Source organism: Camarhynchus parvulus, chromosome 1A (assembly GCF_901933205.1).
Source record: "Camarhynchus parvulus chromosome 1A, STF_HiC, whole genome shotgun sequence".
In the NCBI taxonomy this organism is placed as follows: Eukaryota; Metazoa; Chordata; class Aves; order Passeriformes; family Thraupidae; genus Camarhynchus; species Camarhynchus parvulus.
The window spans coordinates 46,133,168-46,205,256 of record NC_044586.1 but is presented as its reverse complement, the minus strand read 5'-3'; the positions used below and the strand labels follow the sequence as shown (position 1 = coordinate 46,205,256).

Sequence of the window (72,089 nt, the reverse complement as noted above, 5' to 3'; positions counted from 1 at the left end):
ACGGCACTCACACGTAAGCAGTCCTTGTAGGAGATGTTGAACAAGAATAACATCAAACCCTGCTCTTTCTGATGGGAATTTTGCACTTTGTATTGATGCACCCCTGATGAATTAAATAGCATTTGAAAATATCCATACAAACACACTTAGTGCTGCTCAGGGAGCAGAGGTGGAGGACGCAGAGATGAGTGGGCACTCTGGCTGCATGCAAGGAGGCAATGCAAGTGAACAAAGCCAGTGATCACAGCTGTACCCAAGGATACTTTAAAACAAAGGGAAAGATAATACTTTTAAAAGCAGGGCCATAATTACTATTTATTTCAACAGCAATTTGCCTTATTATGGTGCACAGCATTTGTTACCTAGGCAACAGATTTCTCTAGAGGCCTGGATCAAATGAAAGTAAATCAGGCAAGATCTAACACCAACATCAACAATATATTTAAAAAACAAAAGGCTAGAGAGTTGGCAATTTCACCTAAGAGTTGTATTTTTTATTGTTGTCATCAGCAGATACAAGCAATGGTCTGCATCTAAGTAATACCTTTCTCTGCTGTGACTGACTGATCTTTTTCATATACATTTACAAATAAAGAGAATTTTACAGAGTTGTGCTCCCGTAATTGTAGGCATGAATGAGTGTCATGCAATACATTTCTGCAGCCATGTGTAGAAGAAGCACTTTTGACAAGTCTAACCTGATATTTTTATTTCAAGCCCTTGCTGAAGCCCAGCCTCCAAGCTGTTTATAAGGTGGTATGTGCTTTGCTGTGGGCTCAGACAGGTATTTGGTGTACACCTGGGGAAGGAAAGTCTGGGTCCGGTCACTGTCATGGCACCTGCTCTCTCCTGGATGACTTGAATAGATGAGTGTGAGGGAGGCTGGACTCCAGCTGGAGCTTACTTATGGGTTGCCCTAAGCTCAGGTGCTTTGAGTGAAACTGTTAGGCAGGGACATGTATGGATGGAGAGCAGGACAGGATGCTTAATGTCCTTGTGGTTGTCCGCAAGCCTCACAGCATAAGTAGAGGTCAAATACCATTTTATGAATTCATAAATAGCATGCAGTTTGATGGTTTTCCTATCCATTGGCAAATAACTAAGTTAAAGGACTGAAAATTTACAAAACAGAATTAGGGAACAGTGTGCAGATATACTTTCAAATGTAGCTTTTGGAGATAAATGGTTGTATTTCAGGACTTGCTTTTATCTGAAGAAACATTGGAAATGCAAGTCAGTGAAGATTAAAATTTTCAGGAAAGGAGTCTGACTCCAACAGATATTTTAGAGTCCAAGGCAGGATGAATATAGGAAGACAGGGCTAAGCACTATAAACTATACATTAATCTCTTTCTAAAGTCTGCTTTAAAAATGCTAGTCAGGAAATACTAGACACCTTGTATTGAACCATTGATCATTCTAATGGGTTTTTTTGCACCTATTCTCATTTGATTTTTTCCTTTTTCTTTTTTGTAAGTACAGAATGAAAACCAAAAAACCTGAACAAAAAATGCTGTCTTGAGAGTTAATATGCGCCTAGAAAAAGTAATATGAAATTTGTAGCCAAGAACAATGCTCAGCTATTCCCCTTTTTTAGGCAGCTCTTCCACTACTATCTTAATGTCAGATTTCCCCTGCAGATTTTTGACCTATTATATAGATTTGACTAGCTATTGTAGGCTTTCCTTCTCAGATTGGGCTCTTCTACTCTTGGCAAGCCACTGTCTTTATTGCCTAACCTTTCTCAATCTACCTCCACCAGCCTTACTCCATCCCAGGGCTGCTGAAGCACTAGGACAGCTGTAGCAATTATGGATGAATCCCACAGCTGCTTTGTGGCTGTCTGTCCATCGTGGCTGCCTCTCCTTTGCTCACCCTGCAAAGGCAGCATTGGGGTAGGGTGCCAGCCCGCAGAGCTGGAGCTCACTGCTGGGAGTCACACAGCTTCTGGTGATGCTCCTAACAGCTCTGTCATTGCTTTCTTCCTGCCTCTCACATAGTCTCTGAGAGCACAGAAAAACCACTGAGAGAAAAGAAAGGTCCTGACTGTTAGAGCCGTTGGGCAAGAAGTATTTTGCTGGGAAAACTTCTTAAGTTGTTGCAAGATGACCCTAAGGTAGTGCCTGCTTCTGAGAGCCTTTACAAGTTCATAGCTGCCAATAAATCCCAGAGTGGTAAACAAGACCAGCTGCCTGATATGAGAGAACAAGAGCTGTTTAGTAGTCTGAAATAACCTGGATTGCCATGACACTTGGGTTATCGAAGATGCACTTGGGGGGATTTGCATCAGTTTGTGCTGAAAATGTCGGAGGCTTTTCTAGGTAATATGCATCCTGTCTGTAGATTTGATATTTCTAATAATCCCAACAATCAAATACAGGAAAGACCATTCCATTTTAATACAGATGGAGAAAGAGGTGCACATGTTGAATCATTCACTTGTTGGCAAAAGAAAGGAGTTTTACTCAACTTTGGCAAAAGTAGGCATTTATTAGTTGCTAAGTTTTCCCAAATCCTTCCTGATTACTTCCTTCACAGTCTTAGGGAGGTGCAGGACTTTGGAGGTAACAGGTTTTGGATAATGTGTTTTCACTGGCATCTGTGACTGTTAATAATTTGCAAAGGTCTCCTGGTTCTTTTTTTTCCGAGAATATCCTGGCTGTGCCTCAATTTTATTACATGCAAATTCCCCACTTTGGTTTTAATAAGCCATTGAACTGTGTATGCCACTCGACTGTTGTTTTTGGAGCTGCTCAGAAATTATTTTTCTTAATGAAAATTGTGCTTTATGATGAAAAATGAAGCTCGTGTTTTCAACTGGAAATGGTTTTGTTTTGATACCTCAAGAGTCTCACGGGAGCAGTAGTCTGCATGCTTCATATTCCAAAGCCCTCAGCTGTGGGGGCTTCTTAAACAAACTGCTCCTCCTTTGACCTGCCCTGTGAGTTCCCAGCTGTAGGACTTGTCATGGGATATCTAAACCAGCTATAAAACCTGGGCAACACAGGGGAATGGAAACAGCTACAGCTTTCATGAACTACCACAGGGACAACCCTGAAACATTTTGGGTTTTTAAAGAAAAAAAGCCAACAAAATGACAATTTAAAAAAACCCCAAACAAAAAGTCAGGGAAAAAAAATTAGATTATTTAGATTTCTGGCAGTTTGTTGTAAGGGCTTGGCCTTGGCTGGATGCCAGGTTTTCACTAAAGCTTCTTTATCATTCCCCTCTTCAGCTGGACAGGAGAGAGAAAATACAATGAAAAGCTCATGGGTTGAGGCAAGGACAGGGAGAGATCACTCACCAATTACTGTCACCAGCCAAACAGAGTTGACTTTGGGAAATTAATTGAATTTTTCACAAAGCAAGTCAGAGCAAGGTAATTAGAAATAAATCCAAATCTTATAAAAAGCCTTCCCTCCACCCTTCTCTTCCTGGACTCAAATTCAGCCCTGCCTTTCTCTCCCTCCCCACCCAGTGATGGAGGGGGACAGGGAAAGTGAGTGTGGTCAGTTCATCACACATCTCCTTCCTCCTCAGGAAAAGGTCTCCTCATGCACTCCCCCTGCTCCCATTTGTGTCCCTCCCACGGGAAATAATGCTCCATGAATGTTGCCAATGGGAGCCTTTCCCACAGGCTGTAGTTCTCTATGAACAGCTCCAGTGTGGGTCTCCTCCATGGGGTGCAGTCCTTCAGGAACAGGCTGCTCCAGCGAGGATTCCCCACAGGTTTGTAAGTCCTGCAGGAGCCTGCTCTAGCATGGCCTCCTCTCTGCACATGGCCATAGGTCCTGCCAGGAACCTGCTCCCTCTCAGGCTTCCCACAGGATCACAGCTTCCTACAGGCATCCACCTGCCCTGCTGTGAACTCCTCCATGGGCTGCAGGTGGATCTCTGCCCCAGGGCCCAGAGCACCTCACCCCCTCCTTCTTCACTGACCGGAGTGTCTGCAGAGCTGCTGCTCTCACATATTCTCACTGCTCTCTCTGGCTGCTCAATTTCTTTTTCCCCTTCTTACATACATGATCCTGGAGGTGCTGTCACTGCCACTGATGAACTTGGCCTTGACCAGTGGAGGGTCCATTTTGAGCTGGCTGGTGTTGGCTTCATCAGATGTAGGGGAATCTTCTGGCAGCTTCTCAAAGAAGGCACTCATGTAGCCCCCTTGCTACCAAAACCTGGTCATGCAAACCTAATACATCTGCTTTTTGAAAAAGATGAAATTGTCTGGTAAATGGCTAGTTCTCAACAAGAATTTCATTTAGCTGAAAACTTACCAGAAAAGAGTGTGATAAAAAGAACTTGCAAATAATTATCTGTTTTCCCTTTTTAAAGAATAATGCTGTTTCTGCCAGAGAGCAGATCTGTGCTGCACCAGAGAGAGGTTTATAAGACATATGTCTGATGAAATTGCAAATGGCTGCACTTGAGATATACTATCAGAAAGCACTGAACTCAAAGGAAACTATGAAACATAACTGACCATCTATGCTTGAGGGATTAAACTGTCCTGCTGCATAACAAACCTGTAATATCTAAAAATACTGAGCATTCTAAATTACCTACAACTGCTTTCAAATTCTTGCAGGCTGATTTTCAAGGTATTTGGACCAGAAAGTCTTGCAAGGGAGGTTTTTAAAATTTCTTGGGTACTGGTTTGTTAAGGTTTGGCATTACTGCCTCTTGAATGCCATCTGTTTTCTTGTCTGTGTTCTCATTTTTACTATATGGTCTTAGATCTTCTGGAAAGTAAATATATTGTTTTTTTAAGTCAGAACCTGGCTTTTTGTTTTGGCTGTCCTATGGTGGCAGCAGGTCTTGTCCTTATGTTCTCAGTCACTCTCCTCTCCTGTTTCAGCCATCTCTTCACTTCCCTGGCTGTGCTGTTTGCACAACTGGGCCGTTCTCATGCTTTTGTCCTCTTTGTCATGGGTCTCTGAGTTGCCTGAGTACAAGTCTGAAGGTTTTCTTTCTCTTTTTATTGCAATGGGGCACCTCAGACAGGTTTTGCAGCACTAAATGAAGTTGGGGAGAAGTTTCCTTCTATCCAAACCGTGGATATAAATCCACTAGTTTGTGGTATACTCAATGTCAAGTTTGCTTTCTTTGTGAGAATTGACGATTTTCCACCCACAACAGAATTATTTGCTGGTCCTTATGGCTTTGTCTCAAATGCTTTTGGTGTTTATGATCTGTCATAAACTTGTGTTTTTCATGTCAGTGAACTGCTTGGTGAGATGTTCCCTGTGTTCAATTCTTTCTATGTCCATTCTTCTGACACCTTTTTAACCACATAGCAGCTAAACAATTCTTCTTTGGGTACTGGGAGTCAAGCAAATATGTTCACTCTTTCAGGCCATTTAAAAACTTTTTGTGTTCTTTCAAAAGTAGCAAGCACTGAAGAACAGTGGATTCACAAAAATTGGTGAATTAGTTGGTTACTATCCTGAAAACAAACTATTGTGTCTTCCAAGACACCTTGTGTCTTTTGTCTCCCTCTCTCCTGCTCCTGTGAGACTCATGGAGCAGACATGATTCATTGACTTTGATGTCAATGGGATGAAAGCCACAGCCAAATATGCTTATGAGCTTTCAAGATTACTTGGTGTATTTTATGATTGCTTTAATAAGACTACTGTAGCAAATCTACAGCTACCAAGATAATTTTAACACAACAACAGTCTTTCTCATAATGGTATTCTATAATTATATTGTGCCTAGGAAAAAAAATGTCTTCAGGATATTTCTGGAGGCTGCACTTCTAAAATATTAATTCTGATTGATAATCTGATATGAAAACATGTTTACCTATCGTGCAGTCAGTTTGCTTCCTTTGATAAACATGACTATGTCAAGTAAGATCTACCTTTCATTCAAAGAGCTTGAATTGCCTGAGAGGAAGAAAACAAACTGGCAGTTTTACTCCAAAATGTCAGCACCTGAACTGCAGCATTCGCTCCCCTGTTGGCTAACCCTTTGTGATGTGGCCAAGTCTCAGATTCAGAGATGCTATTTTTTAAGGGCCTAGAAGTGTTTCATCTGCATGGGCAAGTCAAGTTTGCTTCTCCCTGACTCTCATCAGCTGTGTGGATTGTGCCTGTGTCACCTGTCTGACAGCGCTGTGGCTGTTGGGTGTCCCTGTAAGTGCCTATAATGCTTCTGCAGAACCACATGGAGTAAAAAGCAGTAAATGCACACTGTGACTAGAAAATAAGCAGGTATCCATCTACTAAAGGACCACAGCACCTTCTGCATGAAAAGCCTTGGTTGCTGTGCAGTCACAGTTTGGAGAGCAAATGAACCTTTCTGATGGTTTTCATTCATTACCTTGTTTGGTCCCACATAGATATGAATGTTGATTTTTGCTTCCCAGAAAAGAGGACTGCAGTGATTGCAAGTCTGCAGATATTTTACATGTTTATTTCATCTTTTCCAAACAACTACCTAAAGCTTCATGAACATTAAAATTGATCAATTTAGGTTTAATTGAACTGTGTTTCAAAATCACAACTTGTATCTTTACTCCTAAAGTAAATTTAAAAATAACCAGAAAACATAACTGCTGAGACTATAATTGAACAGTATTTATCTCTTTAATCACTTGTTGGTTATGTTCCAGGCTTAGCATCTACAACAGAATATTCAACAAAATATCAGTAAGATTTTATTTCTAGACTACTACTTCAGTCCTCAAGGCATACATTAATTCTTACTTTGAACTGTTAGTAATCTAGCCAATACTCAGTGCTTAGTATGCTGGATCTGTGACAGAAACTTTCCCCCACACAGGCAAGTGTCTTTGACTTCAGTACAGTATTAAATGACTAATGTTGTGACAATCTTTCAGAAATGTCATCACTCCTGCTTGTCAAATGACTCTTCAACACGTTTACAAACCAGCTGATAGCAACATGGCTTGTTAGATCAGCTTAAATAGTGGCTTCAAAGTAGAACTTCATTTACAGATCAGAAGAGATTTTAAATTTCTGTCAGGGTGATTTCACAAACCATTAAACAAAGCACAGGGATGCTCTCAGAAAAACGAGGAGGAGCAGTGGATCCCATGCAATTCCCCCCCTGCAGCCCCTCCACGCCCCTGCCAGGAGTGACAGTACTCTACTGAGCTCCTCCTCAGAGAGGGCTTCTTCCAGTTAGGGAAATACATAGGCATCCACACACTCTGCCTCTTCCTATTTATTGAAAAAATAGTAATCTGAAAAGCCTTTCCTGTCTGTATTGTTGTACAACAGCAAAATGGTACAACTGCCCTGTGGCTCTGATGTATAGCCAGATTCCAGATGCAATAGATTGGGCAGTAGATTTCCACTAACCCACTCCCATTTAAGCTCAGGTGACAGACTATTCTTTTCCATTAATGTGCTGATTTTTTCTAATGCAAACAACAGAAGATGGAACATGAGAAAAAATAAGGAGGTGGACATGGAACTCATTCTTTTTATCACCAGCTAATTCACCTTTTAAAACCTATGTACAATCTACAGAGGCTCTGAATATGGACTTACAGCATTGTGATGCCTGCCTCATATTTTGTCTGTTTGAATGTATTTATATTTAATCAGGGCACTGTGTGTTTTTCCAGATTCTACCTTGCCTGCAGCTATGGCAGCAGCCTTTTAGAAGAGTCTTTTAAATTGTAATTAAATAAAATAAATAGAAACAGAAAAAGCGCAGAAACTGTTAATGGAGGATAAGAGCATTCAGGATGTGAGAGGTGCTATTTTTCTGTGTTGACCTCTAATAATTTGCATAAACCACCTGCCTTAGTTTATCCAACTGTTAAATTGTTATAAGAGCACATTTTCCCCCCCAAGGGTTGTGGACAGAACTCATTAATGTTTCATAAACACTTTCAAATACTTATCTAAGATCATCCTATTCATAGAGGTTCACACTAATGAGATCTAGTAATGAAAGGTGAAAAACAAGTACTATTATAATATTATTTATTCACTTACAAATGCAAATACTTTGACAGAGTATAACCAACATGGCATCTTTACAATAAGACATTTATCATAATATTTAATTTAGGCATTATTTCTAATTAAAACTGCATTAATTCTATAGCAATAACTTTACTTTTTTCCATTGGCAAGCCAATTAAAATTCTGACACTGATAGGGATTCAGTAATTAAATTCTTTATAACACAGCTTTGCCTCTAATTTTTATCCATCTCCATGCACAGGGCTGCCAGCAGCTCCCCACAATGACTTTATGACCACACACAGCACCTGCAGTTTGTCCACTTCAGAATCGTGGAGATTTTATAGATTTGCTACATTACTGAAGTTTTCCAAAGAACTATCTGCATATTCAAAGGTAAAGTCTCTTCCAGACAGATTCAAATATTTTTTGTAGGATACTCTAAACTTTTCTTGAAAATGATCCCTGAAGGTAGTGCTTAGTGCCTTGTGGAGGAATGCTCAGTCTGGGCATCAGGTGCAGGCTGAATATGCTCAGATGAGGTTTAAGGCTGCTCTGGTCAGAGTTGGTGGAATTATGGCAACCAGAACTTCATAAATAAATGAAAAATATTATATACTGTTTTCAGGGTTTTGTTTGTTTGTTTGTTTGCAGTCCTAGGACTGCCTAGTAGATGTTAGTGCTGTTTACACAAGATTCCCCAAAGAAGTGCCTTATGGACACAGGGATCTGTGCAAAGATTTCCTTTCTATTCTATACATTTTTAAAGCCAGCTCTAAATGAGGCTAGCAAAGGGAAGTCCTGCTCTGAAGGAATAAATATATTTTTACTTGACTGCTCCTAATGAAACATTTGAGAATGTGTGTTACATGAGACAGAAAAGCTGAAATGTTAACAGTGAATTTTTTCAACATTGTAGAAGCTAATTTCCAACAAGAGTTTTAATTCACAGTTCCAGTGAAATTAATAAGTTGCTGCTGAATATATTGATTTATCTGAAACTCTCCTTCCAACTGGAAAAATAGAACAGCAATTGAAATATTGAGTCCTGCTGTTGATTTTTGAGGCTATGTGATTTTGAACCACTCTTCTTAAAAATACCTTTTTCAAGGAGGCTTTTTTGGGTGTAGGTGATGCACACAGCAGAGCAGAGGGACAGTTCAGCTTGGGTGCATAGCATTGTCCTCCAGCTGAGCCCTTCTGGCCCTGGCAGGGTGCCTAGGAAAGACAGCCTGTAAATGCAAGCACCCGATTTAGAGGCTGTAAGGCTCCTCTTTACACGTAAATAAAACACATCACCATGGATTTTTCTCAGCTTCACATAATCAGTTTTTGCAATAGGAAGAAGATGATAAGGAAAGTAGCAGAGGATTTCGTGTGGCAGAAAGAATGTTGTGATTACCCAGTAATGTTTCCTTCACTAATTGCTTGGGAAAAAAAAATTCTGTTTACAAAGGTAAAGAGGATTTGCTGGGCTACCATGTAGCCACGGGGTATAAATACTTGAACAAAAGAAGAGAAAAAATAAGTTTTAATTGTAGGTGCTTGATGTGCATTGGAAGCAAGCAAATGAAATCCAGAATGAAAACTTTATTTGCCAGGAATCTCTATGTGAAGCACTGCAGAAAGGCTCTAGCTTATCCAACTTGATTTATAAATGTGTTACCTGTAAAGCTAAAATAGCTTTTGAGGGTTCTGAAGGTAATAAGTAACATGGATTTTGCTGCTTTATGAAAATTATTTGGGTTCTAAAGGTCTACGTGCTTTGCTATTAACCTACCGAATTCTATGAAATTTTAAAATGTGGGCCAGAGCTGGCCCCCCCTTTTTTTTTTCTTTTTTTTGAGTGGTTGAAGGCTGTGAATTTCTACTATGATGACCAGAAGAAAGTAACTGAACATAAGGGACATCTACAGACTTACAGACTGTGGAATATTAAAGACCAAGCAAATATTAAAGACCACCACACTTCTTCCCAGTCAGCTGTGGTGATACAGGTGATAAGTAACTTAGAGTGGGCCCTCCTTTCAAAACTTCTCCTTCTCTTGTCTCTAAAGTACATGTGGCTTTTCCCATCTACATGGATGACTTTCTGAATGCTTATCTTTTAATGAAACACAGAAGCAAAATGTTCTTTTGCAAGTCTCATGGAAAGAAGCATTTCTTGCAAGTTTTCCATTTTGCCCAACATGTTTTGAAGGTCTGCCAGTTGTATCAACAACAAAACAACATTGGATTGTGTTAAACAGGAGTTAAAAATATGATATGCCCGTCCCAGAAACAATGATCACATTGTTGATGTTTCTAACACAGCCATGGCACAATTACAATGAAATGTATTTCCTTTGGCTACAGGAGGTCCACAGCTCCCACTGACACCAGGAAATGGAAGTACCCTTAAGAGTATGCAGACATTGATCCAGATGCAGGAAAATATCCACCAGAGCAATTGAACCCTGCTCTAATGAAGAGATGGGATGAGAGTGAAGGACCCTGACTTTGCCCACGGCACCCACAGAGCCTGAGCTCCCAGTGAGCTGGAAGCTGCTGACTTGACAAAGCACTGTCAACCAAAAGTGACAGCTGCTCCTGTCACATCTCATCTGTGCAGCACAAGGACCAAAAGTAAAAAGCTCACTGGAGAGAAGATCTAGAGAGGATGACTTCTGAGTGTTTGACAGAGCCTGGCCATTTCATTGCTATTCTGCCACAATGCCTTTGTCATTGAAACAAGAATTTGGAACTCAGTTCTTAAAAAAATTGGAGCCATACAGGCAAGATTTTGGTTTTATTTGACACATTATACTCTCATTGTATCAGAATAACACCAATGGATTCAGCTGTGGGGGGGAATATGGGACTGTGCAGTTCCAGCATTGCTCACTGCTATTGTACACTGCTGGCTACACTGGTGAGCAGGCACCTGAACTGCAGGCTCTGAACCAGTAGGTACAGCTGGATGTGCCAGAGGAAGTCTGGCCCAGGTCTGTGCCCACTCCTTCCCTCTTCAACATCCACATCTTGTGTTAAGTTCTTCTGAGATGATTGTATCTTATTACTTGAAGCTCTCATTTTTGCTTAGTTGAAAAGAATCATTACACACCTGATGATTCGGAAGCTTCACTGTAACATTTCCAAATCTCACTCCTAATTAACAAAGGAGGAAACCCAGCACAGAACTACTTACTATGCCACTTTTTGCTGCCAGCAAGTCCAAAATGAGTCTTATCTAAAGCTTACAGACATAGCTTTGGACTTAGGACTGGCTTTAAAATTAATCTGAAAAAAATATATAAGACATTAAAACTGGTACCTTGCCTCATGTGAGAATACTGATGCTACTTCACACACACTTAGAAATGTGTGGGCTGAGTGTACAATGTTTGCACTGAACACATCCCTGGTTGTGAAACTGAATTATATGAATAAAACAGAAAGTATTTTCTCTTGGTGGCACCCAGTTTGCAAATCTTTTTAGAATCACCACTTAAAGCACCTGCAGAGTCTCCAGGGCCCCAGACTGCTGGCGTTTTAAGCAGACCTCTTACAGACAACATCATTAAAAATTCTCTAAGCATGAGCCCATTCTGAAAACTACAATTTGAATTGAACTGTTTCAGTTCTGATATTGCAGAACATCTTATACCTTGGGAAGATGAGGACATTATGAGCAAAAGGGCTGGTCACAAGCTGCATCATGAATCAGTGCTGATGACAACTATTTGTTAAATGTGTTTTACACTTAACAATAAATAACATAACATCCAAAACTGTCTGTTCATAGCTCACTGATCTGAATTTATTTAGCTAAATGTTTCCTATGATTTCTTTCAACACTGGAATCATGGCCTTTAGCACAGTTCTTATCAAAGGAATCAGGCTCTTATTTCTCCCTAGCAGACTGAGTTCTCTGCTGTGTTAACTAGCAGATCCCTCCATTACCTTTTATTAATACCTCCAAAATCCTGTCAATGTGGTTACCTAAATCCAGTTAATGTGTACTAAATAGCAATGCTAACAATTTAACAATCTAGTTACAAGCAGTAAGTTACAAAAGAAGTGATTTCTGCCTTTCATTAATTTTCCCCTTAATGGTCTCATTAGTTTTTGTAGTTGGGCACAGCAGTTAATGGCCTCAACAATAAATCCTGCAAAGTGAGATTTTAAAACTTCAAGGTAGATCAGTGCTACTGGTTTGTCTTGTTATTTTCAATGTTGACCTCTGCTACCTTTATTTAGGTCATTTTCCCTTAACTTTTAACTGTTTCAGAGTCTAACAAGTGATATCTAATCCTGAAATATTAAATCTGGATGACACATATGCCAAATGAGTGCTCCAGGCTCTACAAAATGATGTAGAAAGACCTTCCAGGATTACAGTAGCTTAAAATCAGAAGTATTTGAAAACAGTGACAGTGAAAACATAGTTCCTTTTTATTTGTGTCTTGAACCTCTGGATTTTATTATTCAGGTCCTTCCAGCAGCCCTGTGAGGGCCAGAAAGCCCCTTTTAAAAATAACACAAAGCCAACAGTTTTTATTTAATCATCTGACATGAGCACCTGGGAGCTTAAGGAAGAGCAACAAGGAAAAAAAAGTCACAATCAGAGCTCAAGGCTGGTAGCAATGTGCCTGACACAAAGACCCTCCTCGTGACTTTGGGATCAGTGTTCCACAGTAATAACCAGATTAGTGATAAAGATCACTGCATTCTGTATTTCCTTTCTCTTGACAGCTTTCATATCTGATTCACTAGGGTGCTTACTGAGCCCACGGGTGTTCAGCCAGTGTACAACTGGAGTAAAGCAGCCATGAATCATGCCCTCAAAGTGCTCTTTACCGCAGCCGCTAACACTTTATAATGTTGTCTAGAAATCCAAAAGAATGATTTAGTCAAACCGCGGCTTCTATTTCATTTTTATTAAACCTGGCTCTCTGCCTAAACTCTTGGCATTTTGAACAGTGAATATATTGCTTTATCCATAACATTTGTAACCTTCATTGATCTGTTCAGGTAAAAGCACCAAGTAAAAGTCCTTTATTATTGATGTGTAAAATATTACTTCTCCATTGTTTTTTGTCCACAAACATCTGTCACTTTTCCCTGACAAATCTCCTTAAGCCTTATTTGTTCTGGACCTAGAAATCCCATCCATGGTTATTTTGTGGGATGGAGTTGTTTTTCCATATAAATCATAGCATACTTTGGTTTGAAAGGGACTGTCCAAGGTCATCTGGTCTGACCCTGAGCAGGAACATCTCCAGGTTCAACCTGACCTTGAAAGTTTCCCAGGATGGGAAACCTATCACCTCTCTGGGCAACCTGTGCCAGTGTTAATTGAGCTTCAAATGGTTAATTTAACACTGGTTCACAGCACTTTCCCCACATCTCAGCTTTGAGTGCAATAATTTTGCACAAACACAGCTTACTGTTGTTACTCATCTTATCAGAACAAGTGGTCTTTCCCTACAGCGTTGGGGACCCCTTGCCAAGGTTCCCATTGCATTCACTGCAGCAGCACTTTCCCAGGGTGAGCATCCTTCTTGAGAGCACAGCAGGTCTGCAGCCTGCTCCTCCCAGTGTGTGCATATTTTCCAGAGGAAAGTAAATTGTCAGCATAACTTGTTGAGCAGAGCTTTGTTTTCTGATTTTATCACCCCTGTTTTTATTGCCCCCTGCCCCTCCTCTCCTGGTGCCACAGGAGCTGAGCTCCCCCCAGCAATGGGGAGACAAACACCTGCACCTGCCCCAGAAGCTGTGGGTGTAATATCATGGCTAATGATTTCCTGATTTTTTTCCCTGCATGATGTCTCCAGTCCCTGTATCTGACAGTTTCAGCAGTGTAAGCAATAATTTTCCTACCTGACACAAGTCCCATGACCCAGCTGCAGCCTGGGGAAGGTTGCTCTCTGCCTCTGCCCTGCCAGGGCTGCTATTCCAGCACCATTTTTGCTCTTATGGCTTCTGAGGCAGAAGAGGCCTCCCAAGGTTTTCGGTCAGTGCATGGCTGTCATATTTCATTTTGCCGAATACTCATCAAAGTGATACCTTTGACAAGGGCATTTTCCTATGCCATTTGTTGATTCCTTCTCTATAATTCCACCTGCTGGGACCTAAAGTGTCATCACATCAGTCACAAGGGCACAGAAAATTTCACTGGGTATTTTCTGGGTCTGTGTACAGTTGTTTGTTTTGTTTTTTTTTCTTATTAGCATTTAAAATTGTTATAGCTTATTATTTATATATGTGTCTTTGGTGTGTATAAGAATGCAGTTGCCATTTTTGTTATTTGTTCATTCCCATCTGGGCCATGTGTTATCTTTGTATATATTGGTTTGCATATTGAGGGTGATATCATTCATCCCTGTACAAGCATGGTGTGTGGGTCTGTGTGCATGCAAGCAACTTACTTTATTCATCTCTTCTTCTATGTGCAGCATGTTCCTGTCTGTGTTACACAGAGATGAGCCAATGCTGTGGTTTGTTCTTCTGCACGCAGCACATCTCTGTCTGCATGTTAATATTTCTCTGCACCCTGATGATTTAATCATGTATTAGGGAAGGAAGTCAGCACTGCTCCCCAGGGGAGAATATTTATTTTAGGTTTTCATTTTCAGAAATTATTTCAGGATGATTCTCCACCATTATGAAAGGGGAAGAAAGTAGTCCACTTGACTAAGCTATTTACTCATATGGGAGCAGTATTCTGCTCCCACGGTACTGAAGAACATCTCTGGATCCAGTGGGGATGGATCCACCTCCCCTGTTGATGGCCATTGCAAAGTCAGGCTACTCCAAGCTCATCATCATGGCTCCTTCTGTAGTCAGTGAAAAACAACATACAGATGTATAGACTCCCTCTGTAGACAGCCCATCCTACAATAGATGTCTAAAGCTGTGAGAGGACCCCTGTCTAGAGACAGGTATTTGTATCAGCCCATCAAAACTTGCTGGGGTTTGCATTGCTCATGTAGGAGGAGAGCTTTACTCGCATCTTTGCCTGATGAGGTGAATCCTGGGACTCCAGAAAAGCAACACTACCTGAACTGAATGTGTCAGTTCTTCTCTTTTTATGTTTCACGACTACAGTTGTTCTTGCTAGCAGGTTTTTCAAGTCTACACATGACCCACACTGGATGAAAGGCATTAAAGGGAGTGGACTAGAATATGTAACCTATAAACAGCAAAGGCATTTAAAAGCATAGATCCTAGACTAACCCCAAAGGCAATGAAAACCAAACCCCTTGAATTTATGAGCTGGAGTATCATCCCACAGGTGAATGATGATTATCTTCCAAATGTAGAAATCACCTGAATTTTAGCAAAGGTCAAGACCAACAGCTAATGTTTGTGTTACACTGTAACTGCTGGTCAAACAGGTCATCAGTACTACAGCATTGCTGAGACTGACATGGAATTTATAGTAGCTATCCCCAAAGAAGCTTGAAGATGCTGAGTAAAAACAGTACAATCCAGGAAATGATCAATTAATACCCCATTTTGGATGACTTCTCCAAGAGGACTGGGGAAAGATAAAAATTCAAGGTGAAACCTGCTGCATTTTGTAGCTATTAAAACATAAAACAGACACAGATTTGTACTTAACAAGAGTACAAGATGTCTGTTATGCAGTGGAATTGGAGCATCAAAAGGGTCTCGGAAGTCTAATAACGTTCAAATTTGAACAAAAGGGAAAGATATGAGCTTTCTCTTTTTGGGCTTTGATACTGTTGAGACAATCAGTAATTTGATGGATCTAGGGAAGCACACATTTATAGAACAGAAAGGTTTTTTATGAGTATCAGGTTGCTGATATACATAAAATTTACAGAAGTGGGCTTCTATGTTCCAAACCTCTCCTCTTAAGTGGGTTTTTTAATGAGTGATCAGTTTACAGTTTATCTCTGCAGGGTCCCAGAATGATAGAATTTGAGGAAAAGTAACTGCCAACACCTAATTTAAAGGCCTGAGAATTTATGAATAATTTTTTTTTAGAATGTCACTGGACTTGGGTGGAGCTGAACCCAACTGTTTTAGTAAGACTGTATTGGATTTTACTGGTTTTACTATCAAAAATGTAGAAATGCTTCAGATTATTACTTTTTTTCAGGGCAGTAATGGTTGATTGGTGTTAGGCATGCCTCATAGCTGTAGCTTTTCATTGTGTTCTTTGTTCCTCCCCTCCTCCAACATCCCATGACCCTTGATTCCTCAGTGTCCCTGTCTTCAGAGATCTATAGCACTATATTTCCTTCCTACCAAGCTGCATCTTCTTTTGCTCTTACACTTGGACCTGAGAGTGTAAAATGAAGTAAAGAAACATAACCTAACAATTCTCTCTCTTCTGTTCTTGAGTGTCAGCAGTACCTCTGCTCTCTCTTTTATATCTTATCTTTAATGCTGTCATGCCTCACTAAGAGGGCTTGACTCATGGGTTGGACACTGCTGCCTTTGGTGATGACTTGTTACTCTTTTTTTCCCTTCTGTTTATCACGTCTAAGTGAACTCGACAGCATTCAGTCACTGCCAGATTGTCAACACTGGACCCAGACATTCTCTGTGCTCAGAACAAATGTGGTCATATCTTTCCAAGTACAGCATCTAAAAGCCTACTTCTCTCTGCTTCTTTCCTCTCCACATCAAATATGCCTCAGTTTTTTCCTGGAGAGATGACACTGGCCCTGGGGAGGAGGGATTTGGCTCCTTTGCTCACTTGCTGCTCTGCCTTTCAGTTGAGTTGCCAGCCTGGGAGTTGCAGTGATGCTGGTGTTGGGATGTGGCTTTCAGCAGGACTGGAATGGCTGTTTCCCATCTGGTTCAGAGCAGCTGTCAGAGACAACGAATGCCAGTATCCGACAGCAGGAGCCTGTTTTTGTTGTTTGTGCTTGTTTGTGTTGTGCATGTGTAACTTCTGAACCGCCTCTGTGCTGGGAAGCAGCTCTTCTCCTTGCTAATGGATGCTCATGTAAAGGCACATATAACCCTGTGCTGTGATCTGCAAACCATAGCTTGCATTGCTCTGGCTCACTAGCTAAAAGACCAAGTTAATGTGTAAGACTCAAAGTAATTTAATGAACTATTAACTGGAAATACACGTTATTTATATTTTGCAAAGGGAACTGGGAGAGAAGCCAACTTGACATTTTAACTAAGAATCAAAAAGGACTGTGGTAAGTCCTTGGTTTATCATATAACATGACCCAATGGCTAAAGCATCAGCTATGATGTGTGTTCACATAGGAAGCATGCAAGGGAAGCAGGCTCCCGGCAGGATAGTCCTTCTGCAAGGACACCATGTTTTCAAGCATTATAGAAACATTCTAAAGCCTATAGCAAACCCACAAAATGGAAACAGGTTTAAAACTTTCCCTAACAGAACATTTTCAAATAAAAAAGTGTATGTCTTCTGGACTGCAGGTCAGCTTGAAAACTAAGGAAAAGTGAAGACCATTTCAAAACTGATTATAGGCGAGGAAAGAAACCTAAATAGGTGAGTCAGATTAAAAACCAGTGGTGCTTGGCTAGAATTCTGGACAAGTCTTCTGTGAAGTTTTAGTTACCTCAAGTATTGACTGGGTAACAGACTAGCCTTCCAGCAGCTGCTCTTGCCCATCTGGCTGAGGCACTCTCTGTGCTTGGCCAGAACCTGAACGCTTTCAGGACTGCTGGTGTGTGGCATTTAACCAGGGGGAGCAGCTGTTCCTTGTTGGAGAGCCAAGATCTTGCCCAGTCCCCAGCTGAGAGCTTGTCATATAACATAGCCCCATAATGGAGATAATAATGCCTGCCCTTCCTTAGAAATTATTTTGAGATCTGCCAAAGAAAAGGGCCTATTCAAATGCAAAGCTTGATGCTTTAATTTATTAATAGATATTGTGCCAGAGTCATCAATCTGCTCCTGGTGCCTAGTGTGGCTTCGAAAACAGAGGATCTGCTTGCTTGATTGAACCCAGCTGGTGAGTTGAGGCCTAGGGCTGTTTTGTGATACTGGAAAGGAGAAGGAAACAGCCAGATGTTAACCAGCAACTACTCAAGGTTGGTGTTTTCCTGCCCATTATTCCTCTAAAACTAGAGCAAACATGGGAGTGCCACCAGCAGCACCAGTGTTCCTGATGCAGAGGGCTGGGCTTCTCAGAACATTGTTGTTTCCCTAAAGGGGCTCATATGCTTGCAAAAAATAGCAGTTACAGGTAAAACTATGATCTCCCCTGGGAAATATATTTTATCTACTCCACAGGATCCCATGGGAATTCTGTGCTGTAGCAGACTCTTGGCAGGACCTGTGGCCCTGTGGAGAGAGAAGCCCATGCTGGAGGAGAGGAAGAGTGTGAGGAGTCCTCTCAGCAGAGGAGAAAGGAGTGGCAGGCACAATATGTGATGACCTGACCACAGCTCTCATTCCCCATTTGCCTGTGCTGCTTGGGGATAGGAGTCAGGGAACTCAGGAATCAAGTTGTACCCAAGAATAGGAAGGAGTGGCAGGAATGTGTTTTAAAAATTAGTTTTATTTCTTATATTCCTGCTCTGATTTGACTGGTAAGAAATTCAGTTAATTTCCCCAAGCTGAGTTTGTTTTGCCCATGACAGTAATGGGTGATCTCTCCCTGTCCTTATCCTGACCCATGAGCCTTTCCTTGTATTTTGTCTCTCTAGCAGAGGAGAGGAGTGGTAGAGAGGTTGGGTGGGTACCTGGCATCCAGCCAGGGTTAACCCCCTACGGACTCAGAAGCACAGCACAGCACAGCATTAAAGGGTTCACCTGATGCATTATCTTTACTACAGCACTACCTGGCATCTCTGGAGCCTCTAGCTCAGTTCCATCTCAACAAAGATTTTTCAGGAAAGACAGGCAGGGAAAAAAAAAAGAAAAAAAAAAAAAAGCTTTTTTCAGTCTTGCTCTAGCTTTATCTCTCTGCTATGAATGATTAACAGGTGTGTAAATTTGTGCCTTCCCTATTTTGATTTTGGCTGCTCTTTCCTGATGTGGAAACCCTGCTACTGATTTCAGTCAATCCATGGTTCACACTGATTGATTCATTTTTGCTGTCCTGAAGGGAGTATTTCCACAGAATCATAGAATTACAGAATGTCCTGAGTCAGAAGAGATCTTAAAGATAATATAGTTCCAACTGCCCTGCCATGGGTAGGGACAACTTGCATTAGACTAAGTTGCTCAAAGCCTCACCCAATGAACACTGCCAGGGATGGGACATCCACAACCTCTCAGGGCAACCTGTTCCCATGTCTCACCACCCTCACAGTAAAGAATTCCTTCCTAATATCTAATATAAACCTTCCTCTTTAACTGTAAAGCATTCCCCTTTGTCCAGTCACTACATGATCTTGTCAAAAGTCCCTCTCCAGTTCTCTTGTAGGCCCTCTTCATATGCAGGAAGGCTGCTCTAAAGTCTCCATGGAGCCTTCTCTTCTCAGGGCAGAGCACATGTGAGTCTCTTGGCCTGTCTTCAAAGGAGAGGCGCTCCAGCCCTCTGATTGCCTTCATGACCCTCCTCAGGACTTGCATCACATGTTTCTTATGTTTCTTACGTTTTTTCCAATTACTTTCCCCTCTACACTTGCAGGAGCAGATGACTTTTTGAAACAGTCCTATTAAAATGAAAGCAGAGGGTATGTTTGTGCCCACAAACTGGTTGACAAATTTTATTTTACCAGATGAAATATAAATGGAAGTAACTTTACTAATGTGCTTTTACCAAGCTGTCTCCTTAAGCAGATATGTTATCATCTGTTTCTTTTGATTTCTCATATTTAGAATCGATTTCTCACATTAGGATTTTTCCTGTAGCATTTTAATCCCAGACATATTGTAAAGTGATGGATAATTTTAAATGCTTCCTTACCGCCTCGTAGGTTCAAGAGAGCACAGCAGAGCACTGCAGCTAGATGATAGTAGGAGCATGAAGACATAGGCTTGGATTATCGCTACTACTACCTCTAGGATAGTTAGTAAGAAGAGAACTGGTAGAGTTAGGAGCAAAACTGCTGGTATTGTGGAGAACAGGGGCTGTTGTGGCTGTAGAGATGAGTTGGATGAGAAGGTGGCCTGCTGTGAGGTTGGCTGTTAGGCATACACCCAGTGCTAATGGGCAAATAAATAGGCTTGTTGTTTCGATTAGGATTAGGGCTGGCATTACTGGGGTAGGGGTGCCTTCTGGCAGGAGGCGGTACAGCGGGGTGTTTTGATAAATAGAGGAAGGGCTTCGGCAGGACCAAGAGATTTCCCCTGGGAGCTCCAGAGGCGGCCCCGGCCGGGCTGCGGGCCGGGAGGGAAGGCCGGGAGGGCCGGGAGGCAAGGCCGGGAGGTGGCAGCCTCGGCTCGGCAGAGCCGCCTCGGCTCCGGGCGCTCCCGGGGCGGGGGAAACTCCCCCTCCTTAGACACAAAAATAAAACACCGCGTTGCCATGGATTTAAAGGAGAGCCGAAAGAGTATTGTCAGGGAAAGGCTTTGCCTGGCTGCCCGGGCGGTTCCTGCGGCCGCTCTCAGGGAGAGGAGAGCGGGATGGCAGCGAGGGAGCCGCGGGGGGAACGCGCCGGGCCTGGGGACCTCGGGGTGACCCATGAGGGGCTGGATTTCATCTGGGGCAGGGCAGTGTCGTTCGTAAGTGTAGGAAGAAGAGGGTCACTGGGGCAAATGAGGAGAGAAAAAGAGAAAACACTAAAATCAGTCCTGTTTGCTTTGCTCTCTGATTGCTAACACCTTTTAATGATGTTCTCTCTCACTGTGGGGTGGATTTTCATTGGCTTACTTCACTTTCCATTGAAGTAACTCGGAAAATTCCAACAGCTTTGGTGGAAACAAATTCCCATAATCTGGGATTCTCTGAAGTGTCCTTCCTTTCCAAGAAACATAATCCTTCTGTGGTAGAGAGAGCTCTATCATCTGCAGAACCTTAATGCATCACTTTTAATGCTGAAAATGTACCACACCAGAAATAATGCCCAGTGCAAATGTGATTATACACTGATCTCCCTACTCGTTAAATTGCACATTTTAAATATCTTGCATTATTATTATTTCATCTTTAATTTCATTTATTTGCCTGACATTTGAAATTTATTGAACAGTCCAAGTAACACTCAATTTAATTCACTGTCTTCAGTGAGTTTACTTATATAGTGATTTTGGTTGGCTGTCTTTAAACAGAGATTTCCACTTCTAATTAGCAAATTCCTGGAGCTGTAAGTGCTTTTCTTGATTTTTCTTACCTCCACAGTGCTGCTGTGAATTGATAGAATCACTCAGAAAGCAAAGCTATTTTCGGGTGTCTCCCTGGTCAATAAGGAAAAATGTTCCTCTTGCAAAAGAAAACTGTTTCTCTTCTGCATGAGTCATGACTCTGCTTGTATGCACAGAGGAAAAGATTTCCAGCTTCTCAGGCCTCACTGGCATTTGGGGTAGGATTCAGCCAGCCAAGATTCACATGTGGAAACTAAATATGGTCATAGGGTTACACTCCCATTTTTTGCCCATTACTCAGGCTTCTGCATGGTGTATTTCAGTGCCTACTCCCTTTCTGCTGCTGCATATCTCCCTCTGCAGTGATAGTTTACTCTGTGGATACTGCTAGTAAGATCTTAGACAGCACCAGTTACAAAAAAAGTAGTGTATTTCATCTGCTTGGAGTACTACATAAAGAGAATCTGTAGTAATCCTGGGAGGAAAGCTAAAAGCTCAATACCTTTATAAAACTTCAGGCTAGAGGGTGTAATCTTAAGTCTTACTTGAGCTTTCAGCTGTGATAATCACCACAGTTTTCATGACAGAACCTGCCAAAAATAGACAAACATGAGGGAAAGAACATGTTGTTTTTTTGAAAACAAAACAGCCTATGTATTTTCAGCAACAACAAGTCAGAGAGACATTTTTATAATTATATACAACATCAGAAGGGTTCTGATGTCATGGAAGTCAGAAAAATACATCCTAAATTATACCACATTTCACCATGGAGGTTAATTAGCTTGACATGCCATTTTTAGGTTCCAGTAAGGATGTTCAGCCCCTGCTTGGGACTGGACAAGTGTGGCTGTGGAGGCACAGCGAACACCAGGTACTGAGGTGTCCCAGCTGTGCACTGCTGTGACCCCAGACACAGCCCAGCAGAGCACTGCCCCTTCCCACCAGCTCTCCCAGGGGCCCTCCCAGCCAGCCCCAGGTGCTTTACAGATCCCTGTGGGAGTAGCAAGGGGTTGATCTTAGACTGTGGGCTCAGTTTTGACTTCCTTAAGGGCTCCATGTTCTCCTTTCATCTTCTAAGCTATTCTGTGCTACCTGGAGACACAAACTGCAATGTATCCACAGTGGAGAGCTGATTTCTGTGTAGGTCCCACTTCCCACCTTCAACTTCCATTCAGGATTCAGTACAGAATAATAACAGCACCATGACCAAAGATTTCTATGAATTGGGCCTGTTTTCAGCAAAGCTTTTACATAGTGTCAAATTTATAAATTCTCCCAGGAAATTATATGAGACTAGATTTGGTTAAAACAGGATTATGGTCAAACTGGATTACCATTTGGTCAGGAGATGTTTTGTTACCTGATGAATTACACTTACCCTTTATAACCTCTATGGGACTTTGTGGCTTGCTGCAGTACTTTTACTAGAAACAAAACCCAATGTTTTGCAATAGCTGTGGTGACTACATGGATTAGAATCATTGAATTAGTGGTATGTTATAGAAATTTTTTCAGCCAAACTTTTTAAATTACACTTATTCTTTTCTGCATTTTGTTGTGTTTAACTACAAAATTGTTACTAGTAGAAGAAATAAAAATAAATTACTCTAACTTTAATTAGATAAATACAGCTCATTTCCACAAGAAATACCACACACTAGAGAACCACAGAGTTTAAACTCACATCTGGTTATGCAAAAAAAAATTCCTGCATCTTATTTCTTTACCATGAGAATCAGCCCTTTGAAGAGACCTAGGATAGGCAATGCTGCAGGGCAAAATGAAAGTGTTTCTACTTCTGTCACGTGTACCAATATTTGTTCTGGAAACAGACAGCTCTTTTTGTGAGAACTATTCCATTTCATGCCCCTTTCCAAGATTATTGAACTGGCTTTAGAAATACTCAGACAAGCCTTATGCCAAGTATTTGCACCTGTTACATTCTTTATGCAAAATTAAGTCACTGACTGTAAAGGTCCTAAGGGACTTATGTTCTGCCTCAGAAAATCATTTGGTGTTTATGCATATGAAATTTGATAGTGTGTGCCATGAAAATCAGTCAGCATGACTGCTCATCTGGGCCTCAACTACCCACGTATCCTTGGCTGACAAATAAGCTGGTGTTTCTACATTCATATAAGATAAAAGTGTTATTTTTAACAGATTTTCATAAATAGTAGTGTTTGTTAAACCCAGAAGGCCAACTTAGTTTTGAGAAGCAATTTAAAATTTGCATTGGATGTGACTCTTGGAGCCATGGCAAGTAGCACGATATACTGAATAAACTGGATCTAATACATTGTTATCTGATCACATAGCCATTACCTGATTGGAATTTAGAAAAATAGTCCCAGAACTCAACACAGAGCAATAGAATGGTTATCTGTTACTTTTTTAGTCACATTTTATCTGGTTTCCTTAAAGAAATAAAAGCTTTTTGCTTCTAGTTGGTGTTTGTAAATGGAGACAAAAATGAATGCAAGCTATGAGAAGCTTATGAAGTATTATTGAACAGGGAGAAGAACAGAGTGCTTTTATTACCCCTGTACTTGGCATGGGTGAGGTCACACCTCAAGTATGCCTTCAGCTCTGGGCCCCTCATCACAGGAAGGATTTTGAGGTGCTGGAAAGGAGGGGGAACAGAGCTGGTGAAGGGTCTAGAGAGTGAGTCAAATGAGGAACAGGAATGGCTGAAGGAGCTGGATTTGTTTATCCTGGAGAGGAGAAGACTCAGGGGAGACCTCATTGCTCCCTACAACCACCTGAAAGCAGGCTGTAGCCAGGTGGGATCGGCCTCTTCTCCCAGGGAACCAGACACAGGACAAGAGGAAATGGCCTCAAGCTGCTCTAGGGGAGGTTCAGGTTCGACATCAGGAGGAATTTCTTCCCTAAAAGGGTGGTCAAGTGTTGGAACAGGCTGCCCAGGGAGGTGGAGTCACCATCCCTAGAAGTGTCCAAGAGATGACAGGATGTGGCACTTAGTGCTATGGTTTGTTGATATGGTGATGTGTGATCAAAGGTTGGAGCCAGTGATCCTTAAGGTCATTTCCAGCCTGACTGATTCAATGATTCTATTTGCATGAGCTTTCTATCCAGAATCACCTACATGACTGCTGGAAGCTCCTGCTGAAATGGAGGCAGACTAGAACAGAGATTGGAACAGGAACAGAGAAAGGACTTTTTTAAGACTCCTGCAAATTGTAGACCTCCTTCAAGATTTGATGAGCAAATATGGAGGTGACTTTGGAGGGAAATAAATACCTTGAGCTGAAGCTGCTGAACAGAGAAGCATGGCTCTGTGAATTCTCTGTAAGAGAATTCACACTGTAAGAGAATTCACTTGTCATGAAACAAGTGGGGTAAGGCTGAGCATTCCTATCAGCCAGCGACATGTCTGTGTGAATGAAGGAATTCACAGATGTTGGGGTGGTGTAATACTGATGGTGAAATAGGGAGAAGGGCTAGCTAGAATGACAGTAGTGACCAGAAAATGGCAATAGCTGAAGGCTGTGATGGCTGTGAAACTAAGTAAAATGTTTAGTGCAAAGAAATAAAGATAGAGCCTTTAATTTTTGTTGATACAAATAAATGATTAATTAATTTTTGTTAATTCTTCCCAATTTTGTTTTACTTTTCCTTGTGTCTACAAAGGCTTAGTGTTCTAAAAAAAAAAAATTTTCTTATGAAGAGAGTCAGTGCTCAGCATCCGTACAATTCAAGCTGAGGATTCAGACTGAATCCTTTTTTGCTATTGCTAAGAGGAATCCCTCTACATTTTGCCTAGTTACAGTTACTATCAGCAACACGGTTTCTGTGAGTTTCAGTTCTTAATAATCCATAATGCAACAGGTCCTTGACAATGATGTTTGTTTTACTTTTTAAAATTAATTTTTGATGAGTATCCACCAGCACAGTTTCAACTGTAAATACTTTAGTCTCTCAGCCAGGAAGGAGTAAACTGATACATGGAGAAGTCCAAGTTTTTTGAGAACTCCTCAACAGAAAGGCTTTCCTCAATATACTGAATAGCTGGCTTTAACCTCTCTCTGCTGAATACTGGTATTTGCTAAGACAACTCTGCAACCTAGAGGACTAAATCTGTATTATCAGTGGTCTCCTTCAAGGAGATTTTTTAGGCAAATACAAATGAATTTTTATAACTATAGAGATGATGCTCTAAACACACTCAGGTTCAGACCAAAATCCTGCTAAAATATGACAAAAACTGTCCCAGTTTTTCATCTCTAAGCATCTTTATTTCATGGGTTTCTTTGGACTGTTTCAGCACAAATAGAATGAAACTGGCAGAATTCTAGCTGCTTCCAAATGTAGTTTGAATCATTAATCATTGTCTAGCAGAGAGTAAGAACACTTGCTTTTGTTAAGACAGCTGACTTGACAATTATGTTCCCATTTGAATGGGAGCATAAACATCATGAAATAAAGAGATAAGTTAGAGGTAGGAACTGAAAAAAGGTATGAAAAGTCATCCCGTTCCTTTTTTTCATTTCAGAAATCTCCATCCATCCCTTTCAGATGGAAGTGTGTCTGCTCTGCACAGCTTTGTGTCATTCCTTGAATATAAAAGGCAGACCTGAGATCTCTCATCCACTTGCTCTTTGTATAGGATATATCTGTTCCTTTTGATCAGATTTCTTTCATTGCACCAACTAGTTCATTTCCATGTCAGTTTTTTCACTTGGGATTTTCTGCCAGTAGGGTTTCTGCCAACATGTACATCTGGGCAAGCTGCATCTGGAGCTTTGGTTCCTGGAGATCAGCAGGCTGAATGTTTTGATGACTAATAGTCACAGATGAATGCCTATATTCTGATAGTTGCCAAAAAGTTATACAACTCTAGAGTCCTTCCTCCTTTAAGGCTACTCTTGAGTGAATCCTCTGGTGTAAAACATTTTCTAGCTTGGAATAAATAGCCAGGAAAAGGCTGTCAATGCCCAGATACACTGCAGGTGTACTCCACACCCTAGATAAAGGTTCAGAGATATGATCAACTGAGAAGGTCACAGTTATGGCAGGCTTATATCTAAGTTAGGCCCTGGGCACCAGCAAAACTCTTGAGGACTTCTGGCAGTCTGCAGAACAGCCTTCAGCCTAGACTGCTAGTGTTTCAAGCTGGAAAACTGTTATCTCTAGAAGTGCTGGAACTGGAGACCATAATGCCTTTATTCCCCTCTGATAACCACTTGATAGACAGGAAAATCTGAAGACTTTAGATCAACAATGGTGTCACACAGCTCAGGGAATGCCTTTAAGGTGACCTGGCTCCTGTTGGAAGACATCATGCCACATCAGGTATCTATGGTTAGTTCCTTCAGAGCACACCATTGGTCTTACAAAAAATGGATTCATAGTAGTCAGCAAACTGAGTGGTGAGGAGCTGAAGTTTACACCTGGGAGTGCAGTGAGAGGAGTTTAAATCTCCTATCTTAAGGAGTGAGATGTTAGACTACAAGCCTCAGGAGACATTATTTCCCAGCCCTTGTTAGGGTTCCTGAGAGCATTTATCATCTCCAGCTCCTACAGGAGAGGGTCAGATAGAGAGAGCAGCACCTCCTTAATACCTCCCTGCACTGTGTATGTGTAACCTGAGCACCCTTTCAGTGAGTTTTAATGACAATAATGGGCCAAGGAAAGTCAGGACAAAAGCAAACCACCTACTAGAATTGAGCCTAGGCACTGTGGATTGTGTCTTGAATCAACACTAAAATTTGCTTTGACTATGAGAGAAGGCACAGGCTTGTAATGAATATAACCACTGTCTGTCCACTTGTGCTGTCCTTAGAATCACAGAATAATTAAAACTGGAAAAGAGCTCAAGAATAATGATTCTTGAGTCCAACCATTGACCAAACACCACCACATCAACCAGACCATAGCACTAAGTGCCACATTCAGTCATTTCTTGAACACATCCAAGGATGGTGACTCTACCATCTACTTGGGCAGCCTGTTCCAATGCTTGACCACCCTTTCAGTGGAGAAATTCTTCCTGATGTCCAACCTGAACCTCCCCTAGTGCAGCTTGACACCATTTCCTCTTGTCCTGTCTCTGGTTGCCTGGGAGAAGAGGCTGAACCCACCTGGCTACAGCCTCCTTTCAGGTACTTGCAGACAGAGGTAAGGTCTCCCCTGAGCCTCCTTTTCTCCAGGATAAACAAACCCAGCTCCCTCAGCTGTTCCTCATATGACTCACTCTCTAGGTGTTTCACCAGCTTCACTGCCCTTCTCTGGACTCACTCCAGCCCCTCAATGTCTTTCATGCAATGAGGGACCCAAAACTGGGCACAACACTCGAGGTGTGGCCTCACCAGTGTTGAGTACAGAGGGGCAATCATTTCCCTAGTCCTGCTGGCTATTTTTAATATATAGACTGCTTAGTAGTAGCAGTTACAAATTTGGTGAGAATACTGTGCATTTATATTTTCACAGTTATCAAAGGTACAATTTACCATTGTCCCTTCAGAAGGCCCTAACAGAGCAAAGCATCTTGGAGACAGGATGTGCTAGGTGTACTATACGATTGAAATTTTAATTAAAAGTTCTACAGAAAAGAGCAAGATAGAAATAAAAAACCCGTGTCACACGGTGTCCCAGTGTCAGATAACATAAAATGGAAAAGTCAGGGTTTGTAAGACATAAATGAGGATAACAAAGGTGTTCTATCTTAGCAAAGACTTTTATTCTGTGCTTCTTTCCTCCTCCTTAGGACATGAGGAAACAAAAGGATGCAGCAGACACAAGGCAATGAAAGCAAACAAGTGAACAAAGAACAGCTCCAGTTAGACCTAAGTGAGGGTTAAAAGGTAGCTTGGGTGCTGATATGGAAATTCTCCATCATTATTAAAAGCCTAAGGTTTGTCTTTGTATTTTGTTGCAACTTCATTTCAATAAGTATATTTTAAAGAAATATTCTGTATTTAGTTCTCAGTCAAATTCACACAGATCAACCACACAGCCAGACAGTTCACATGCTCGCAGCACTTGGGTACTCCACCTTGTTTGAAGTGCCCAGCTCTCCCATAAGAAGAAACATAGGAAACACAGTTCAAACAACATGGCAAAATCTAAGAACTGGTGACTCAGAGGATGAGAAGAGTGACCAATGATAGCCACAAAAGTTTTCTGATAAGAGGAAAAACTATATTGAGCCTACCTGAATGCACAGGTCTTGAGGCAGCTTATGACACTGACTTGTATCTAGCAGAGTGAGGCTGGCACATTTACAGCCAAGACAAGAAATTGCCTGCTGGCCCTGTCCAACACCTAATGTCTAATCCTCTACTTGACAAACCTGGATCCTGCTATGGGGTGTATCTTGGCTATGGCCTAACTGTTATGGCAGGAGCATGGATATGAGGTCCAGCCACAGCACAGCCCCATGACCGCGGCTCAGCAAATCGCCGGGGCAGTGCAATAATAGTGTCAATCTGCACATCTCTCCCAGGAAGAGTCCTGGAGTCATGATATCAAAAACAGTTAAGCCTGAATATGTCAGGATCTTTGCAAAAGCAAGATGGTTTTGGATACTGAAGGTGTATTTGCTTTTCTTTCACATTACAACCTCCCTTTTACAATATGTTAAATTTTCTCACATAGTCCAATTCAACATACTATTTGCTACCGCTAGCCTACTGAGTGCTGTTAAATACACCATTCTGCTATTGGAAAAGATATGATGGACTACATTTATTTGGTATCTGCCATTTGAGCATTATAATATGGTTAACAGATTTGCAAACCATTCATAATAGCATGTTTTGTTGGGCTTTTCTGTAACAGTGTGACAGGTATTGTGCAGAACACCCATAGAATTGAATGTCCTGTCACAAGTTACATCCATACATGGCTGAATAAAAGCTGTCATTCCCCTATTTCCATACATTAAATGCTAAGGCTAATGAGCTTTTATTAGGAAAAATCCTGTTTCTACTGGACTGACAAAGAAAGCTTTAAACAATTTTTGTCCACATGACTTTCAAGGAAAAAGAAGTCAGACAGGATCTACCATTAAGCATCTTTTTATTGTAGTCTTTAATGTACATGCAGAATTTTTAAAAAAGGTGTCAGTTATATCTGTAAGCTCATAACAATAATGTAAATGTTTGGATCAGCAATGTATTTGGATTAGGGACTAAGAAATCTAAGTGAACAGACATCTTTCAGGATATACAGTTTGTATGGTAAATCAAGAAGGTTTTCTTTGGAGTGATTTTCCTCATAAAAAGATAAAATATTTCTTGTTTACAATCTTGGTTGTTTTTAATACTGAAAAAAATCTATAATAGTACACTCTTCATTATGTACATAGAAAAACATAAAACTATATCCATACCAGTGTCTGTTTTAAATGCAATGAGTAGTTAATAGCTTTGTAAATTTTTGTGCACCCTCTCCCACCCCCATTTTCCCTCCCCTACCCCCACTTAAAAATGCAGCATTTCCTAAAGTTTTCAATGCTTTGGCAGAAAGAGAATGGAAGGCACTTCCATGTTAGGTCAAGCAATATGTGAAATATCAGCACTAAATAAAAAAGCTGTAGGTGTACCAGACAGCTCCATGTTCATCCCAAGGGACGAAGTTTGCACTCCTGCATGTCACGAACTGGTTTGCTAGAGATTCCAGCTGGAGAAGGCTCAGACTCCAGCTAGGTTTACCATAAAGCTGATTAGCCTCACAACTATTTTTACAAATGCTTCACACAAACCAATGAGGATGCAGAGAGCATCTCTAAACACAGTACTGTCATGAGGGCAAAAAGCTCTTGCAGGTCACAGCATCAGAACATGTCGCAAAGGCCCCGCTGCTGAGGCCTTCCACTTTGCAACATGCTAGTTTCACACAACACCCTCTGTTTAAGACTTCCTGATGTGGCAGCTCAGCTAAAAATGAACAAAGCAACACACAAATGTGAAGATTCTAAAGCATCTCTTGTGATGGATAAATTTAGACTCAGCAAAGCATCCTGAAAACAATCTGTGTGCTAGTGGCAGGCTGACCTCTGCTGATAGGGAAGTTTTGAAAGCTGTAGAAAAGTTTCTGGCAGGGGCAGCTCCTCCCTGGCCTCCTGTGGCTTATCTGGCACTCCTTCATTTTCCTTTTATCTCAGGATTATCTCTGGCATACCTGCAGTGTGTATTTATATTAATACTTTGCAAAAATACCCCAGATGCCAATGAGATAAGCACCTAAATGCTTGCTAAGGGATGTGTCATAAGTCACAATCAGGAAAACATTTCTGTAATGACCAGTTTTAGCTCTCAACTGCAGTTTGTTTCTGCAATCCTAGCAAAGGTTGAGAAATGACTGGATGCAAACTTCCAAGACAGAATGAGACAGAAAGGCACCGACCAAAGCTTTTACATGGCAGTGTCTCCAGCCTGACAAAATGTTAAATTTTCAGGACACATGCTAGTTCAGTAATATGTTTACTTAACTAATTTATCATACTGCACAATATCTGACCACGACTGTAAATAGCTGCAGTCAACTGACAATCCAATTGAAAAAGAACATTCTGCTAAAACCTGCCAGCTGGTCACGTTCATTCTGCTGTGATAGCTCTGTGCTCTTTAGCCACAATAAAATGAATGGCTTTATAGTGTTGGAAAGCACTTTTGTCATTCTTCAGTATCACTGTGGATTTATCTCACAAGGAATGAAGGGTAAGATAAAAAGGCATCCAACAACACTTCAATCTCTGAATTGAACAGCCAGTAAAATAATATGCAGCTGGCATGGAAGAATAGCCCTTTAAGGTTAGTTTAAAATGCAGACCAAAGGGGGTAGGGGGGAAAGGCAAAAGAAAGGGAAAAAAAAAAAAGGCAAGTAATCCAGTAAGAATGAACAGTAGAAAAAGAAACTGAGCAAGTGATTCTTTGTTTTGGGCCAGTCCACCACCAGTTGCTGTATGTTGCTTTGGGAAACACAAAACTGGCACCAAAACACTCCAAAAAACACAAAACCTTCACCCCTTCCTAGGCTGATGGCTCTCCTTGAATTGTCCCTCAGATCTCTTTCCGTACTGTGGCTCGGATGCTGCTGAACACTCTGCCTATGGCCTCAAAGAGCGGGTCGCAGAACGTGTGGATGCAGATGGAATAGACACGGCTAATGCACTGGATCTCAATCAGGTAGCTCCTTATGCATGGCACCACCGCCCAGATGTGCAGGAATGACAAAATGGCAAAGTAGATGCCCCAGATGAGAGCCATAGGAATGCCAAAGATTGCTGACAGTAAACGGTAAAACCAGTATTTCGTTACAGTGAAGGTGGTAAAACTGGCCTTCCAAATCCCATCAAAGCTGTGTGTTCCCTCTGGCTCAGCAATCACATCTTCAAAATCGATCTGCAGCAAAGAACACAAAGTCAGGTCAGTCAGACATCCACATCAAGGGTGTATTCCAGAAACACCTTTCCTGGAGAGCTACAGTCCTCTGCAAGAAAACACCAAGCACATACTTCCTACACCCCCACATGATTCAACCTATTATAACCCATGATTTAAGTCATGAATCTTCAGTAACCTTTACCCAGTGGCTACCATGGAGCCTCAATGATTAGCTCAAAATTAGACATCTAACTTCTAGATGGAGTTTTCCACAAAACAGCATACATCTTCCTCACCTCCTATAGCCCTAAGGTATGCAGTGCCCTTCTGGTCTACTTAAGGTACAAAACAGGTGAATAAAATCATATTTCATTGTTTTGACTATTCATAAGTCATTCAGAAAGTCACCTAAGGAAGCAGTGCATTCCAACATGCATATTTTAGCACTCTGTTGAAATACTGAGTTGTTCAGGAAGCTTAATTGTCATAACATTTCTATAAGAAAATTAACAGAATTGCAATGATGGTTCAGCTCCATGTCACACAGATGTGTTTGATATAACCCACAATACAGGATATTTAATTTAGTCAGCAGAACCAATTGTATAGGCACTGCAAACAACAGGAAAGAGAACATCACAACACTATTCCTCTGCAAGGAAATAAATGGCTCTTTAAGTCAGATGAAAGAAAAAAAAATTGCATTCCTGGGACTGGATCCTGAAGTAAGAGTATAATGCTGCCAAAAGTGAAGATTTACAAGAGCAAGGTAAGTGTGACAGGGGCCAGCTGCCTCAGAAACTCAGGCAATTGTACCTTAGCATGCTGGAATAAGGTGAATATACATATACTCTGTGTAAATACTGCTAACACTGTAAGAAAAGGCTCACAATCACTTCTTTTAGTCCAAAATATACATAACAATTGAAAAACACTTGTTCTTCTCTTCTGCTGAAACTTTTATCACCTCCAGACATAAGTTACTAGCAAAGGGACAAATTTTATAATATCACTGGACTTTCCAGCTTCTTAGAGAAAAAAGATAATTACAAGCAAAAGTGTACAGTCTAGCTGCAGTCTATGTGAATGGCTGGTAAGTCCTTGAGAGGAAATTTCTGAATTATCTGTGATATCCAACACCTTGAATGCCTAACATCAGGCTGGCTTAATTGAACATATTCACATTACTCTCTGCCAGTGCTTCTCTCTAGACATCCCGTCATTCAAAATATAAGCATCCTCTTTTTCTGCTACTCTGAACTAGGTTCTAGTGATCTGAAAGTCATTCTTTGGGATGGATATTCGTTATCATCATCACCATCACACCTAAAGGCAGCATTTCAGTTGAAACTTGATCTCCACAGAGACCTATGTTAGACTCTGCATTGGCAGAGTAGGTTATCTTTTTAGCATACATAAGCAAGCAGACATACAATCTCCTCCTGCAGCTATTCAAAAGCAAACTTTTCATTGTAGCCACATCTCACGTTAGCTCACTTTCAAAGTGATGGGTGTTCTTGGCTTTTTATCAAAATTTTCCTTGAAATCAGATAATAAAAATATCCATATGATGGCAAAAACCCAGGATGACAATAGTAAAAAAAAGCTGCTTCTCAAAAAATACTACTACATAACGACTAAAGGTTCAGCATAGCCCTCTTATTCTAAAACTTTAGTCAATTTATTGCATGCTTCCTATCAGCTGTTGCTGTAATCCTTGGTAAAGGTAACACAGCCATCATAGAGGTTCAAAGCATCGAGGGCTAGTCAATGTCATATCTAAAGTCTTTTCATTAATTTCAGTTGTAGTGGAAATACCACTTTGTATTATTTCAACTGGCTGATTAGGGAAATATTAGATCTCATAAGGAAAAAAGTTTGCATTGAGCTCCATCAGCCTTTTCACAGTTACATCTTTATTTTAGCCAAGTGAGACCTATTTTTATCAGAAATGCATTTTTTTGGCAAGCAAAATGAAGCCATAGTTGAATGTGAATTTTCTAGATTTAAAAAAATATATAGTAAAATTAGCCCATAATTTGATTACTTTCAAAGTAATTCCTTGTAATGAAATGGAAAATGGAAGCCAATAAACTCACTGGTTTTCAAATCAAATAGTAAACTTTCTGTAATTGTGATTCTCAGTAACTAATATTTTTAGCCTGTTGTGTTCAACAAAATGTCCGTGGAGAACTGGGGAGCTGACAGAAGAATCATGGCATATAACATTTCCAGATGGACAGCCCTGTACTCCTTCCAGGAGATGAAGCTAATATTAGAACATTTATGATATATCTTTGGTCAGGATTTCCCAGCTCAAGTCATACACTGTTGTCCTAAAACACTCAGGAATTAATCTGTCTGTGAGATAATAGCGATGTATTCACGACACCAGTAATTATCAAGAGGTTAGCTTCTTGGACCAGTTTCAACAGGTCTCAGAATGTTTCTAACAATGCAGAGAAGTAGAAGAGATGGTCCTGTAGGAATGGTAGCTGATGTCGCACTACCGTGTCTGCCCATTTCGTTATTCTTCAAATTCCATTTCGCATTTCTCCAGTTTGAATAAGGGAATTTGTGAGTGAAAAGACAAAAATGGCCTGATAAACTCTTAGCTGAATACAGTGTTAAAATGAAGCTGTTATCTTCCCAAAGCTGTAAGAACATTATGAAACATAAGAACATTATGTACATGCCAAGAAAGTACGCCTGGCACATGAAGCTCTGTGGTGCTGTCCAAAACCAGACTTACCTGCAGCAATGTCTAAATAAAGACAGGCAAGGAGTTGAGGTAATCTGGGCTCTTCTACTTGTGTGCTAACAGAACACTGCCTGGGAAACTATTTATTTCTCTCTTCAAGCAGTACAGATAAGTCCTTAAGCTGCAGGAACTGAGATATCACTCAGCTTCTTCCTGCACTAAACCACTCCCTTGAAGGATCCTGATTTTAACTTGTAGGGATCAGTTCTCCACAGGCTGCAGGAGGAATAGGTGACTGGATGCATTTTGCCTGGCTACAGATTACATTTACATCACTCAGATTACTCAGTCCCTCCTCAGTCCCTCCTACTACTCTCCTCTGGTTTTTAGCTCAGTAGCACTCACTGACAGTGAGTGTCATCAGACTGATAAAGGGTGTCCAACTGAAGTAAGTAAAGTAAAAATAGGACTGACAGGAGAAAGAGAAGTGCCCAGAAATATGATTCTACAGAAGAAAGACACTATAATTTCTGGTAATGAATCTAACTGTCTTGCAAGTATAAGACAACATTTTTAGGGTATTGTTCTCAAGGCCACTTTTGTCAAAGCATCATGTGCATGTACATCTGTGAAATCTCATTTTATCTACATAAAGGTTTTCTTAGGTTGTGCACAGGTCTTTTTTAGTAGATTGCATGTTCCTTGTGTAGTTTGTTCCTCCAGAGCTGTCAGAATGTGCTGTGAAATCACAGAGGCAGTTGCCAAGCTAGTGAAAATACATGCACGTTCACTTGCGACAGGAGAGAAGTACAGGAAATTTGGTTTGACCCTCTAAAGGATGCTAATAACTTGCTCTAGCCTTCTGTTTCAGACCAAACTATTAAACACTATCAACTCCTGCTCCATGCCTACAATGCACTTCCTGACTTCAGCTATTCTTTGTTTCCTACTATTCAGTTTGGTAAAGCCAGTTTTTACATTGCTTGAAGCTTTTGTCTGATTCTGCTATGAGAATTAATGCAGCTTCTTTTGCTCTGCACTTGTTTATTAAACTCCTATCAGGAAACTGAGGAACCTGCTTTGATTCTAAAATAGATTTATTTACAAGAAAGGGAAATTGTATGGGATTTATTTACAAGATTTATTTACAAGAGCAGGAGAATGGCTATTTAAAGATTAGAACTATTAATTAAAAAAGCTTAACAGTGTGGAGTTATCATCTGACTCAATAATATATGCTACATGTATGAAATCAGTTGACCTGCTGACCTTGTTACTTCAAGTCCCTATGTATCAGAAGCTGGCCAGCTGGAATGGTATATTAAATGCCAGGCTCAAATCACCTATTTACCAGCTGTGCTTCTCAAAAGTTTGTTCTTTGAGATTTGTAATATTCAGCATATAGAAAAAATTACTGTGCTTGGTCGGTCAGAAAAAAAAAATTGTTAAGACCACCAGCATTAGGCTTTGACCTACATTTCTGTGACTGTAACTATCATAATTCATACCTTTGTGTGTGGTAGCTGCATGCTGCCACTGTGCTCACAGCACACAGTTCACATAGCCAGGCACCACCCATATTCCACTCCAGAGGAACCCAAACAAGTGCCGAGAACGCCTAAATTTTGGTGTGCTTTCACTATCTCTCAGAGTCATTAAGAGGAGGCTTAGATCCTTACTGTATCTCTATTGATTGATCACTGATATGTCCAGGCAGGCAGAACACTTAAATATGCACACATCATGAAAATGAGAACTGTCCCACTGATGTCAATATGCTTACACACTCTGCCAGACCAGGGCTAAAGTCTAGGCTGAATGTACACAGAAAAGAGTCATAAGCTAGTTTTCTTTACATTTTTATGCCCAGAGTGTGGAAGCTGTCTTTACCACTTACCCTGGGCTGTTTTTAAATAGGTTTTCCCTGATTCCAAGACCCTAAGTATAATATTGTTTCACTGTATTAAAACATGTCTGTCCCTGCAAGGCATGAGGCAGATATGGTATTTTTTTTCTGTTGTAATAAATGCAATTTATAAAATTACCAAATATATTCAATGTTCTTTAAAAAACATTAACATAATAAAATGTATAAAATGTCACAAAATGGCAAGCCTTTCTATGGCATGGGTCATATTTGGGAGGTGATGTTAAGGACAGATGCAACACTGTTCTTATGTTGGAGAAGGCTGTGATGTGTATCATTAAAAATAAGAAAATGTGTGAGCATATGAGATTATTATTCCCTTAGCACTTCCACATGCTATTTGGAACTTTAAATTCTCAGTTACAGTGCCTAGAGAAGAACTTTTTTTTCACAGCAGCTGATAAAAAAGTTAAGCAATAAACTCACAAACTCTGTTAAATCACTGATGCCAGTTAAGCATTTATGTATTTCCTTGATCCTTTGGAATACCACATATGATGCTTGTCCTGACTGCTGCCTCAGTTTAAGAGAAAAGGATGAAGAAGTTTATACTCTTTCTACTGAATCTGCAGGAAAGAGGATAGGGAGTTGTTGGGGCTTACAGGAGAAAGTTGCTCTTCTCCCTTCCCTCCCAGACACCCAAAGACTCATTCACCCTTTTAAGAGCACTGTGTTATCTCCATCTGGCAAACCTGTAGTTATGTAGGAAAGCTGGAACTTTGTTCCTGAACACACAGAGCTTCATGATTCCTAGATGGTCTACTTCCTCACTAATCAGGTCTCAACAGCCAACATTAGGTGATCTCAGGTGTTTACTAAAGCAAAAACTCATTCTGCTCCACACTATTCACACAAACCTCAAGCAAAAGGGCGACTACTAAATGTGCACTGTTCTGTTCCCTCACAAGACAAAAAATCACCTTGAATCTTGGTATTGGTGGCAAGCATCTAACAAGGGAACCCCAAGAGTCCCTCCAGGCTGGGCTGCAGCATGATTAGGCTTTGCCTGTCAACCTCAAACTCTGTCTTCAGAGCACACTGTTCTTCTGGGGACTAGCCAGATCACAAGGCACAACAGTTGCTTCTTTGCAAAGAAAAATAAAAAAAAGATGCCATGACTGCAGATGGCTAGGATCAGAGCTGTTGTGTAAGGCTTGCTGAGTGCAGAAAACTTACAAACAAGTATTTCCAAAGTGAACGAGAGTCTAAACAAGCAAACAGAACTGTTGCACCCCAGTTACTTGCACAAACTGACCAAAGAATTTGCTCTACCTTTCCTGCCTCCCTTGCCTGCTTCCCACAGGGTGGCAAGAAAAGTGTTCTGCTGGCAGATCTCTTAATGGAAACAGTGAATCTTTCCTGAGTGCTACAGAGTATGCCAGAAAAGCAAACAATGCTTTAACAAACAAGGATATTCATGTTGGAAAGTAGAAGTGAAGGACTGCACTCTTCTAGCCCGAGAAGAAAACCAGCCTGGTCGGGAGTGACTCCTACTGCATGCATAACGAATACTCAAATGCATGATGAAAATGTGTAAACGATGCCATGACTTCGAAAAGGGGGTGACTGCAGATCACCATTTCACAAACTGAAAATCATAGAAAAAAGAAAAAAATAATAATTTTGCTTCTATTTACTGAGAGAACAACGTCCTGCTCCCTGCCTGTGCTGATTACACACCAGAAAAGCCCTGCTGATGGTCTTTTTCCATCAGATGGGCAGGCTCACCAAAACCTGCGGAAGTACTCGTGATAAAAATGCAATTTATGCCAATGGGTGAGCACTGCAGCAAACAGCTGTTCCCCAGAGATCTCGTCCTGAACCACTTGCCTGTCCTGTTCCAACACAGGCTGGCAGAAGGAAAGACAAGCAGTTTCAAGGAAAGATCTGCACTCTAACACAGCAAAACTTCCTGCGCAGGTGGGGATACCATGTCAGCTAGTTCCTTGACAAATGTCTTGATGTTGTTGGCGTAAGCAGTCAGAAAATAAAATTACTGTTTTCCTCCCTGGAAACTGGGCTGCTGGGAGGTGATTGCACCTTTCCCAAAGAGAAACCCTTAAGAAGCTTTCTTTGTTTTTATTATTTGGTTCATGTTCCACAGTTCCTTGTTGTATACAGCTGTTTTAGCAAAAAACCCTAATACATTTATGTATATCCACATATGTCTGTCCATCTGTATGTTTAAAGAGGTATATTTATGAACATGAACACCAGTGTGAAGTTTTGACTACACTAAACATAAATTTTTTTCTTTTATTTCACTGGTGCCTGGAGGTAAACTGAATCCAAAAGCCTTAATAAAAGAAATTGTGTAAACTGACTTTATATTTTAAATTATATTTAATAAACATAAATATGACATATTTCTATTTTATTATGCTTACATACTATTAAGGTAATAAACTGCTATTAAGCCTAAGTTTTTAGAACTTGGTCTAACTTTATCATTCCTAAATTTAGGTACTAATGGGAAGTGGAAATGTAGTGACCTCAGACTCCTTAGTAGTGCATGGAGAGACAGTGACCCTTGGAGGTTGTTTTAGACCTGGAAAACACTTTTTGCCCTTTATAGTTTGTAAAGGGAGTCTAAGGAGAGGAGACTCTTGATTACACATACTGTCAATAAACACACTCCTGTTAGCTGCCGCCATTCTTTTTTGCAAATCTGTATAACTTGTTTTCACCTTTCCCCCTCATTTCTACCTGAACCCTGCTTATTGCTGACAGTGGGTGTGCAGTGATGCCCAGCTGCCTCTCTTTTGCTTTAAAAATAAACTTGACCCTGCATTTGTACTGTTAGAAAGTTGTCTTTCTTATGGAAGAGCTTAAGCTACTGATCCTTAAATACAAGGTATTTCTTAAGCATTTCATAAAAATCAAGATATTTTATAGTTCTGCTCCTGTCATAAACTGCATGAGAACAGCAGTGGGACTGAGTACAAGCTGTGCGGTGAGGCTGACACACTGGAGGAAAGGGATGCCTTGACAGGCCTGAGAGCTAGGCAACTCTGAGCCTCATGAAGTTCAACAAGGCCAAGTGAAAGGCCCTACACGCGGATCGGGGCAGTCCCAAGCACAAATACTGGTGGTAACTGCGTGGTAACTAGACTGAGAGCAGCCCTGCAGAGAAGGACCTGGGGATGCTGGCTGATGAGCAGCTCAGTATGATCCGGCTTGCAGCCCAGAAAGCTGACAGCACCCTGGGCTGCACCAAAAGGAACAGGTTGAGGAAGGTGATTCTCCCACTCTGCTCTCATGAGACCCCACCTGGAGTACTGTGTCCAGCTCTGGGGCCCCCAAGATGAGAACATGGGCCTGTTGGAGCAAGTCCAGAGGAGAGCCAAAAAGATGATTAGAGAGCTGGAGCACACCCTCTGTGAAGACAGGCTGAGAGACTTGTGGTTGTTCATCTGGAGAAGAGAAGGCTCTTGGAGTAGTAAATAAAGTGGGCTATAGAGGAACTTTTTACAAGGACAAGGAGGAATGGCTTTAAACTGAAACAGACTAGGTTTTAGATTAGATATTAGGAAGAAATTCCTAGGAGAGGCACTGGAATGGGTTTCCCAGAGAAGCTGTGGATGTCCCATCCCTGGAAGTGTTCAAGGCCAGGATGAGGGGGCTTTGAGCAACCTGACCTAGTGAGTGGCATCCCAGCCCATGGCGGGGGCTGGAGCTGGATCATCTTTAAGTCCCTTCCAACCCAAACCTTTCTATGATACATGAACTTGGACTTCATAAAACAGTTGCTGATTTTATGGCTGAGCTCTATGGGAGATAGACCCCTGATCTTGAGAAAAACTGATTATTTTTTGTAGCATCTATTTGAATTCCAAAAAGGGATTTCAAAGTTGAAACAGGAAACGTTGCAGTCCATCTATGAGACTCCCTTAGGCTTTTCTGGAACTCAGAATATAAATTCAGCACAGCAGGAGTTTGGACAGAGAATGTGATGCTTTCACCTTCAGCTGTGAGAATGTCTTCTCACTTCTTATCTATGAAGTTGAATTTATCAGTTCCTATTTGTTTAACTACAAACAAACTCCACCCTTGTACAGCCCCACTAACATCTAGAGCACAGCTCCTACATCTGGAATAAAATCATATGTTATCAATTCATGAGCTCATTAAAATGGGACAGTAGCACTGAAATGATTTTTCTTTTGATTGCTAATCTGGCAACAATTTCTGACAAGAATGATATTGTATAAAGTTCAAATTTTTTTTGAAACTTTCTCAATTTTTTGAATTTTTAAAATATTTTTTAAATTTTTTTTAATCAAAAGACATTTTCTTAAGAAATCTGTCATGAAAATATAATGAGACTAATGGCGTAAAACCTGACTCCTCAATAAATCAAATTAAATTAAATGGCATAATTTCTCTTTCACATTCAAAATAAGCAAACCTTTTGAAGTCCAAGATGGGTTTTATAACTGTCATTTGTCTAGAAAATAAATATGGTAGTTCTGGATCAAAAACCTCAGAAAATCAGTTACTGATACAGACTTCATCCTGATATCTGTGAGGAGGGTACTTGAGAGCTGTGGGAAATACAAACTTATCTTAGATTAGAACTATATGTCTTCAGTTTTCCAGAGATCACAAGTGTTTCAGAATCACCCAAGTTCATTTGTATTTTCTTCTTTCTGTTGCCTAAAATACAACCAAGATAAAATTTCCTCACTGGGGACCTCATTGGTAAACCATTCTACTGTATACAATTATCCCTTTTTCCCCTGGAGAGTTTTGCATTTCAATATTCTTTGTTTGTTTGTTTGTTTTAGATATCCATGCAAGAAGACAGTGTTTCTACCTACATATTGGGCTAAAAATTCTACAATCCATTCAAATTGTTCTTGATATTTTCTAACATATGATTGTTGAAGTTATCAGAATTGAAAAGTATTTGCCTCTTTTGAATCTGAGATAGAGTCCAATAAATTCTAACAAAAGAAACAGCCATGCTGAATCATTTGCTCTGTCCCCACAGACATCAAATTTTTCTGTGGAGTTATGAGTCATGTTCATCATGCCAAGCAAGAAGGCTGTGCATAAGGCTTTAATAATACCATGAGTTTAAATGTGAGCACAGTTTTTAGAGAAAGAAGCTTTCATTAGAACAGATGCCATTATTAGCTGTACTCTTATGGGCATTCAGAAATTCCATGCCTGAGAACTCCTAATTAATGTGCAAGAAAACTATTTTTCAGAACTCTTAAAACCTTGCTCAGACCTTGTATAAACTGGCATTCATGATGATTCAAGTCTTTAATCTCATACTCCTAGACTAGCCTTGGAAGAAATGCTTGAAACAGAATTGAATCATGTGTTCAGCCAAAGTCAAACATTTGACTTTGCTTGCATTTTAAATCTAAACCCCATAGCTTGTTAATAGGACACAGCATTACAGAACCATTTCATTTAATTAATTGTTTTGCACAAGTAAGGCGCCACGTCTAAACTGCAAGTATCAGCAGTTGAGACGAGCATGCCCTCTGAGAGCACTGCTTCTCCTGTCCTGTGGTTAAACACTGTGAATCTGCCTCCAGAGACATCACACTTTGGTCACTGCCAATAGCAAGAGCCCAGGTGACAAGCTTGGATTGGAACACACACACATATATTTGTGTATCTATGTATTTACATGGATGTTTTTAAATGTAAACATTTATCTATGATCTCATGACTTTTAACAATTTCTAAAAACAAAGAAAAAGGGTCTGCATTAAATTTCACTTAATTACTTATTTCAGAAATAGCACCTGATTGAGCTCTGTTTGTCTCTCATTTTACTATGTTAAAGAGCAGAATTGTGTTTCTCTCAGGTTGACACTTGCTGTCACATCTGAGTGACAGCCCATCTTAGGTCTCCCATTCAAACACAGCATGGGGTGACACCTGCTTTCCTTCCACGAGGTTCTCAGGTGTGGGAATGGGAAGTGCTCTGACCAGTCATCTCTCTCTGCACCTTACACCATGCTCAGTAGCACAGGGAGGGACCTTAATCATGAAAAATTACATAAAATGTAAACTGCTTTTGAAAGCCCTCTCTTTTTATTATGAGACAGAAATTGTAAATAGCTTTAAAAGCATGCCTGAGTAATACTTTCCTCCCTAATGGGTACGTAAGGGTATTACAGTATTTGTCAACATCTGACTAAAAATTCCAGATTTTCCCTTGTAGTAAGCTGAATTGCTCTCAACTGCATTAGTTTTAAGTGGAAGGCAGGAATACGTAACTTTTTGAAACTTGGTACAAAAGCTCTACATCCTCACATCTGTAGCCAAGTACTAGATTTTTTTTTCCAGAGCAAAAAGGAATCCTATACAACCAACAGCAGGTAGACAGCACTTGTTTAAAACAAAATAATTATGTTCTAGATGGTAGACCAGCCACAGGCTTTTCTTCCTGGCACATCACTGTAGGAAAAAATGGTAAGCTGGCTGCAGATGTGACTGCACAGTTGGTCCTCACTAGTAAAAGTGAGGATTAGACTTTGTAGAGTTGGCTGCAAGGTCTGTGCCCATTCTCAGCAAGGAAGTTAGTGAGAAAAGAGTAATCTGTAGATCTGGCTCCCTCCTCTGTGTTTTCCAAATTCAGTAAACTCTGTGCAGACTTGACCACAGATACGTTGAGAAAGTTTGAACTCTAAAACTTGAAGGCTGCAATTTAGCTGTACTCGAAAAATACAAGTACTGTGTTGGGAAACAAGAAGAGCAAAGCCTGAACTTTAGGCGCCTTCATGTGAGTCCTGGGTCATTGAGGAACGAATGAGAGAAAAAAGCAGTAAGCTTTCCCCCGTTTGTTGTGTCTCATCACAAAGAAAACCTGCAGGACACAAGTCCAAGAGCAGAACTGTCTGGTGAAGGACATTTGAAACAGATAAAACTCTGGCAAACCACCTGTATAATCACCAGCATGACTGCTGGAGAGCTCCCACAGGCACAGAGGCTGTTTCTCCCTTACTAGATTCCCTCCTCACCCTCTGCCTGAGTAGCCACCTTCACAAGCCAGTGCCTGGAAGAAGGGAACCACTAGTGCACATTCTCCCTCTGTCTAGGTGATGTATGAGGACAGTTGTGTGAGAAAGAAAATCTTTCCTGAAAAAATTGGGAAAAAACAAAGGAAATTCTGGTGATTTTTACTAATTTGTGCTTCCCCTGTTCAGAGCTGTAACTTCCACTGTCTGCATACCTCAGGTTCCATAAGGCCTTGTTCACATCCCTCTCTGAACAGAAATCCAGTCACTTGCCCCATTCTTCTGGAAACATCCCAGCACTAAGCTCCCACTTGGTAGGTAATTCAAAGACAAACCATAGGCAAAGTCACCAACAGCTTTGATGCAAAGCTGCTCCACGTGTCTAGTTTTCATGAAAGGATTTTGACTGGGTTTCTGCCCCTTGCCTGGATCCCAACCCTAAAGCTGCCTGCACCACACATCTGCTGCAGGGGAAGCTGAGCAGATGCCCTGCTGCAAATCAAGGGATCGTGTCTCCAGCTTCTCACAAGAGAAGGTTATTTTTAAAATGTGCTATGGGAAGTATTTGAATACAGACAACACTGAGGCCTTTTAGAGAGCTGCTTACAGAGCAGATTCCTCATTCTCTGTCTAATCATTTCTATTTCATGGCTGACTGATTTGTCCCCAGTTTCCATGCTGTTGTGCCTCATAGTCAAGGGGCAAGAAATGCATAAAACAGTGGGTAAAAAGCAGAAAGTTTTGAATCTAGAAAAATGCAATTGCTTTAAACAAAACTGAGCTCAGCCTGAGCAGTACTTCTGGCATTACAGGACTCCTACACTTTTTTTTCCTCTGACTTTCAGAACTTAAGACTGGGGCCTCCTTCAGTTAGTTTAACATTCTGCTGGAAGTTTTACAGCCAAAGTAAGAATGGCAGATGCATGTCAGAAGGGGACTACAAGACTGATGGCTAAGGCAGGAACTGAATCTGTGTATTTTCACCCCAGTCCAAGCTTGTCCCCTAGGTACTGGGTGTGAATTTTATTGCTACGTCAGAGAGACTGAATGTGAACCCTGTGGTCCATATAAATGCAAATTGTGGCAAAGATCCTCTCTCTACTCTGCAGGTTGGTTTATCTATGAAATACTTAAAATAAAAGTTATCCTTATTTATCCTTGTAACAAAATAGAAAATGTTAATTTACAATGTCATTTTGTACACATACTGATGTTTTTATGATGTAAAATGGGTCTTGTCTGGTTAACATCAACTTCATTTTGATATATTCCGAAGTCTTCATGTGACTGTCTTCACACCAGGAGCTCACTTGCTGACATAGAGGCAGTACTGATATGCTGGCTGTTTGCAGTTTTTTGGTGAATGTGTGGAACCACGATTACTTCAAAAGGACAAACTGAAAAGCTTGTTTTTTCCATTCCTATACTTATTATTCCCCAAGTTTATTCTCGAAGATGGAATGTAACAAACTTCCTTAATCCTTGTCTCCGTGGGAGGCAGAGAGGGTAAGATAGGCTCTGTAGGTTTCAGCTTCTTTTGAGCCTATTATGGTTTTTTCTGTCAGTGGTCTCTTTTCCCATGAGGGTCTGTCTTTCATTGGGTTAGGTTGTGGACACCAGAATTCTGACTTGCTTGGGAGCAATGACTCATCCTCAGAAGGTCTGGTTGCTTTGGGGACTTCTCCTGTTGACATATGCAATAAACTGTGATGCAGGGCTGTTCATGAGCTCTGGCATTCCCTGTCTACTCAGCTGCTCCTCCATGGGTAGAAGAAAAAAGAATTGCTGTCTCCTCTTTAAAATCATCCTTTTTAAAGGCAGTTTTGTACCATTAGGTACACAGATGATTTTTTCTAAACAAATAATAATTTTATGCCTTTTCATTTTTATATGCTCCTTAAAAATACAGGCTGCTGTGATAATTTTTAGCACGGATCCAGCAATATGACCATTGCTTGTCATATTCAGCACCTTCAAATTGTGTTGAAGTCTGGAATTTGAATTTACTTATGACCTTGTTAAATTGTCTGCACATAGTATGAATCATTTTACAGATACACATTTAGGATCCAGAGTTCACCTCTTGATTCTCTGGAAACAGTACAGTATTTTTCTTTTTCAAGAACAGTCTTCATTACAACAAACATGGTGAATGGCACACACTCTGACACTGCTGGCCACTAAGCAAGCCAGTTAGTGGCTTAGTCACCCACTAGGACTGGGCAGCTCCCATTTTCCCTAGGGTCCAACAAACCCAGATGACAGCACCCTCAATTTTCACATTGCAGTGGTGTATTCCCTTCTCCATCTTTCCAGGCTGCAGAGTGATCTGAGAAATGCTTGTTAGGCCTTGGGTTTGGAAACACCACCTAGGCTCAGCTCTTTTCAAGCTTACCAAAAACACTGTCTGCTCCCAGGAATTGCTAAAAATCTGCTGTTTTCCTTATGACCACCCTTGGAAAGTATTCCTCCTGCCTGAATGGCACAACATTCCTGTTCTCACACCTTCAGAGAAAGTGCCGACCCAAACTGCGGCCAGGATGAAATATTGTTATGACTAAAGCCCAGTCTCTTGCAAGCTTACAAAGAGCGGCCCAAAATGGGTCCTTTGAGCTCTCCTGGACTGCAGCAAGCTACCAGCAGCAACCTCCCTCTGAGGGAGATGCCTCTCAGAGCCTCATGTATGGAGGATCACTGAAACAAGCTGTATCCTGGGCCAATATGCAGACTCCTCAAGGCCCAATCCTTTGCCCATTGGGAAGTGCAAAAGCATCCAAAGCGAGTATTTCATTGATCTCTGGGGGGAATTTCTCACAGGCACCTTGCTTGCACTGACTCTGCCTCTCTGTGTGCATGCCCCTGTGCATATGCTACAGCAAATCTGAGAGAAATAATGCTTTCTTAGATGTCTAAGTACCTTGGATATCTTAGTAAGTTAAGCTAGTGAGCAAGGTTAGGTTATAGCTATAAACTTACTGAAATGCTGTTAAGTATTGTTCTTTTGCTAAATTGTTCAACATAAGTTATAAGCTAAGTGTTGCTAAGGGTTGTTCTTCTGCTGAGTTGCTAACTTCAAAGTTATAAATTAGGTTAAATGCTCTTCAGTGTTATTCTCAGTAAATTGCTAAGGTTAGGTTAAGTCATAAATTAAATTTAAGCTGTAAGATAGGTGTAAGTGTTCTTCCTATGTTAAATTGTAAAGCTTAAGGAATAAAGTGAAGTACTGTTAGACTGGAGTGTTGTTAAGCTTTCAGGCCTTGTTCCTTTTTGTCCTTGCCTGCACTGTCTTTTGTCACAGACACACACACCTAAGCACACACACACACCCCTAGATAGTTCTCACTTCATTTCTGTTTGGATTGTCTGGATTTTGTTTGGTTTTGTTGTTGTTTGTTTTCCCTTGTTGGGCCTTGGTGTCCTGTAAGTAGTAGAATTAATCTTGCCAATAAACTTGTCATGCTTTTCCACTTAATATTAAATGTGACTTTTGCTCATACCCTTGCCGATGATTTTTTAAGTGATCTCAAACACTCTCGTTCGTAACACACATGGATTGTACAAATTTGTCTGTATAAATTCTTTTTCTACAAGAAAACCTATCTCTGTGATATTTCTGACCAAAGTGACTTCAAGCAAAAATCTCCATCGACTCTGACCTGTCAAAACAATCAAACTGATTTATAAACCCAAACAAAAAATCTAGGCAAGGGCACAGTTAGATTTTGCTTAGCTTATCATCCTTTGAAGGAAGGAAAAGCACCAAAGAGAACAAAACAGAACAAGGACACAAATCCAACCGGTCACCAGAATCTCTGATTTTGCACCCGCCAGGCTTAAGGAGGGCGATCTGGTTTGTGACATCTCCCCGCCCTGCCCCTGTGCGTGCCTCGGGGAAGGAAAATCTTTCCGACGGTGTTACACAAGGTCACGCACTCATCCCCCGCTCCCCGGCCCCGTCCCGGCTGCAGAGCGGGCTGCGGCACACAGAGCGGCGGGACCCGCGCCCAGAGCGCCCCGCGGGACAGCGCGGCCAGCCCGACACGGGGCCAGCCCCGCTCCGCGCCCGAGCGAGCAGCTCCGCAGGGCTGTCCTGGCCGCTGCCCGCCTCTCTCCTGCCCACTCCGCCTTTTCTTTAAAAAAAACCACCAAACAACCGACCAGCCCCCGGCCCGTTCCCTCCTGCAGCAGGTGCAGGGACGTGGTTCGCGGGCATCAGCCGCCCTAACAGTGCCCGTGTATCCTGCCGCGGCAGGACTTGGCATCGCCCCCCGCGACGCCCCGCCTCGGCCCCTCACCTTAACCACGTCGTCGTTGAGGTGCTTGGGGTCTCGGTTGACCAGGTCGATCTCTTTGGTGTGCACGTCGTGCACCGCCTTTTCGCTCAGCTCATCTGCCATCATCTTGTTGTTGGGCTTGTAGATGTTGCCCTGCTCCCGGACGGGCGCCGTGTACAGAAAACCCTGCGGGGAGCAGAGGGAGCGCGGGCGGGAGGGGAGAGCCCAGTGAGGCGGGGAGGGCAGGGCAGGGCCGGTCCGCGCCGCGCAGGAGGGCGGGCTGGGGCTGGGGCTCGGGAGGCGGCCCCGGGTCCCGCGGGCAGCGGGATGCAGGCTGCGGGCCGGCCCTCGCCCGGCTATTTAACCGCGGCCTCGGGGCGCGCACCACACCACACCCCCGCCGTGCCAGGCGCCGGCTCCCGCTCCCGCCGCCAGGCGGCCCCGGCCCCGCGGCGTTGCCCCAGGGCGGAGCGAGTGGCCCCTCGGCGGGGCGGGCGCTGGCGCGGCCCCGCGGGCAGGGCAGGGAGCGTACGGGGCTCCCCCGCATTGCCCTCCCCGCGCTGCCCGCGCCCCACCGCCCCCGGTGCGCGGACCTGAGCACGGCGCCCGCACCGCCCTGTCCTCACTATACTTGCCCCCTTCCCTATACCGCCCTTCATTCAGGGCCATCACCGTACCCTCTCCATCCCGGTGCTCTCGCCGTAGAGCTCTCCATACGCCCCTCTTCCCGCACGGCAGCCAGCAGCCCCTCTCCCCGTGCCCCGCCGGGGACGAGCGCCCCGGCTTCCCCTGCCCGCTGTCTCTGCCCGCAGGTGCCCGGCCGTCCGCCCTCTTGCCGCCGAGCCGCCCCTCGCCCCGCTCCTCCGACGGCTCAGGGGGCTTGCAGGTAGCCGCTGCAGGTAGCCGGCGGCGGGGCAGCATCCCGGCCCCATGTCCCGGTGGTCCTACCTCCGAGTCTACATATTTGGTGCCGGACATGCTGCCGCGGGCTGCTGACGGCTCTGCCGCGAGTTACTTTGCCCTGTGACTTGTAGGAGCGGAGGCAGGAAGATTCCGCTCTGCGGAGCGGCTGGCCGGGGGAGGTAGCTGCGAGGAGAGGGCTGGCCGCTGGCCAGGGCGGCTCCCTGCCTCCGGCTGGGGTGGATGACAGCGCGGGACGGCCCCGCACATGGCAGGGCGGCCGGGAGCCGCCGGGGGTGGGAGGGGAAAATAGCCCTGCCCCGGCAACCTGGGAGCTGGCGGACCCGGTCCCGGATGCTTGTGCCACGCCGGGCGGAGACAGGGGCTCGACAGGGAGAGGGACAGGGTTCCGTCCGCGTCGTCCGCCCTGTCCCGGCTGCCCACGACCCCCATCAGTGGGTCCCCGCCGCTGGGTGCCGGGGTGACAGTGGCTGCGTGCGGCAGAGCCACCTGGGCAAGATGGGGGGAGGGCAAGGAAGCAGTGAGGAGATGGAAAACTTTAGTTGTGTTAAGCGTCCAGAGCGAGCGAGGCGTTTGCCGGGTTCCCCCCTCCCGGCATTGACAATAGTTTACACAGAAGCATCGCCGCTCCAGGAACAATTGTGGAAACTTGGATATCCTTGGGATGAAAAAAAAAAGAGATTTTTCTCAACTGGTTCATTTCAAAACTATGCAAATATTTAACAGTTCTGCACTTCAACACTGCTCTATTTTTCCTGAGAGGAGATTGATCCATGCATGTCTGCCATGCATATTAGCCGCTGGGATTAACTTTTAAAGGGGAATGGTGCGACACCATCTTGCCATGCTCTGGTCTCAAGGTTTTTTTGTAAACTCAGGGGCATATGTAGGTGTAAACGGTATAAGTATAAAAATTCATCACTGTATTCAAGATGGCTCAGGTTAGGGTTGCAGCATCACTATAGATTTAAAATGTTTATTTCACTTTTTTTTTGTGTGCATATGTTTGCAGCCATTAGTTTTGTGTTAGGAAATCAGACTATGGTGAAAGATTTATAACATTAACCGAAAAATTGTGACCTTAGTGTTATGCCATTTAGCACAGAATTGCAGCAACAGAAGTAGAAAATTCCTAACTACAGTATATTTTGCTTTGACACTTCAACAGAGAAATGACCTCAAAGAAGCCCCTGGCTAAGATGGATGTAGGCACCACACATGTAAATAACTGCACCTGTTGAAAATGCAGTCCACATGGATGTCTGTTGCGGATACAGTGGTTAGCAGTCAACTTTCTTTACTTTATACTGCTCGTAAACTTTAGAACAAATGCCTTGGATGGAAGATTTCCAACTTTCCAAGTTAGTTGTAATTTTTAAAAGTAACATTTTTATAGATGCAATAATTCACTTAAGCCATCATTAGAATATTTTTGCCTGTCCAAGCTTTTGAATGTGAATATGGAGCCAAATGAGTATATTGAAGGACATAGACTCTGCAATTTTTCTGTCCATCTGAAAAAATCTGCAAGACAGTTCTTTGTTTTCACATCTAGGAAAATTTTTGAGTTAGTCACTGTCCTCCACATGAATCAGAACATTTTGATCCATCATTCAGTATGACTCTGTATCTCAAGAATGACTTTAAAGAAAGAGAAATAAGAGAGATACTTGTCAATTTGAAATGCTGAATTGATCCTGGAGTAGTTTTTCAGAACCACAGTCCCCTTTAAAAAATATTTCTGAATCATACAACACTACTGCAGCTAGAATAATATCATAAACTAGTGGAATTTAAAAGTTTTATGAGATGAATTCCAGAATAGGCTGCACGCAAACCAAAATGAACATTAGCAGTGCTTTCTTGAGCTGGAATACCAAGAAAACAGCCTACTCAGAAAAAGGCATGGGTACTACCAAGCAGCAAGAGTGAGCAAGTTACATCTGCAGAGATGGAGAGGGATGGAGCCATGGCCCATTGCCTCTAGCAGTGCTGTTTGAGAAGTGCACACAAACCCAGCAGCCAGAGACCTGGCATGGATGCACACAGGCGTTCTGCAAGGATCTCCTGTTACACTCAGAAGAAGAATAATAGCTCAATGGGAAAGGGCAAGGTGAAGGCCTGCAGAAATCTTCTGAAAGTGCAAAGGCTCCATTCCTCTTCTCAGTTACTATGAATGGATTATCCAGGGGTGGCCAGAAATTACCAGAAATTGTAGACACTCAAGCGGGCCTTGGAAATGCCACCTGGTCTTCTCATGGAGCTTAGCTTGTAGTGCAGGACTACATGCCACCTTAGTTGGCCACCTTACTGCCTTTCTTCATCACACCAGCAATTTAAAAAAGTTTTTATTGCTTCAAAATCTTGCTTTAACTGAAATTTCAAACCTCAGGATTAGTTGAAAACTTGCTCTAAACCTGGAGCAAATCATGTGCAATTTATGATTTATTTTATCCATTTTGAGGGGAATAAAAGTGTTGTTAGAGGTAGGATTCCCAGAAACCAGTGGGGGGGAAAAAAAACGATTGGACAAAATCCCTCAAAAACTGTTAGAAAATGAGTCATGAAACTGAACTGAATGTGGATGACTGCTCACTGAGTGTCTTTGTCTGGTATCAAACACTCCTCCTGCCTCCACTCCTCGCCCCCCTTTTCATTTTAAGCTTGTGTAGTTATTCCAGTTATGGTATTAGCAATACTCCTGATATATTCCAGTGTCAGCAAGATCAAAATCACCCTGGGAAACTGTTTTCTTTATGTGTCATTTCAACACCAACAAGGCTGTCAGGTAACAGAGGCTGTCCATGAGCAGACTGCCTTATGCAGAGCACTCAAAACCCTGAGGCTTAGGAGTGAAAGATCATTGCAGTTTTGTGTGTCTACTGTTCAAATGCTTAACCACATCATTTTATATTGAGTTTTGTATGTTTTGCTGGATGAAAGCCTTAGCTGCCAAAACTGTTGGTATTGAATTTTTAGCAGTCATGCTACTGTTCTCACCCTGTTGTATGATAAACAAGCATTAGGATAGGATAAGCATGCAGGCCAAGGTTTTCCTCATTCCAGTATTTAAAGACTTGTAGTGCTGGAGGGTTCATGGTGGTCATCCTGTCCCCACTCTCTGGAGGGTTTCTGTATTTTAAAATGTAAGTCACTGGATCAGAATTTTTCCATAGAGATAGGTTCTCCTTGCCCCAGTACACAAGGCTGCAGGTTCACATACACATTTGGTATTTGGCCTGTTTGTGCCTTGAATCCAAGGATTAGTTATACCAGGAGAAATGGTATATGGACATTTCTTCCTTCTCACAACTTCTAGACAGGAGTGATTTCATTTTATGTGAAAGTGATGTTGCCATAAAACATTTCACAATAGCCTAAGGGCTAGAAAACTCAAACCAACACCTGAGAAACCTGAAATCAATTTTTGCCTGAGGTGTGCCACTGCATTTTGACTCCTGGGAAAGTGTATTTTGGGAAGTACCTTAGTCTGCTGATATGCAGTTAAGTATGTTTTGAGAAGTCTAAGGCCCCCCTTCTTTTGGGGTTCTGACTGGGCTTAGATATGAGTAAGATGCCAAGTTGCTCAAATAAGGGCAGTTCTGGGCATGACAAAGGTAAAGCTGTAGGTATTGTGAGGGGTTATGGGAAAGGGAGGTGCCTTCTGAGTTCAGACATGTTCCTGGTGGGTGGCAGCTGGGCAGGGATTAGAGTTTTGGATCAAAATGCATTACTTTTTCTCATCTCAATCCTGTAGTAGGTGTGTCTATCTTTTATTAGAGCTAGCCCCTGTAGGTCTTTATCAAGATAGCTTGTAACTGCCTTGACTGGAGAGGCAAATAAATTGAAAGCTTTAATTCTGCAAGACCTGGTGCAAACCAAATCCCCCTTTTGATACCCTTTGCAGTATCAGATACCTTGAAAACTGAGTTGGACCATGCACAGTGGTCTATGTCAATGCTGTTCTGTATCCTTCTTCCAGTTCTACTGCATTATTAAATGTTCATGTGTTTTATAGAAAATATCAGACTATGAGAACTCGTCTCATCAATGGGACTTAAATACCCACTCCTTAAGGCTTACGTAGCATGGGCTTTTTGTCACTCTGCTTCTCTACCTAAGCATTGCCTGGTAAACCCTTCCTGACAGTGTATCATTGTGATAGCTCTAATAGTGTAAAATAATAAAATATACAATATTATATATATCATATAATAATAAATATAATATAATATAATGTAATGTAATGTAATGTAATGTAATGTAATGTAATATAATATAATATAATATAATATAATATAATATAATATAATATAATATAATATAATATAATATAATATAATATAATATAATATAATGTAATGTAATGTAATGTAGTATAATATAATATCATATCACATCATATCACATATAATAATATGTGTAAAACACTAAAAAAAAAGCAAAATTAGATACATGGGGTGAAAAGGCAGCTCTTATTGAGCTAAGACAGTTGAAAAAATAGACAAGCTTTCCTCAAGGTTTGAAATAAAAGTGAATCTCTATATTTTATTCCATCTGAGCGTCTTAAGTAGGGTCTGATTCGGTGCTATGTGAAGGAGTCCTTCCTCCCACTTGCAGTTGGAAGGGGAAGCTATACAACAGCCAAAACTGAACATCTAACACAGGTGACACTCACCCCTGGCATCAAGTTGTGACAGAAGGGTGTAGAGAAGAACCTGCCTCACTACTTTTATGAAACTCTAGTTGCTTCCATCAGCCTTCCCAATTTCTGCAGCAAATACAACTTTTTATGTAGCAGAGCAAAGAAGCCAAGCCAAGCCCAACCCAATATTTTACACTAATCAGTACAGACTCTTTTCTCTAGAGGATGATTCAAATTATTAGCTCCTCTGAATTGCCTCTCAGAAGACGTTTTCCTTTTTAACAATAAGCTTAGGAAGATTAGTGTCTCCAAGCTACAGTTAGCCTTTATTAATTAGCCTAATTTGTAAATCCCTGCATGAAGAAAGAACCTCCAATTTTAATGCCTAACTGCTGGTTCAGTATCTCTGGAGGCCTTCAACTCTAAATTTCACGAGCATAGACAACACTGGTAAAGTGTCTGGTGTTTGACCTTGTTCCATTTGCATTTTTATTTTTTTTTTAAAGCCAAACAGATGTATTTTTCCATGTTTTTTTTTTCAAGAGGTAATAACAGCAATAGTTTTATCTCTGCAGGTGGGGGAATGATCACACCCTGTAAAAATAAAGGACTTACCATTCTTTGGCTTCCACTTTATACAAGTGTGTGGTCTGAGGTCCCAGAGCTGCAGGGATGTTCTGAACTTTTTAGTGAGTGCTTAAGTGAACTTTTTGGATAGGTGGGAACAGACTCTTCATTTACTAGTACATCAAAGTTTCTGTTAAGAATTTGTTTCAATTTATATGGTGAACTACTAGGGTGGTGAAAGATAAGATACAAATATAAAAGCTCCAGAATCAGATTAGGAGCATTTTAGGAAACAGCTCTCATAAGTAGGTAGGTTAAACTTCTCTGTGAATTAAAATTAAGAAGTCCATAAACACAAATCTAGGGTGAGTTCTGTATGTTAGTTGTGATCTTCAGGAAAAACAAGATGCTGAAATATTTTGCAAGTCAGAACTGAGTTTCCAGCTCATGATTGTAGACCTGCGGTCTGCAGTAACAAGAGACAGGCTGGAATCGTAACATCTCACACCTATTATTTGTAATAGCTCTACCATGATGATGGAGAATCTACTCTTGTTGTGAGCAATAACATTTTCCCTATTCCACAGACACAAAGATGCATCAAAGTAATCCTAATCGGGCGTAAATTTTCTTACATTTGTTGCAGACAATGAGACTCAGTTTCTGGACTCCTTTGCCTAAATTCTCATTTTTAAGTTGCTTTTAAGGGACAGTTTGTCCACATTTCAAACAAACTGGAGACAAACCTGCTCCTACATCGCAGAGCACAGTTCAGAGCCAGCTCCCATTCAGTCCACTGTCCAACAGTGCTGGGAAGTATTCACAGTATATGCTGTGCCAGACCTTCAGGATGTATGTCAGAACCATAAAATCCTGAGAATAATTGCCAGCCAGAGTTGCCTAGGGCAGATTCACACCTGAGTATTGGAGAGTCTGTAAATATTTCTACTTCCTTCCACTCCTTTTATGGACAAAGTAAGAGTATTTGCCAAGTCTGAGAGTGCACTTTTTATTTTCTTATAGTAAAGGTACACCTGTTACAGAGAAAGATATTGCTATAAATATCTAGGAAACTAAGGGCTTTAATAACAAGCTTGCTTGAGTCTTGTAGCAGCTAGAGAAATGGTGAAAAGAACTAATCAATGACAAGTCTAAATCAAAATAAGAACAAACCAAACCATTCTACTTAATTGTGGTAGCTAGAGCTAGTAGACTTTAGTAAGCTATTTAAGAATGAATATATCCAGGAATGCATACCATAAAATGATACATCTTTCTCTGGGGAATGGTCTCATTCTCAAAACTTGAATTGCAGACTTGGGTTCCTTTAAAGCTTAGGCTTTTATAAGACTCCTTTTAGACACAAGAACTAGTACTGATTGATTTATTTTCTTTTTCTCTTTTAAATGAATTCATCAAGGGGATATTTTTCAGTGGAAAATATCTTTGTAAAAGTCCTTGGATGCTGTAAAAGAAAATAACTCTCAAAAGAGTTCAAGCCTAGCCTGGCCAATTTTTATTTTCAAAAGAGTTATTTCCATTTTTAACACAAGAAAGGTATTTCGAAGAGCCCATCTGAAAAACAAGCTAACTTCTTGCAGAATAAAAAAGAACAAGAGCAGTTTCCATGGGCACTAATCATTAAGATCCAGTTTTTTAAAGTCATATGAATCCCCCTCTAAATGGCGCAAAAGCTAGAAATACTTTTAATATACAAATATGTTCCTAATGCACAAAGAATATCCAGGTATCTTTAATAGGCCAACAGACAAGAAAAGGAAAGTTCTGCAGCAGATCTGTAAAGAAAGCTTGCGACTGTAAAAAGAATTAAGCACTACTTTGAATGTTGCTGAAATTCTGCAGAGAGACATACTTCAGAGACAGCAATCATTCTGTATGGGCTTAACTGCACACAGAGATACCTCATTTTCTACTATAAATACACTAATGCAGTTGATAATAGGGGAACGGTATTGATACTCATCCATTTCTTTACCTCTCAGATATTTGGAAGAACTGCATAGTATTCTATGCTGTTTGGCATTTTAAGAGTTTGTTTAGAAGCTGAAAAATCTGAAAAGAAATGAAGTTGAAAATGGGAAACAGCTGAAATTTTATTATTTTATTAGATACCTCTTGTTTGATAAGAAAATTGAGACATTTTAGAAAATAACATTCTAAATCATACAAACATTTTACAGTTGCAACTTACCATCTGTATTTAAATAAAACAGCAGCATAAGCCCACCAGAAGGCTAATGTAATTTTAATGTACCTCTGCACATTTTCTGTTATTCTGGTTTAAAACGTCATTATTAGGTGCATAAGAAAGAAGGGTCTTTTTCGGGGGTTAGGGTTTGAAATAGTAAATAAGCAACAGAGAGAGTCAAGTCAATAGGTTAGGAGAATTAGACAAGGATACCAAGTACACTCACTCGCCTTCCATAAGAGCTTGCTACCTAGTTAAAGTGCTAGCATAGTGTCTATTGCTTTAAATATCACAATGTTCACATCAATAATATACAGAAATAGGCAGGGTAGCATTTATTACACCCAATTTTTAATAAAACCATTTCTCATAAACAGATATTTCCAAGTCTTTTGCGTAATCGTGTATAAAAACACTTATAATCTTTGCTTTTACACACAATCATATATAATTAATATATTAGAATTGCACAGCAACACTCAAAATCTATTTAATTTAGAAAAGGAAATTTTAGTTATCTAAAATAATTTTTGTAGTGTCTCACTCTTGCTGCTTAATAAGTTGGTTAGAATTCAAATACTACAGAAATTATGCTTCATAGAAACCTGATCAACTGTCATTTACAAAGGTACAAAATATACAGCAAAGTTAATCTCTCATTAAATAAAATATACAGATTAGCTAATGTTACAGATCATTAACTAACACCTTATTTTAAGGGATAAACTTCTAGGGAGCTTCCCCCCTCCTCCCCAATATAGGAGAATTACACAACAGTTCCTTTCCCTGTATGTTTATGCAATGAGTCACGTTCACTTTAACTGCTGATAACAGAGGACTGGGTTTATCGTTCTGCATAGCAAGGCCAAAAATGATCCCTGGTGGAACTGCAGTAAAGTCAGTGTGAAACCCTAGAGATCAGTTTTGTCTAAGGTATCACAGCCTATTCATTTATTTATTTATAGAAATAACACCAATCATTATCACTGTGGTGGCTTTTAGTCCTCCATGAGAATTCTCCTGTAATCTACCAATCAACCTACCATTAAAATAAAGTGTTGCCAATATACTCCACGATCACTCTGTTGTTAAAATAGTGAGCTATGAAAACTGCCTACTAATTCTTAAATGGATCTCCCTGATAATAAATGAGTTTTAATAAAAACAGCATGTTCCCACTTAAACCAGCCATTGTAATTTAAGTTTGGAATGAATGGTAAGTGCTTGTATGTTAGGTTAGTAAAGAAATATAACACCAGCTACACCTACAGCAGTGTCACATCTCTGATGTTTACTCTTGGTCCAGGCGTATATTAACCATGGCAAAGCACCGGCCTAGGCTCTGAAAGAATGGTACAACAAAAACATCTGTCAGGCTCTTCCATACAGTTTGCACTGAAGGCAGGACCATGAGACAGGTTTTCACAAAAGGCACCACAACCCTGCAAAAGAGAAAACAAAAAATTTGAAGATTGGTGCTGCTAGAGCACAGGGAAATCAGGATAATGAAACACAGGTGTGACATCTTATGGAAGAGCAATGGTTCCTCACCTTTTATAACGTCATAATACAAATACAAATATAAATATAAATATAAATATAAATATAAATATAAATATTTAAGCAAGTTGACTCTCGCAGTCATTCTCCCTCAATTTTGTTTGCTCAAGCCCTCACACCTGCATATGCATGTGGTCCTCTGGCCAGAATCATTTGGATGCAACATGGGAGCTTTCTTTTTTTTGTGCCTCTGTTTATTAACTGGCAATTTCTTTACATGCCATTTAGAATGATGAACTTTTGCTGTCTTTCCCTCCTCCTGGCAGGGCTGGTGTACATGATCTGCCATAGCCTTGCTGCCACCCACCATAGCTGAAGAGCAGTCATCTCCTAAGGACTCTCTTGTGCTGTGGTCATATCTGAATGTGGGTCTTTAGGGGTTGACAGAAACACTATGTTCCCCAGATTGACTTACTGGAAACAGCCTTTACAATCTGTTCTTGCTCTGCTGCCCCTTCTGGTGTTTCTTTTGTCTGTCTGTCCCGCAGGCACACACAAGTGCACCAGCACGCATGCACATCACACCATTGATGTCTCATTCCTACCCATCCCTGTTACAAGATGCTACAGTAGAACAGAAATAGGGAGGCAATATCCAGTTATATCAGATTATTACAATACAGGTACATGCCACTTTACAGGATCAGCCCATCAGAAAAATGGTCTGATCCTGTAAAATTCTTCATTTCTGAGAGAGAAATTAACATTAGAATATGGTCAGAACTCCTTGTCAGGGAATAAGATCTTTTTATTCACTCAGGGTGCATACTAGAAAGTATTGTGCTTCCATCTCCTGAGCTTTGGTAAGCATCTGGGGATTGCTCTCCATCTGTGCCAATTCCAAAGCAATGTCATTACTGGTGGCTTGAGCCAAGCATGCTAACAGTGGAGGAGAGCCAGAAGTGCACACACGGGCAGTTCACAAGGGCCAGTGGATACATGACAACTGACCACAATATTTTAAGTTATTCTCCTTCCTTAATCATTTACTGGCCTAAATCTCTGGTCATTTCACTAAGCTGTTCTTACTTGGGTGCAGACAAACTGAATGTATACATAAATAATATTGAAGTTCTACTAGCACAAGGTTTTAAAAAAATCTCTCTGCCATATTGAACATGTTTACTTCCTAAGTTAGGTAAAAGAAGCTACAGATTCTTTGGACAATGATAAAAAACTCTGTCCTACTTTACTGTTGCATTAAAAATTTAAGTTCCCAGTCTTGCATTTGCATAATTCCACTGCAGAATTTTCACTCTGACTGGAATGACAGAAAATACCTAATTTAATATTTCATCCTAAGTCTGAAAAAACGTTGCTGTGTATTTACAATGCATACTCCTCGTATTAACAAAGTAGAAAATACCTACCACGTTTAAAAAATTTTGAAGGTTAGAAATGTACAGAATCAAAATTAATTACTTTCAGTGTTTATCTAACAGCTTTTGTCATACAATGCAAGCCATATACTAGTACATCAATGCTCTACTCAAAGCTAGCCCAGATGGATTTAAACAAGAATAGTTTTTCTAAAACCTTCTCTTTTGTCTCTGCTGAAACAGCCCATATAGGACTGTGAGCATTACTGGAAAGTTGTGCCTCTAGCTTTAAACTGAACCCTGTAAACTATGTGTTTATGACCACCTATAATATCACTGCATATAGAATACATCATTTATAGAATAAAAAACTAGGCCTTAACCTGTTAGAATACAGCTGATAAACATCAATAATGCAAAGGGGGGAAAAAATTGCTGTTTTTCCAAGCGATGCAGGGAATGCACCAGAAATGGCTATTTTGTTTGTGCTGACTTCACCTCTTTTCCATTTCAGATAGTTTATAAGGACAATGTAATTGTTCCTTTGATACCATCTATAATTAATTTGGCCTGATTTTTTTAAAACCTAACTGAACTGGAGAGAAGCAGAAAAGACAACATTTCTTTTGGACCCTCTGTTGACAGGATCACACAAAATACAAACTAAACAAATACCACAGTATGCAGAAGATTCACAGAAAGATGTAGAAGGCTGGAGAAGCAGTGATCATAGTACCTGAAATTGCTGTAGAGGTAATTCACACGGTACTGGAACTCAACCTATTTTGATTACTGGAAGTCAAACTATTTTGATAATCTTATGGAAAATAAACATTAAAATGTTTTGGTAATATTTTATAATCTTTAAGCACTTATTATTGAAGTTTTTAATTTATGGTAAATGCATGCAAAACCCAATGTAGGCTAAATCCATAGGAGGATATATGAGACATAATAGCAACCAAAGCTAATTAATGTAAATAACTTTCAATTTTAAAATAAAAGTCCATCTACTTATAAAACAATTACTCAAACGTCTTTCCTCAGAGAAGAAAATCCTTTACACTAAGGAGAGTCATAAAAGATATTTTCTAAGTTTTAAATTATGTGTGTATTTACATGTGTACTAGCCTGCATCCTGTTCTGCACAGGATATCATCTGACAGTGCGATACTTCCAGATTATCAGAGGGTGCAATGGGCTTTCCATGGAGTGGCCAGTCACACTTAAAAATTAATAATCAAATGCCATTAGAAGCCATGTATTTGTTTCTGTGACATGACAAATATAATGTACCCATCCTTTGCTGTGGATTTAGCCTGGTCTGCACTTTTGTTCACAGACATGGTAGGTACCCTGATGCCATATTGGTACTGCTAGTGTTACCATGTAGTACCACATTGGGAAGAAAACAAAAGGTTTGTTGAATTTGCCATCTAAGCTGAAGACAGCTACCTACATGACCTCTCACTGAATCTTGCTATGTATATATATTATAAAATACACCTCCTTTGACCAAGTGGGATGAATTGTGTCTTATGGGAACTGTTGAAACTGTTGAACTGAAAAGTGCCAATTACCCCATTTTTCCCTCCTATCCTATTTTCTCTTTATTCTGTTCAAGGCATGATATCTACAAAATTATTCCCCTCAACGTTTCTCACTTTTGCTCACGTTACTTTTTCTTCTTGCTAAGCCCTGAATGAACACTGTCAAGAACCAAACACCTCTTGGAAATGGCAGAGCACAGTTTAATTCCCACTGATAATGAGAATCAACTTTTTACAGACATGGGCAACAATGCTGGAGTAGTCATGCACCATAAATTCAGATTCTGGCTTCAAAGTGAAGAATCATGCCTTCTCCTGTAAGGTTTTCCAAAATGGAATCTCAGTACTATTTTTCAAATGCTCTATGTTTCTGTGCTTAAATTATCTAACTCCATGTACTACATCATGATTGTGAATTGAAAGTCCTGTATAGCTCTACAATACAAGCAAGCATTGTGAAAAGGCTAAAAATTACCTAGCAGTTCTACAGCTTGTTGCATGCCATTAACCACTGGGACAAGTGAGGCAATGGATGACCACCAAAGCCTTTCACATCTCATACACAGTATTTGAAGTGCATTAAAATCAAATATTATGTATTCCAGGACCTGGATAGACTGGAAATGATAAAATTACTACAAAAGAAGCAAGGCAACATCCACATACTTTCTTTTCCTAAACCAAGGGATATGTACTGGACATCAAAGAAGAGGCATCAAGACAGTATCACCAGAATATAAGGTAGGCCTTCCTAGCTGTAGTGTAATTTATTTCGATTTCAAACAGTCAGTAGGGACATAGTTTTAGGGTTGAGTGTGATAGCAGTGGTTATGTAAATAAAGCTGTGGAATACAAAAAGGTAAGAAATAATGCATATCTGTATTCATGTAAGTCCCTGGCTCTCTCTTAGCACTGTGAATGGAAGCTCAAGTGGATACATGCTGTGAATACCTACTGCTTTAGCCCATGATGTATAGAGCTGAGCGAGCCCATCTCAGATCCAAGACTCAAATTATGGGTCACTGATTCTTAGTGTAAATATGTAATGTACCAGAACGCTATTCTGATAAAAGTACAGAGCAGCATACATGAAATTCAAGTGTTAATTTCCAAGAGGTTGCAAACATGTGGCTTGGAACAAGACTGAGCTGCTGATCTACAAGAAATATAACAATTTTCATTGAGCTGCCTGAAAAACCAGAACTGTTCTCTTCATATTCAAAAATCATAACCTTAAGAGCTACAGTCTGAGGACATATTTAAAAGCTTGTTAATTTCACAGAAAGATATCACAACTCAGTGTGGCCTGTATACTCTGGTGAGAATGACAGTCATCAGTAAAGGAAAAATGTGAAGTTGACTTCCTTGAACTGGCTTGCACGTGGATCACCAGCCTGCTAGCTGGCCCAGGTTCAGCCCATCAGGATCTTCTACCAGGTAGTGGGAAACTAGATTCTGCTCAAGCAGCCAGTCTGGGAACAAAATATGCTCCATCCTTATGGTTTAAAATGAAAATCAAGTGTATTGCTATATATTTCTTACTTAGCTTTCTTTTTACACATGAAAGACAATATTTACCATCAGGTGTGATGAGGGCAATTCACAAGATGCCCTTGAGTGTGAGAAATGCTGAGTTAGATGTGGATTTTAACATGCTGATGAAACTGCAACAGCATGTGTGACATCAACAGAGCTTCCTGCTTGAGCACCTCCAGAAGCTGTTGAAACACTTTTGAATTTAGCCCCAGAAAAGGCTCCCTTAAAACATATCAACATCATCACCTTATTGGTTTGGATGATAAAAGTGAAGCACAGAGACTCTTAGTGGCAGACTTCTGGGCGGGTTTGCCCCAGGGTCTTCCCATGACATTTAAACAGCTGAAAACAGAGTTATAATGGAATTCCCTTTCTTTCATGTACAAAACAAGGAGTTACGTTTTTTTTCAGACCCAATGGGCCAACCAGGGAACTACCCTGTACCCTGTATTTAGGGCCTTTACATGTGCACTACTTTTGCACCACCCTCTCAAATGCAGCAATGTTGAACTCCACTCACATGGTATCTGGAACATGAAAAGGTGCCAACTTAGAGGTGCCAACTTAGTCTCAGTGTGTTCCACCTTTGTGTTTGAACAAATCCAGCTCGAGTTTGTGGGAATATGAGGCAGTATTGCCTTTGGATGGTAGCACTGGATGGAGTCCAAGGGGATGCAGACAGCACTACTGAGTTACGTGATTCTTTCACATCCATCCCAGGTGCAAGGAAGATCAAAACAAAAGATCAATTCTATCTTGACAATGAACCTGGGCAAGAAACTGATTTGTTGGGAAAGCAAGTGTGTTCACAGAAAGTCAAGAGAAACTTTTCAAGTGAAGTGCTACATTCAGACAGTCCTATTTCACATGTACTGAGAACCCACAGTTCTTGAGATAGTCACTAGGGACTACGTGCATAAATAGTAACTGACCTCTGAGTCCTGGATCAGTGAAACCCTGTATCCAGTCTGTGAAATCCAGATACAAGATCCTTCTGAAGCACAAAAAAAGTACTACAGTTTTAATAAATTTGGTATTGATGAATTTTTCCACAGATATTTCACTACTGGAAACCTATATATACTCACTATACCCTTTTGCAGTCACACTGCACACTATGGTGGAGTGACAGCTGACAAATCTGAAAATCTGGGCAACACTATGCCTATGAACTGTTTGTTTGTAACAATTTAAGAACAAGAGATACAGCAAGTGGGCATCCCTAATCTGCACTGCAACTCCTTTGGATATTATGCAAACACTATGTTCCAAAACTCAAGTTAATCAGTTTTCAAAGTGGCTTAATGATGCCACCAACACAAGCTTTCATTGTACTTTCAAAAACTGAAATCTGCACCCACAAGATTGCCACCATAAGTTCAGATAATCAATGTATTCCTAGGGTTTTGAGTTCACTTCCAGTTTCTGTATTCTGTTTTCCTTGATAAAAGGAAAAGGATTCCAGTGTTACCCAAATCAAAACAAGACTTTGCCCAAAACTCACGCATACGGAAAATCTTGGTTTGCAGAAATAATGTCAATAATCTGCATTCATCCCTTCCTCTGCAGCCTTTTGGATTGTCAGTTCTTTCCTCAACCTCATTATACTCCCCACCTTTCCCCCTTCTCCACCATCATCTCCCTTTCTGGTCTCAAAGTACTCTTTCTGATATTTTGTGATGATATTATGCTTAAAGTACACAGGTTTGCTGTGACTTGGACGGCCAGTGTATTTGCCTGTGAACTTTTGCCATGGCCAGAAGCAGTTTTCCTGAGCTCAGCAGGGTTTTTTGCTTAGGTGGAAGGGCTTTGGAGCACTGCATCTAGAGATAGCTATGCACCAGATGCAAGGCACTGGCGCTACATTCTATGTCAGTAACACAGAGCCAGCTGGGCCCTCAAAAGCTTTCTTCAATCTGTGAGGAAAAAAATGAAAGAGGTAATGGTACTAAAAAGTTAGTAATAACTTCAGGTGTTAGTAATACTTCTGCCTAGATAATTCATTTAAAATACACGTTTGAACAAATTCTGCACTTCAGTTTAAAAAACAAATTCAGTCACTATTATCACTCCAGAAGCCAGCCAGGGTTGGAATGCATTGCTGTAGGTGCTGTTGAAGTGGGAACACGGGCTCTCTGCCCCAAGGAGATTATATAGTCATGACAGACCGCTGGTAAAACCAAGGCAGGGAACTGAATTACAGAGAAAGCATTGTTTCCTTTTCTGTCCCTTTAGAAATAAAGCAGTTAATATTAGCTGATCGTGCTAGCTGCGTAAAGTCGGTGCCCGGTGGTTGGGCAATAAGGAATGCTAGAGGAGAGGAATTCTGCGGAGCTGTCGGCAGAGCCCGGACACAGCACGCCCTTACCAGATGTGGAGGCAGCTGAGCGTGGCGAAGACGATCCCCACAACCAGGGCCATCGGAATGGCGAGGACCAGAGTCAGGACCTTGTAGATCACGTACTTGCTGAGCTCAAACAGAGCGTGGCTGCAGATCCACACCTTGTCGAAGGAGTGGGTGAGCTCGGGCTCCGCGATCACATCCTCGAACCCCAGCTGGAACAAGAGGAGGCTCTACTGTCACGGGGAGCTGGGGCGCGGGCACCCCGCGGGGGACCCCCCTCGCCGGGCACCCGAGCACCGGCCCCGGCCCCGCCCGCCTCCAGCCCGGCCCGGCCCGGCCCGGCCCGGCCCGGCCCGCACCTGCAGGTGGGAGTTCAGCCCGTGGGGGTCGCGGTCTAGCTCGTCCTCCGCGCACTTCTCCGCGTCCGACAGCGCGGGGCCGCCGCTCCGCGGGAAGTTGTCGTCGTCGTCCATGAAGATGCGGGTGTCCACTTTCTCCGTCTCCAGCCCCATGGCGCTGCCGCCGCTGCGCGGCTCCGGCCCGGCCCTGCCCCGTCCGCCGCCGCTGCCCCGCCGGGCCGGGCCCGGGGCGGAGCGGGGCCGCCCGGGACACGCCCCGCGGGCCGCGCCGGCGGCGGGAACCCTACCGAGCCCCGGGGATTCGGGGGTCGCGCTCGGCAGCCCCTGCCCTCGGCTCGGCACCCGCTCGGTGGGCGCTCAGCCGGCCCAGCAGGCCGCCCCGGCCGCGCTGGGTGTCCCCGTTCCTCTGCGGTGCCCGGCTGTCACCGCGGGCTCCCGCCCGGCTGGCCTTTCTGGGCGCTTGTGGCATCGCAACCACAGGCAGCCGAAACAAAAAGCGGAGGGGATTGTGCTCTGGGCTGTGCTGGGCCGTGTCTGTGCCCCTCTGCGGCTGTAGGGGAAAAGGGACAGAAGCGGGGAGGAGAGCTGGGTCGCACTGCCCGCCGAGGTTCCCGTGCCCGGCCCCACTGGCCCGTGACACTCCAGCGGGATTTACTTGGCTTGTGCAGCTTAAACTGCCTAATTTTTGCTGCAATAAAATACTGTTACAGCCATTATAAGTATTTTCAAGCCTTCTTTGCGTTTTAGCTTCAGTCCATACAAATAAGTTCCTCTGTTTTATTTGAGAACATGTTTTAAACCTAAGAGTGATCTGTATAAAGTCACAAAACTATTATAACGACTGCTAAAAGTACCTGATAATATTGATATGCAGAGCGATCTCATGAGCTGCCAGGAGTTCTTTCTTGCTGCATTCAATAACCGCAGTCACCTGTCAGTCTCAGACAGAAGTGATATTACTAATCAATCATCCAGACCTGTTAAATTAAAGAGGAAGTTGTTAACTTTAACTTCCTTTAATTTTTGCCGCTGCATGAAGTTACGGAGAGGTTTAAGGTTTAAAAATCTCACAAGAAAGTGATATAAAAACAAGTATTCAAAATTTGGGTAGGATATCACCTGTTACAATGCTCTGGTTCATATTGCATTGTTCTTGTCGGAAACTTCTGCAGAAAAGCTTTGCATCAATGTGTAATTCGTATTGATGGGCTTTTTTCTCCCATATTAGTGAGCTTAGTGATACTCACGTAAATGTTTTGGACTAGATCTAAAAAGCCTGCAAATCTGAGTTTACGATAGGTTCAAAGGCAAGCAAAGGAACAGCATGATGACTCAAGACATACTTATGAGCTGCATTTCTACCCTGCTTCCCCTCACTCCTCCTGCCTTCCTCCATTACTCTTTGCTCCATGAGTGAGAAGAATGAAAAAACAATTATAGAAAACAAATATATTTGCCCTACCCTTCAGGGTGCTTCTGTACAGCAGCTGTTATTTTCTTGGTCTATTGATACAGGGATGTGAGTGCAGCCCAAAGGCATTCATCAGGTTTCTGGTAGCTGCTTGGGTTAGGCACAGAAATTTGGATTGGTGCTGCTGAAAAGCAAGGTAGAAGCCGGCAACACAGGCTCCCAAACTAGCTCCTTAGTTACAGAAGTCAGACCAAACTGGTTTGTACCAACTATTTCCTACTTCTCCCCTCACTAGAGACATGGATCAGGTGCGTGTGCATGACCTGGGACCTGCTTTTGAACAGCTCTGCCCATTTCCCAGCCCCTCCTGCTGCATCTCGCTCAAGCCAACCAGCTGGAGCCTGATTCCATAGCTTTATTGCTCAGTTCCAGCTTTGCTAAAAGCTAGGGATTGGTTCTTCTTGATAGATCTCCCAAATCAGAGTCTGCCACTGGAGAGTGGGCTTGCAGTAGCTGCCCCATTTATAAAAAGCAAATAGCACTTTCTTGTTCATGTCCATATACTTTTTGAAATCTGTTATTGTATTAATCGATAAACATTGAGAAAGCACCATGGAAAAACCAAGAGTTTACCTTTGTAATCTCTGAGGATTTGAAATAAAGTGGTGATGCAATTGCTCCTGAAAGAATAATATTTTTCATGGACAGCCTATTTAAAAGTAATAAAAGCTCAAGTCTGCATATGACTGAGGATGCTGGTTATTAAAAGCCCCTTAAATCATTCTGTCTTCAATAACTTTGGTAGTTATCTTGGAAAATATTTTTATATGACTTATGAAGTGAGGTGAGAGTAAAGTCAGAGCAGCATCAAGTTATAATCCCTGGCTAATGCCCAGAATAAGAGGAGGTATATGCCGTGTTTAATAAGGGGGATTTTTCCAGTATCCATGTTCAGGGACACCAGGCTCAGCTTTCTGCTTTTTCTCCACAGCTGGAGAGAGCACTTTGAAGTACAAAAGTAAGAGTAGAGAAAAAGGACCATTAACCAGATGCAAATCTTCTCCAATCTTACATGATATTCTCTAATAACCTTTGGACAGATTTTTTTTTTTAATTTCTGTGTTGGTAAACAGCCAAGGAATTCTATCATGTGACATGAAATACATATTTATGTGAGTGTTTCTATGCTTTGGCCCAGGTATAGTTCTTTATGTGCTAAACTTCTGCTTGAAGGTAACATCAGCTGTTGAAGAAATATATCTCCATTTTCTAACCATTGCACCTTTTGCTGCTATGTTTTTAACAAGTAAAATGGTGACATTGTTCATTATTATGAATTCTTTGTATTAGAAGAGTGTCTCAGAATGTACTGTGGTACAGAGTACACAGCTATTGAACAAACAGTCTCCCAAAAAGCTTGTAATCAAAAGTACAGGTCCAGGGATGAGCAATGGGTGCAGATATATAGATGGGGTATCCAAAAAAGCAAGCAAGGCTGTGGTAAGCTCAGTAGTTTTATTACTGTTTTCATACACATTGTTGGAAAAGGACTTTTATGAACTGGTTTGGAGAAGGATTGTCTTGCATGTTCACTGCAATTCTTCTGAGGTGTGAAGTGCAGCAGAAACATCTCAGTTCACAAACAGATTTTTGGAGAGCAAAGATCTTGGCAAAAAAGTTTTCATATCTGTCCTTGAAAAAAAATGTTACATTTAGACTCTAACTAATGTGTAATTTTATTGAAAAATGTGGTGTTCATTTAATTCTATATTTGTTTTATAAGGATGTTCCTGTTTAAGCTTTGAGTATTACTTTGATTATTGTAGCATTTTATAAACAGATACAAACCTTCTTTCTTGAGCAGGGCAGGCATGTCAGTTATGTATCTTTTGGCAACAGCTTTCACAGTTTTACTTAGCATTTGAGAAAAGCACCTGTCTTTGCAACAAGACCATAGGCAATGGCCAGTTGGGCCTCATCCATTCTATTTTGCTTGTCAGGATGAGTTCAGCTCTTAGGGTATCCTTTTCCCATTTTCTCACTCTTTTCCCTTTTAAAGTATTTGTACTTTAATCTAAATGGATCATATAATGATTATTATACAAAATACACTTCACATTTTCAAAGACATAAATACCAGGAGTCCTATTAATTTCTCTTATAGTTTTATTGGGATTTTTACAGATGTGTACTTCAAATATGTTATTTTCTTTTCAAGATCAGTATTGAAAAACTTAATTATTTCAGAGGAGCTGTGAAAATAATCTTTTCTTTTACCCTCATATCTCTATGACATACCTGGGGAATTTCTGTTACTGCCATTTCACAGACAGGCAGTATACTGGGATACAAAAGGTCAGATGGGCTCTCAATATTTGTTTACATTAGAAATGAGGTGTAAAATCAGTGGCTGCGGCTGTCCCCTGGCCATGCAGCATGGGTGAAGGGGAGAGGCTGAGATTTCAAGAAGTGAACCAGGCAGTGTTAGTGGAAAAGTTGCAATTCTTTTCCCAAATTTCCTTCTATGGAAAATAAATTTATGCCTGGATGTAAATCCATTTGAAGGAAGGAAGCAGTTGTAGAGAACTGAAGAAATTGTGTGGCATTCAGGGATATGTGAGATGTGTTAAAATGAAGCCAACCCTGAAGGGCCTTGCAAATTAAAGATATTGATTAGAAGCTACATTTTATTTTTTACACAGTGGGCAGTTTAAATATTCAGATTTGACACACAGAGAGGTTTAAACTGCAAATGCTAATGCATTGCCTTGATATAGCCATATCTATGTAAGCTAAAACAAAAAAAATTAAAAAGTCAAATAAATTGCATGTTTGAGGAGTTTGCGTAGGAAAACCTGATGGGAGACTTTTGGAAAAAGTGTGTAAATCATGTGTGTCCTACTTTGTCACCACTGAAGCAGTGGCCTTTGACTTAGTCCATTAAAAGGATAATGAGATCCTGTCTCTGTGTATGGAAACTCTCTTATGCTTTTCTTGTCATTTTTTGTCCTGTGGAGTATAAAATTCAGTGTTTTCAATGGCCAATCAATGCAAATAAATGTAAGCTGTTTATTTAAAATAAAAACATTTATATTTAATTAGCTGAATTATGTCCATTGCTGCTAAATTTAGCCAAATGGTTCTATGGAGATTTTATATGTGTTGAGGTGAAAGCTGCTTTGAGAGTCAGAATAGAGTTGACATGATGAATATGTTCAGGCCAAAAACTGGTTGTGGAAATTATTTTAGGACTTTCTGGATCTTTTTTAGCCAAGCGAAGTTAGTGGCAATAGATATGTTTATAGTAGCTTTCAGAATAGCTTCTGATTTCTAATATGAGAAAGGAAGAAAGTAAGTACTCCCATGAGGTCTCCTGAGTTGCTGTTTTGATTATTTAATAGCGCTCAAAGAGTCTCCACTGAGGGATGAGAGAGTTTGCTGTTTAATACCAACAGTGGGAATATGGTTCCTAGTGAGCAGATAGAGAGCACAGGGAACAGCAAAGGGGCTGGGCTCAGACATTTTTAGCTACTTCTTTTTTCTTTTCTCCCACCAATGTAAGTTTGGAAATATTTTCAGTCTGTTTTCATAATTCATTCTTTTGAGCTTTCAGTTTTTTAAAATTTTTGCTTCTACCAGCAGTTTATAGGATGTATCATCAGAGCTGTTATTAATGTCAGTATGTGTTACAGGGTAAAACTCACAGTGATTTGCTGAGACTCAGATTTGAATGCTGAAAGAAGTGGTGATCTAGTGAAAAGTTCCCAGGTTGGGATTAGGAGGCTATCTGTATATATGATATGTATTAAATCATAGAATCATTAAGGTTGGAAAAGACTTCCAAGATCAAGTCCAGCCTTTGACTGATCACCACCATGTTAACTACACTGTAGCACTTAGTGCCACATCCAGTCATTTCTTGAACACTTCCAGGGATGGTAATTCCACCACCTCCCTGGGTAGCCTGTTCCAGTGCTGGACCACATTTTCAGGGAAGAAACTCTTCCTGATGCCCAATGTGAGTCCCCCTGGGTGCAGCTTGAGGCCATTTCCTCTTGTTCTGTGTCTGCTTGCCTGGGAGAAGAGACAGACTCTCGCCTGGCCACAGCCTCCTTCCTCATGGTTGGAAAGAGTGGTAAGGCTGAACCGCCCGAATCCTGCAGCTGCTCCACACAGGACTTACTCTCAAGACCTCTCACCAGCCTTGGTTTCCTTCTTTGGACATCTTCCAGCACCTCAATGTCCTTCTTGTAATGAGGGGCCCAGAACTGGACGCAGAACTTGAGGTGTGGCCACGCCAGTGCCGAGTACAGGACAATCACTTCCCCAGACCTGCTGGCCACTTCAATGTTTACATCATTGCAGGGGCTGATATAATCAATGTTTCCTCTGTGTTTAAGGATAAGACTTAAGCCAAGTATAAGAGACCCTAATGAAGCTCCTGCTCAGTGGGCCAGCTGCATGTTATAAAAGGTTGAGAAAGGGCTGTAGGGTGTGAAAAGCTACTCAGCACTGAATGACAACTCCTGAGCCTGTTCATGCCCCAGCTCTGCCAGCGCTGGGGAGCAGAACTATCTGCTTTAGCCTTGCAGCACAGTGGGCCAAATGCTGCTACTGTTCAGCTGACTGGTGGGAGCTTGTTAAAATGTGTAACTCCAGTGTTTATGGCTGTTTCCTTATATAAGCAGAGTAAAGAAAGGTATTAAAGCAGTGTAGCATGAAACCAGAACCTAGAAGCTCATTAGAGCTTCTGAGCTTGGTCTCTTTGTCCACTGAAATGAAAAAGGAAAAAGGATATTGTGGAAGAAATATAGAAACAGCTTGGGTGCTTGTGGGATTTGCAGGAAGGACCAGGTGATTTCTCTATGAGCATCCAAGTTAAACCAGATTCTGATGAAAAATCATTATAAAAGCAGTAACTCTTCTTGGATGGTTTTTGGTTGCAAAAGTTCTGTCATTAGTTGTCAGTGATGGAGGATCCTTTACCTTGCACCACACTTTTTTTGGAGATTGATGAGTGTTCTGTTTTAATTTGGACTCTGCTAAGGGTTGTTTTATTCTTTCTTCTGTTGATGAAGTGATGCTTTGCAGGAAGCTATGTCTGTTGGGAAAGCAGGTGATGACTGGGGATGTGAAGCAGTGTGCTGCCATTGACTGATGGCTTCTATAAAGATAAAAATCAAACTCTTGAACTCTTCAATAGTTACCACAGGCTTAGGTGCTTTTGATATTAAAAAGCTTTTTTTTTTTCTGAAGATGCAGATTTCTATCCATTCAGCAGATGGGTCAAACACTTCTTAGGTCTGTTTTTAAAAGCCATCTATCTGGAAAAATGTGAAAGTCACTAGATTGAGATTAGAATTGGTTCATTTGCATTTCGTAGACTAAACTACATTTCAGGGGCTTGCTGCCACTAAGTTTTTGAGATGTTTTCTGCAACTTGCTGTTTAACAACTCTCTATGTGAAAATCTCTTTGATCTTTTCAACAGTTTCTGCTCTTTTCATGCTTTGTGTACAGGAGAGGAAAACTGAACATATTATGCTTGAATTATGTCATTCTTTGCTGTAGTTCCTTTACAAAAATACTTAGGGTCTGATAAACTACTTTTGCTAAGACTGCATTTTTGGTCTGTTTGCAGTATGTTAATGACCCAGAAAATCTCTGAGGTGTTTAGTACATTCTCATCCATAAAGTAGACAACAAACTTTTCATGTCTTATTCCTAAAGTATAGAAAAAATATTTGCCATTCTTATTCATCATATAGTTTTCAAATGGCTTACTGGAAAGCCAGAAGTATGTATAAGTCAGCTGTACATAGAATGAAGAATTTTTCTTTTCCAAGACTTTGGCCGTTCCTACACTTGGGACTTGTAAGGGTCTGACTTTTACTTGCCCAAGGAGTGCCACACATATGCTATTCCTTGGATCTTTTCCCTTAAACTTAACTTTATTGTCTTTTAAAAGTCTGATAGCTTGGTTAAATCTTGACTTCTTTAGGTAAGTAAAGCAATTTCTGAGGTAAAACCCTTCCTTTATGAAAAAGGATGCTCCTCTGAGAAAAGCAGAATTTGCAGGATACTTTTTCAAAGGGCATGCAATTAAAAAAATTCCTACTTGGAAAACTCCACTGAGAAAAGATGACAACAGAACACAAATGACCTTGTGAGCAACTGATAATTTTTCTGATTATTTTGAGTCAAACAAGTGTAGTTGAAGAATGGATCACTCTTGGAGGTGCCTTTGGATTACATTCCTTCTTGCTGTAAGACATCTCTAGTATGACT

General features: G+C 41.2%; 2 protein-coding genes across 2 annotated transcripts; both read right to left on the bottom strand.

Annotated features, from left to right (window-relative positions):
* Window positions 1-29,182: 29,182 nt before the first annotated feature.
* Window positions 29,183-48,525, bottom strand: CAV1 (caveolin 1). The gene is made up of 3 exons (XM_030959944.1): window positions 48,330-48,525; window positions 47,403-47,567; window positions 29,183-31,514 (listed from the first exon to the last, which is right to left on the bottom strand). The coding sequence occupies exons 1-3, from the start codon at window positions 48,357-48,359 to the stop codon at window positions 31,173-31,175; spliced, it is 537 nt and encodes a 178-aa protein (XP_030815804.1). The 5' UTR covers window positions 48,360-48,525; the 3' UTR covers window positions 29,183-31,172.
* A 7,964-nt stretch (window positions 48,526-56,489) lies between these two features.
* CAV2 (caveolin 2) lies at window positions 56,490-64,567 on the bottom strand. The gene is made up of 3 exons (XM_030960501.1): window positions 64,392-64,567; window positions 64,057-64,244; window positions 56,490-57,165 (listed from the first exon to the last, which is right to left on the bottom strand). The coding sequence occupies exons 1-3, from the start codon at window positions 64,542-64,544 to the stop codon at window positions 57,015-57,017; spliced, it is 492 nt and encodes a 163-aa protein (XP_030816361.1). The 5' UTR covers window positions 64,545-64,567; the 3' UTR covers window positions 56,490-57,014.
* Between the last annotated feature and the right edge of the window lie 7,522 nt (window positions 64,568-72,089).

Excerpts from the sequence above, each read along its gene's own strand:
- CAV2 (XM_030960501.1), bottom strand. The coding sequence starts at position 64,544 with ATGGGGCTGGAGACGGAGAAAGTGGACACCCGCATCTTCATGGACGAC. Across the intron at positions 64,245-64,391 it reads GGCTGAACTCCCACCTGCAG|CTGGGGTTCGAGGATGTGAT; the intron begins GTGCGGGCCGGG and ends CTCTTGTTCCAG. Across the intron at positions 57,166-64,056 it reads CTCAGCTGCCTCCACATCTG|GGTTGTGGTGCCTTTTGTGA; the intron begins GTAAGGGCGTGC and ends TCTCTTTTGCAG.
- CAV1 (XM_030959944.1), bottom strand. The coding sequence starts at position 48,359 with ATGTCCGGCACCAAATATGTAGACTCGGAG. Across the intron at positions 47,568-48,329 it reads CCAAATATGTAGACTCGGAG|GGTTTTCTGTACACGGCGCC; the intron begins GTAGGACCACCG and ends TGCTCCCCGCAG. Across the intron at positions 31,515-47,402 it reads TCAACGACGACGTGGTTAAG|ATCGATTTTGAAGATGTGAT; the intron begins GTGAGGGGCCGA and ends TCTTTGCTGCAG.